General features: G+C 36.5%; 2 protein-coding genes across 4 annotated transcripts; one reads left to right on the plus strand and one right to left on the minus strand.

Annotated features, from left to right (window-relative positions):
• Nucleotides 1-31,565: 31,565 nt before the first annotated feature.
• On the plus strand, nt 31,566-33,964 carry LOC131599439 (F-box/kelch-repeat protein At3g23880-like). Its single transcript, XM_058871788.1, has 2 exons — nt 31,566-32,805; nt 33,677-33,964. The coding sequence occupies exon 1, from the start codon at nt 31,622-31,624 to the stop codon at nt 32,801-32,803; it is 1,182 nt and encodes a 393-aa protein (XP_058727771.1). The 5' UTR covers nt 31,566-31,621; the 3' UTR covers nt 32,804-32,805; nt 33,677-33,964.
• Nucleotides 33,965-46,201: 12,237 nt separating this feature from the next.
• LOC131599440 (F-box/kelch-repeat protein At3g23880-like) lies at nt 46,202-48,809 on the minus strand. 3 transcript variants are annotated; one of them, XR_009282772.1, is made up of 3 exons: nt 47,404-48,809; nt 46,752-46,809; nt 46,202-46,663 (listed from the first exon to the last, which is right to left on the minus strand). XR_009282772.1 is itself a non-coding variant. In XM_058871790.1 (2 exons), the coding sequence occupies exons 1-2, from the start codon at nt 48,669-48,671 to the stop codon at nt 46,621-46,623; spliced, it is 1,311 nt and encodes a 436-aa protein (XP_058727773.1). In that variant the 5' UTR covers nt 48,672-48,809; the 3' UTR covers nt 46,202-46,620. The 3 variants fall into 3 exon arrangements, 1 of the variants encoding a protein (XP_058727773.1); XR_009282771.1 differs by having other exon boundaries at nt 46,205-46,663; nt 46,752-46,812; nt 47,404-48,807; XM_058871790.1 differs by lacking the exon at nt 46,752-46,809.
• Between the last annotated feature and the right edge of the window lie 23,280 nt (nt 48,810-72,089).

Consider the following 72,089-nt stretch of genomic DNA (forward strand, 5'->3'; position numbering starts at 1 on the left):
ATCCTGGACGCGCAATGCATTTCAGCAAACACATGGTGGGCCAAATGTCAAGGACTATTTCTTCCTCCACATGTCTCTATCCTAAACAAGCCCGGTTCTAAGCTATTCCTTGCCATGTCCTCTATCCAATGAGACCAGTATCACTGATTTTGGACATGTATTGATCGAGATAGAGAGGCTCAAAGTACCACTCTCGCAGAGTCACGTTCTGGCCATACGCATGGGACAGCATCTTGCTGGGCGTGTGCAGTGGTAATTGCATGAGTTCAAGGCCATTTTTCTCATACTTCCAAGCCTTATCTTGAGATATTTTCAACACCAATCTTGTTCTATCCCATGCCCTCTTCGATATGACACCATTTTTGCATCATTTCACAGCCCATGGTTTGAGATATAAGTGTTCAAAGTAGGCACCACAGCATGAAGAAAAAAGAGTAAAACAACACACAATTGCACTACACACACACTAAAGCCCCACATTGGAAAAATGAGAAAAAGTGTGCTGCAAGTCCCACATTGGGAAAATGAGAAAGAGGCATTGCAAACTAGCTCAAGTCCCACATCCAAGAATTGTGAATCACAAACCAATGGTTGCCTATATAAATAGAAATTCATACACCACATTCTCACTCACTTCCACTCTTCACTATATCACTATACCTCTCCCTCTCTCTCTCTCTCTCTATCTCTCTCTCCTCTCTCTCTCTCTCTCTCTCTCTCTCTCTCTCTCTCTCTCTCTCTCCTCTCTCTCTCTCTCTCTCTCTCTCTCTCTCTCTCTCTCCTCTCTCTCTCTCTCCTCTCTCTCTCTCTCTCTCTCTCTCTCTCTCTCCCTCTATCACACTCACCTCCAAGCTCTATTCTTCACCACCACCATTTTGGATTCAAGAAGCACCGTTGGTTTCACCACATCCGCATATTGAAGGAACTTTGAGGCTCTCTCTCTACAGCTTAGTCCAAGACTCTTCCACAAGTAAGATTCACAAACCTCTTTGCATATCATGTAGCAAGCTTATGCATATTGTATCTAAACATTAGGAGCCTTGAATTATCATCTCTGTTTGGTGTGTAATGTTGACTCCCTGGATGTTTGAAATGTGCACTTGAACTATGCATAGAGTAGGAATTAATTGGATGCCATTAGTGATTGTTTTGATGAAGTTTTCATTAGCTAAAGCTTAAGAATCCCTTCATTCTGCATGATAGAGCGAGTATTATAAAAAATCGACTGCATTTTTGGAATCAGCACGAAAAATCGAGTGGGAAAGAGGTTCTGTTTTTTAGTTCTGGGCAAAAAAGTTTTTCCGGCGTGGTGGGGCCGCCGGAGATGGTGGTGGTCCGTCGCTGGCTCCGGCGGAGCTTTCATGCAGCTCCATGCAAGGCGCTGATGTGGCAGCCTGCCATTCGCTCTCCCTCCAAGGAGCCTGGGCGCTGCATTTAATTGTGGGGAAAGGGGAGGGACGCGTGTCAGCTTTTGATTGATCCATGGTTTTTTTGTCTTGTAGTCACTTAAGTGCATGTGACCAATTGATATATATGTATGCATGTGTTCATGTAAAAGGAAAGAAAAGCCATGATACAATAAATGCTAGGCTGTAACGTAACAATAGGGGGAATAATGATAATGCATGTGATCTGGGCCACGATTTGGTTTCAACTATCTGGGCCCATTTTCTCCTACTGATTGCACCCCCCATGTATCAGCGCACCACAAGCTTTGTGAATTTGGGCCTTGTGCGCGGACTGCTATCCCCACCCCTCATTTTTCTGGCCCAGTTTGCCTCAAATGCCTTTTTAATTCTTTTTAAATCACTTGTGCACCCCCTCGCTGTTAACAAAAACAAATGAAAAATGGTTTTTTTTCTTTTATGCTTTTAAATCTTTTGCAATTAAAAATTCTTTTTTCTTAAATAAATTGACAAAACATTTCTCTTCCATTTAGAGTTTTTTTAGATTTTTAGTTAATTGTTGTTTCCTTGAATTTTGATTGGTAGGTAAACCATAAATAAATAAATAGTTTTCTTTGTTAAACCAAAAGTAGTTTTTTGGATTGATTGAGTGTTCATTCCATTAAATAAAAACTCCAAAAATGTTTTTCCACTAATTAGAATGTTAAGCTTTTGACTCTAATCGTTTTATAATTCAATAGTTCCCATTGCATGAAAAACCATAAACCAAATAATTTGTTTTCTTAGTTTAATTCAAATTAGACTCTTGCATGAACAAAATGACATAGTTTAGGAGTAATTCTCATAATTGTTTGTTTTGGGTTTTGTATAGATTTAATTCTTTTATTTTGTGAATATTCTCCTTTGTGAAGTGTCTAAAATACCCTTGGTCTTTAAATATCACTTACATCCTTTTAATTGTTTTTCTTCCCTATTTTCTTTTAGAACTAGAATAACATAGAACTAGAAATAGGCTAGTCTTCCCCTTTTTGCATTCTTTTTCCTTTTATAACCTTAAAACACTCTAAAAATACTTGAATAAAATTCCCTTAAAAAACACCAACCAAAAAACACTTCAAAAGGACCTAATAAATGTTCAGACTTAAAACAAAAGTGAGGAAGTGATGCGAGATCTGGTGGTAGGCTCTCGTCATCATGGAATTACCCTAAAAGACACAAACCAATTATTTCTTTTTCTTTTGCCTGCTTGGCACCTAAGGGCACCGTTATCTCCGCTCCATTGCATCCTAGGCTGTCCCCTTATGCAAGAGCGCGAGCGTTAACTCCGCCCAACTAAAAAACACAAAAACAAACAGAAAATCTTTAGCCGAGCTACGGTAACTCTGATTCCTGAAAAGGATACGTAGGCAGCGGGGTAGGGCCCGTGCGAGTACAACTCTTTATTTTCCCTACATTCTGCATTCATTTCGCATTTAGACATAGACATATTAGACACCCTTTAGATAGAAACAAACATAGGTGGATACCATCGAGTACGATGGGCGCGAGGGGTGCTAATACCTTCCCCTTGCGTAACCGACTCCCGTACCTTGATTCTCTGGTCGCAAGACCCTGTTCTTTCCTTTGTTAGGTTTTCTGATATTCCTTTCCCTTATGGGATAAATATATTGGTGGCGACTCTGTTCATTTTTCGCGAGCGTGCGACAGCTGGCGACTCTGCTGGGGATGTTGCTAGACCTGTTGCTGGTCCATCCTTAGTGAGTCGATCCTAGCCTGCGTTTGTTTGTTTATTTACTGGGTGTTTATTTGTTTTATGTCTATACTTTGTATATATGTTTGCATGTTTATTTTTTGCTTGCATATCATGTTTATTTCTGTTTGCACATCATGCATATGGATTATATTCTGTGTTCCTTGGGGTCTTCTGTTCTGTTTTGCAGGTTGGGTGGGATGTTTTGAGGTAAAAGGCCCACTACCCAGGCCAAGTGACACCTAGGATTAGCGTGGATGCTCATGTTGGCTCCCGTAGCTCTTGCTACGATCGAGTCGATGTGGGGTACCACAACTGGGCGAGGTTCTTTCATGGAACACTGTGTCTGGCACTCTTGTTGCCTCAAACACTTTGTACCCCATGGGAACTATAGACCCCAGTGACCATTAGGGACCACCTGTCCGTGTCTAGAATTCATACCCGTGAGTTTTGGGAGGGACAGGATACTAGCCTTCATCATACCCGGATTTCCATTTTTGCGATCTGAAGTCGAAATTTTGAACCTATTACAATCAGTATTACCCAGATGTTCAGAGTTGCGAGGGACATTCAGTCTCTCACCACATCATGCACATGACACATCATGCTATTGCATTCACCCCACTTCATTCGCGGAGAATCCTAAAATCTATTTCTAAAAAAAAAAAGGAAAAGAAAAGAAAAAGAATATGTACGTACCTTTTTGCAAAAAAAAATAGGAAAGAAAAAGAAAAAAGAAAAGGAATAATGAAAAGATTTTAGGATTCTCCCAATGAAATGCATTCCACCATATCATTTAACATGCATGTTCATTTATTTTCAGGAACTTTTTGGCTTTGTCTCCGACTAACACATGGCTCCACCACTGAAGACTGGCAAGCGCAATTACTCTTATTCTTTTGTGAATCCTAATCTGAAGTCTGTTGAGTGTTTGGCAAAGAAGATCACACCGGATGAGTCAACCAATTTCCGGGAGAAATATGGGTACATTCTGAGCCTCCTCAAGATGCCATTTACCAAGGATGAGCAAGAGGGAGTTCACACTTTGCTTCAGTTTTATCATCCTTCCCTCCGTTGTTTCGCATTCACTGATTATCTTTTGGCTCCTACCTTGGAAGAGTATTCGTCATTCCTTGGCATTCCTGTTGGGAAAGAGATACCTTATTATAGCGCCATGAAGGCCCCTGATTCCGTTGAGATTGCTAAGGCTCTTTATTTGAGCAAGTCAGTCGTGGAGGCAAATCTCACCAAGAAAGGAGGTTGTCATGGTTTTCGTATGGAGTTCCTGGTTAAAAGAGGTTGTGATGCTGCTGAAGCCAAAGAATGGGACACTTTTAGAGCTATCCTGGCTCTAAGTATCTATGGTATCGTGATGTTCGCAAATGTGCCTGACTTTGTTGATATGCATGCCATCCACATATTCATTCTGCAGAACCCCATTCCTACGCTTCTGGGGGATGTTTATCATTCCGTTCATCATCGTAATGAGCAGAAAGGAGGTTTGGTTAGGTTCTGTGCTCCGCTGCTATACCGTTGGTTCAGATCACATCTGCCGGAACGTGGGGCTTTTGTTGATAGTAGGCACACATCCAGATGGGCTGATAGAGTTATGGGGCTTAGAGCTAATGACATTGTCTGGTACAACCGATCCTTGGACCATATGGAAGTTGTTATGAGTTGTGGGAAGTTCAAGAATGTGCCTCTCATGGGCATCAGAGGTGGGATCAACTATAATCCTATCCTGGCTAGAAGAACATATGGATACGCTTTCATTAGTCCTCCTGAACAAGCAGAGATTGCTGAGAATATTTACTATCATTCAGCCACCAATGTTGGGCAAATGGCAGAAGCTGCGCAAGCCTGGAAGAATATTTGCTGGAGAGATAAGAAGTACTTTGGTCAAAGAGACTGTGCGACTTATAAAGACTATACTGAGTGGGTTGAAGTTGTGGTCAACACTCAAGGGATGCCCTTCCCTCCAAAAGATCCTTTGTATCCTCCTGCTGGTGTACAACCCGACATTGTATCCATGCCTTGTTATAATCAGACTGTGGAGCAGAATAGGAAGTTGACTGAGCAAATGGAGACGATGCAAGTCAAGATGAATACTGATAGGCAAGAGAAGCTTTCTGCCCTTCATAAGTTGAAAATGAGAGAAATAGAGCTTGAAGAATTGTACGCTAGAGGAAGTACCTCCCAGAAAAGGTCAAGAGTGACCATAGACTCTAAATCTGCTAAATCTCACGAGAGGGAGATCAAAGAGCATTATGAAGATCAGTTGGCGGAATTGACAAAGAGACTCCAAATCCAAACTGATATAGCCAAATCAGAGAAAGCCCGTCGAAAGAAAGCAGACAAGCTCCTTCTGGAGCGTCAGGCAAAGATTGAGGGGTGTTATGAAGAGATTCACAAGTTGAAGGGTCGAATGGAGGAAAAGGGCCAAAGTGATACTCAAGCTCAAGAGGAGGCCAGAGGTTGGGAATTGAGAAGCCGTTACTTGGAGACCATGCATTTCAGGAAGGACCTATTGATTCAAGAAGTTGTTAAAAGACCAACCCATGCTGAGACCAAAAAGCTGTTTGAAGAAATGAAGGCTTGGAGCTATAAGAACATTGGAGATAGCCCACTTCGTCATTTGGATATGGGAGATCCTGCTTAGTATTGGTTTTTGTTATAGAATCACCACCAGTCTTGTTGGATGGGATTCTTATTTCCATTTTCTGTATTGTTGGCTCATGAGAGCGGAATATTTTGTACTTCAAACATGGTTGTGGAATTAATGGATTATGGTTGTTTATCTTGGTTGCGCTTCGTTATTTCTCATTATCTTGTAGTGTTGGTTCAAGACAAAGCCGAAAATTCTTGAAAATAATAAAACATGCACACATGCACCCATGCACTCATATCATACTGCATTTTCAGGTTTTTATCAGATTCTAATTGGGGTCCCTTCCAACAACAGATTTCTTTTCCGACGACGAAGCTGACTTTCTTACATCCTTACCGCACCAGGAGCAACGAGAGAATCATGGATCAATTTGAACAGAGTCAAGCTGCCCTCCGCAGGGATATGGATGTTATGGGGGAAAGAATGACCCAACTTATGGAGACTCTTCATGTCGTTGTCCAAGGACAAGAAGAGCTCAGAAAGAGCGTTGCTGGGCTGATCAAAGATACTCCTACCAATTCTGATGATGGAGGGGTGAAAACTAAAGAGATTCCTGTTGAGGGGGTTACAAAAGTAGTGGATGACCACCACGAGGTTATTGACCTTGAACATGATCTTACTGCTGAGTTGACTGAGACTGCTAAGATGTACCAAGCTCTCGAAGAACGCCTTAAGGCCGTTGAGGTTGCTAAAACTTCGAGTTTCGACACTGCTGCTATGTGCTTGGTACCTGGGATTGTTATTCCCCCGAAGTTCAAAGTGCCAGATTTTGATAAGTACAAGGGAGTTACCTGCCCAGAGACTCACATTCGTTCTTACTGCCGTAAGATGGCCGCTCACGCTGAGAACGAACCTCTGCTTATGCATTTCTTCCAGGATAGTCTCACTGGAGCTCCGTTGGAGTGGTATATGAAACTCGAGAGGTCTAATGTTAGTACTTGGGGAGAACTTGTTGATGCCTTCTTGAAACAATACCACTACAATACTGCTATGGCTCCTAGCCGTGCCCAGCTGCAGAATATGTCACAGAAATCTGAAGAGTCCTTTAAGGAATACGCCCAGAGATGGCGTGAACTTGCTGCTCGAGTTCAACCCCCCTTATTGGACCGAGAATTGATTGATCTGTTTATGGGAACTCTGAAAGGGCCGTATCTTCAGCACATGGTTAGTAATACTTCTCCTTCCTTTTCGGATGTGGTCATCATTGGTGAGAGGGTTGAGAACTGTGTCAAAGCTGGTACCATTCAAGGAGTTACTAATCCTAGCAACTCAAGTGGTAATGGTAAGAAGCCGTATTCTGGGTTTGTGAAGAAGAAGGAAGGTGAGACTAGCACCGCTTCTGTTGACCAAAGCCGAGCTCCTGCATATTCTGCTGTTCCGCCTCCTTATTATCCGATGCCTTATGCTGTTCCTGGTCCATATGTCCCTCAGGCATATGCTGCTGCTCTTCCACAACCATGGATGGCACCCCAACAGCCTTTCGTACCACAACAACAAGCTGCTGCTCCTCAGAATCGTCAACAGAACCCTAGGCCTCAAGGTCAAAGGGGCCCACAAAGAACAAGATTCCAAGATAGGCGTATTGATCCGGTTCCGATGTCGTATGCCCAACTCCTCCCTCAGTTGCTTGCTGGCCAATTGGTACAACTCCGTGAACTGGGACCTCCACCTAGTCCTCTCCCTCCTGGTTATGATGTTAATGCTCGATGTGAATTTCATTCAGGGGCCCCAGGCCATACTATTGAAAAGTGTAGAGCATTCAAGTTGAAGGTTCAGGATCTCCTTGACGACAAACTTATCTCGTTCGCTCCTACTGGTCCTAATGTGCAGAATAATCCTATGCCTCCTCATGCTGGTACGACCAATGCTATTGAGTTATGTGAGGATCAGATCCTGGTTAATGATGTTAATGAGGTTAGGATGCCGCTAGCAGTTGTCAGAGAGTATCTTATGCAACAAAAGGTTTTGTGTGAACTACATGACTACTGTTTGCAATGTTCTTCTAATCCTGAGGAATGCACAAGGTTGAGAGAGGAAATCCAGAAACTAATGGATGAAGGTGTTCTTAGAGTGGAAAGGGTCGTTCCTGTCGAAGATGTGGCTACTCTAGAGATACCTTACTATCCTACTGAGGTGTCAAAGAATCAGGGTACCCCTTTGGTCATTCGTGCTCCGAGTACTCCCTTGGTCATTCAGGCTCCGAGGACTCCGTTGGTTATTCAGGTTCCAAAAGTTCCTTCGACTCCTTCAACCTCGTCTCTTGCTCCCTCTCCTGTGAATGATTCTAAGGCTGTTCCTTGGAGTTATAATGCCGTGTATATTCGAGGGAAGAAATATGATTGTCCTCCAGTGGGTAATTCGAGCATCACAAATATTACTGGCACTAGTGGTATTACCCGTAGTGGTCGGATTTTTGCTGCCCCTCCTCCGCCTCCTAAAGAGACCAATAAAGAGGCTGGTGCACAAGCAAAAGGAAAGCAAGTTGTTGTTGATCCTCCCGTAACACGTAATGCACAAGATGCCGAGCAACTCTTGAAGATCATTAAGAAAAGTGATTACAAAGTGATTGATCAACTTGACCAAACTCAAGCCAAGATCTCCATCTTGTCTCTCTTGGTGCATTCTGAAGCTCATCGTGATGCTCTGATGAAAGTTCTGGCTTCCGCTCACGTAACTCAAGACATTACTGTGCCTCAGTTTAAAGGGGTTGTGACCAACATTGCTGCTGGTAATTGTTTGGGTTTTTCCGATGATGAACTTCCACCTGAGGGTAGAGCACATAACAAAGCGTTGCATATCTCAGTCAAGTGTCTGGATGCTGTGTTGTCTCGAGTTCTGATTGATACAGGTTCTTCTCTTAATGTGATGCCCAAAACTACTTTGTTTAAGCTGAGTATGGATGGGGTTATGATGAGACCGTGTACGATGAGTGTCAGAGCATTTGATGGTTCTAGAAGGTCCGTAGAGGGGGAAATTGATCTGCCTGTCTTGATTGGTCCTCACATGTTCTATATTGCCTTCTATGTTATGGATATACGTCCTTCATACACTTGCCTCTTGGGTCGTCCTTGGATCCATGCTGCTGGGGCTGTGACATCTACCCTCCATCAGTGTTTGAAATTTGTTGTGAATGACAAGATTGTTGTGATCACTGGTGAAGAGGATTTGATAGTCAATAATCTGGCGTCATACCGTTATGTTGAAGTGGAAGGAGAGATACAAGAGACACCTTTTCAAGCATTAGAGATTGTGTCGGTTGACAAACTCCCCGTGGTTGAGAATAAGAAGGAACTCGGAGCACCCCTCTCGTCTCTGAATGATGCTAAGGCCTTCTTAGAAGCTGGCACTCCCCATAGTGCCTGGGGCAAGCTGATTGATGTTCATGAGAAGCGAGACAAGTATGGCCTTGGATATCAACCATCTTCTTCTACTCAGCTCAGCATAATTCCTGGAAAGAAGGTGATTCCTCCCATTTCTCAAGTGTTCGTCAGTGCAAGCACCAGTTCTGGAAGTCAGGTCCTCGCCGTGGATGATGATGATGAAGAAGACCTCTCCAGATTCATTTGCCATGCTGCGCCTGGACAGGAACTCAACAATTGGACCATCTTGGACATCCCCAGAGTCACTTTTATGGAGATGTAATTTTCTTGTTTCGATAAGTCATATGCTTCGCCCTAAGCATTTTGACCACTTGTATAAAGAAGGGCCCCCATGTTGTTTCAATTTGTTTAATATTGAATGAAAATCATATTTTCGCATGCAATTAGTGTTCCATTTCTTTCATTTTTGTTTTTACTTTAAAAACTTTTTCAAAAATGGCAAAGCTTTTTCCTTTTCTTCTTTTTATGTGTTGCATTCTAAGGCATAAATCATCCATCGTGCAGATTCGGCTCGAATTCCATCAAAAATGATAATGTTACAGTTCCACGTCTTAATATCCTTGAGAATCCAATTGACCAAGCTGATGAGGATAGTGGGGAAGACTGTGAAGTCCCTGAGGAATTGGCAAGACTTTTGAGACAAGAGGAGAAATCTATTCAACCACATCAGGAAGCCATAGAAATCATCAACCTCGGTTCAGAAGAAGCAAAGAGAGAAGTCAAGATAGGGGCCGCTTTGCAAAGTGATGTGAAGAGAAGGTTGATTGAGCTGCTTCGAGAGTATGTTGATATCTTCGCCTGGTCGTATGAAGACATGCCTGGTTTAGACACGGATATAGTTATGCACAGGTTACCGCTCAAACCAGAATGTCCGCCTGTAAAGCAGAAACCACGAAGAACTCGACCTGATATGGCTTTGAAAATCAAGGAGGAAGTTGAAAAACAGTTGAAGGCGGGTTTCTTATCTGTGTGTGAGTATCCTCCTTGGATTGCAAACATAGTACCTGTTCCTAAGAAGGACGGAAAGGTACGCATGTGTGTTGACTACCGAGACCTGAATAGGGCAAGTCCGAAGGATGATTTCCCTCTGCCTCATATTGATGTGCTAGTCGACAACACTGCTCAGTATTCGGTATTCTCCTTCATGGACGGTTTTTCTGGCTATAATCAAATAAAAATGGCTCCTGAAGATATGACCAAGACTACCTTTACTACTCCGTGGGGTACGTACTGTTATAAAGTGATGCCTTTTGGTCTTAAGAATGCTGGTGCAACATATCAACGAGCGATGGTGACTCTCTTCCATGACATGATCCATAAAGAGATTGAGGTGTACGTCGACGATATGATTGCAAAATCCCAAACTGAGGAGGAACACTTGGTATATCTTGAGAAACTGTTTGCTCGGTTGCGTAAATTCAAGTTGAGGCTTAATCCAAACAAGTGCACTTTTGGAGTGCGATCTGGAAAATTACTTGGTTTCATTGTGAGCCAACGAGGGATTGAGGTCGACCCTGATAAAGTGAGAGCAATACAGAATATGCCAGCACCAAAGAATGAAAAAGAAGTTCGAGGGTTCCTTGGGAGATTGAATTACATAGCCAGGTTCATTTCTCACCTCACTGATACTTGTGAACCCATTTTTAAGCTGCTGCGCAAGAACCAAGATATCCGATGGGATGATCATTGTCAGGAAGCCTTTGAAAAGATTAAACAGTACCTCCAAGAGCCACCAATCCTTATGCCTCCGGTTCCTGGGAGGCCGCTTCTTATGTACTTAACTGTGCTTGAAGGATCTATGGGGTGTGTGCTGGGCCAACATGACGAGTCTGGTCGAAAAGAGTGCGCCATTTATTACCTGAGCAAAAAGTTTACCGATTGTGAATCCCGCTACTCACTACTCGAGAAAACTTGCTGTGCTTTGGTATGGGCTGCTCGCCGACTGAGACAGTATATGTTGACTCACACCACTCTATTGATCTCCAAAATGGACCCGATAAAGTACATCTTTGAAAAACCGGCTCTTACAGGAAGACTAGCCCGATGGCAAATGCTTTTATCAGAATACGACATCCAGTATGTCACACAGAAGGCCATCAAAGGAAGTGTCCTTGCAGATCATCTTGCTCATCAGCCATTAGAAGAGTATCAGTCAATGAAGTTTGACTTTCCTGATGAAGATATCATGAAACTAGATGATAATGAAGGACCCGAACCAGGGGAGCGATGGACTCTCACGTTCGATGGTGCATCAAATGCTATGGGCCATGGTATTGGGGCAGTTTTGACTTCTCCTCGTCAAACTCACATCCCTTTCACAGCTAGAATATGCTTTGATTGCACGAACAATGTCGCGGAATACGAAGCTTGCATAATGGGTCTCGAAGCAGCCATTGATATGAGAATCAAGATCCTTGAGGTTTATGGGGATTCTGCCTTGGTTATACATCAAGTGAGAGGTGATTGGGAGACACGACATCCTAATTTAGTTCCTTATAAGGACTATATCTTGGAGTTGCTGCCCGCTTTCGAGGAAATCACTTTCAATCACATCCCCCGAGAGGAAAATCAATTGGCAGATGCTTTGGCTACTTTGGCGGCTATGTTCAGAGTTAGCTCCCCTAAAGAAGTGCCAGACATAACGATCCTCCGTTACAAAGAGCTTGCCCATGCATTCCCTGCTCATTGTCTCACTACCGAAGATGTGTATGATGAAAAGCCATGGTACTACGACATCAAGAGGTATGTTGAGAAGCAAGAGTATCCCGAAGATGCTACGATTGGTGATAAGCGAACGCTTCGAAGGTTAGCATCCAAATTCTTCTTGTCAGGAGACGTCCTGTACAAAAGAAACTATGATTCAGTTTTGCTCAGATGCGTGGATAGACACGAAGCAGAATTGATCATGCGGGAAATTCATGAAGGATCTTTTGGAACTCATTCCAGTGGACATTCTATGGCCAAAAAGATCTTGCGAGCAGGATATTATTGGATGACGATTGAAAGTGATTGTTATGTGTATGTGAAGAAATGTCACAAATGTCAAGTGTATGCTGACAGAATCCATGTTCCTCCAACTCCTTTGAATGTTCTGACATCACCTTGGCCCTTTGCTATGTGGGGCATAGACATGATCGGACGGATAGAGCCGCAAGCTTCGAATGGACACAGATTTATTCTTGTTGCTATCGACTACTTCACCAAATGGGTTGAAGCTGCTTCCTACAAGAATGTAACCAAGCAAGTCGTTACTCGCTTCATCAAGAAAGAGATCATATGCCGATATGGGGTTCCAAACAAGATCATCACGGATAACGGGTCCAATCTTAATAACAAGATGATGGCAGAGTTGTGTGAAGAGTTCAAGATTGAACATCACAATTCGTCACCCTATCGGCCGAAGATGAATGGCGCAGTTGAAGCTGCTAACAAAAATATAAAGAAGATTGTCCAGAAGATGGTTAGAACGTATAAAGATTGGCATGAGATGTTGCCATTTGCTTTGCATGGCTATAGAACTACTGTCCGTACTTCAACTGGGGCAACTCCCTTCTCTCTTGTCTACGGCATGGAGGCCGTACTACCTGTCGAAGTGGAAATTCCTTCGCTGAGAGTCTTGATGGACGCCAAACTCGAGGAGACAGAATGGATTCAAACGAGGCTTGATCATCTCAATCTAATTGAGGAGAAACGCTTATCTGCTATCTGCCATGGCCAGTTGTACCAAAAAAGGATCAAGAAAGCGTATGACAAGAAGATTCGGCCTCGAGAATTCCACACAGGTGACCTAGTCGTAAGGAAGATCTTGCCAATTCACACCGATCCAAGGGGCAAATGGACTCCCAACTATGAGGGACCATACATTGTGAAGAAAGCATTTTCAGGTGGTGCTTTAATCCTGACAAAGATGGATGGGGAAGACGTTCCGCTTCCAGTCAATTCAGACTCAGTCAAAAAATACTACGCATAAAAGACCCGCTAGGTCGACGTACCTAGGCAAAAAGAAGGGCATCCCGGCAAACCAAAAGAGTTTGGGCAAAAATTAGGGATAAAACTAAAAAAGAATAACCCGCTAAGTTGAAAACCCGAAAGGGCGGCTTAGGCAAAAAAGGGCATCCCGCTGGATTGAAAACCCGAAAGGGCGATCCAGGCAAAAGTTAGGGATTAAAAGCGAGAGGCTGCAGTCTGAATATCCTTCACAAAGACCACTATACGCCCTTGGCAGAACGGACAGATCAATCCAACCACTACCCTTCTGAAGCAAAGCATTGAGAGGATCGGGGATATGGGAACTGTAGCAATATCAGTTTTAGTGGAAATCCGAGCATTTCTCTTTGCCATTTCGCTTTTTGCATTTTATTTTCTTTTTCGCAACTACCTCATTTAGGAGTTGCTTCCTTGTACAGAAGCCTATTCACAGGCACTCCATCAATAAAATGATCTTTCGATGCAAAAGCTTTCTTTCTTTCTTTTTATTTTTTACGCATGCGAGATGTGATTTAATTCGTTATTAAACATTGCACTGAAAGCATGGGGGCAATAATCACAAAATCAAAACGAAACATGATGTTACGTAAACATAAAAGTGCTCGAAGGGGCACCATTTGCATCCAAACGTTGTTTTCTGTGCAGGTTGCAGGTTCTAGCCATCATCTTGGCTCATGATATGTCACAAAGGTCATCATCATCCCACATGGAAGTTCCAGAGTATAATTCATCAGTACTGGTAAGCATGGAGCGCCTGAAAAGGTCCATATTCCCCTTCAATCTGGCAGACAAAGAATGGTCCCCCAAAGAACTCATGATTCCCCAAGCAGTATAGGATGTAAGGAAAGTCGAGTAAAGTCACTTCCTCCCCAATAGAGTTATGTTCTAATCCTCCACACAGTTGCCAATAATCTTTGGCACTATGAAGCTTCCAACGCCCACCACAATGGCGTCTCAAGATCACGGGCAACGGACCCCAATGATCCTACTCTTCTGTTCCACCAGGGCCTTTATTTGGCACTCTTTGCATATAGAATCCATTGCATACAGCATGGCATCCTCAAAAGCGTAGCATATCCATTACAATGGATCATTACGCCGTAAAAACTCAAACATGCATACAAAGCATAAGCCAGATAATAGGAGCCAATGTTGAATCAGAACAATGACCCATCCTCTCAAGTTGTTACCTGTACGAACTTTGCCTGATATCTCCTATCATACTACAAACACTTCCTACCACGGTGCCGATGCGAGGTATCTTCAACCTCTGATGAGTGTCTGACACAATGTCTTCTTCCGTCCCTCGATGTCGATTCGATGTTGAGTCATAAGATCGCTACGAGATCTTATTCCTTCCCAAAGTGTGGAAAATCGCACGAGATTTTCTTTCGATGTTGAGTCATGAGATCGCTACGAGATCTTATTCCTATCCAAAGTGTGGAAAATCGCACGAGATTTTCTTTCGATGTTGAGTCATAAGATCGCTACGAGATCTTATTCCCATCCAAAGTGTGGAAAATCGCACGAGATTTTCTTTCGATGTTGAGTCATAAGATCGCTACGAGATCTTATTCCTATCCAAAGTGTGGAAAATCGCACGAGATTTTCTTTCGATGTTGAGTCATAAGATCGCTACGAGATCTTATTCCCATCCAAAGTGTGGAAAATCGCACGAGATTTTCTTTCGATGTTGAGTCATAAGATCGCTACGAGATCTTATTCCTATCCAAAGTGTGGAAAATCGCACGAGATTTTCTTTCGATGTTGAGTCATAAGATCGCTACGAGATCTTATTCCTATCCAAAGTGTGGAAAATCGCACGAGATTTTCTTTCGATGTTGAGTCATAAGATCGCTACGAGATCTTATTCCCATCCAAAGTGTGGAAAATCGCACGAGATTTTCTTTCGATGTTGAGTCATAAGATCGCCACGAGATCTTATTCCTTTCAGTCCTGATGTTGAGTCGTAAAATTGCACGAGGTCTTATTCTTTCGATCATTGTTTCATACAACCATTCTCTTTGAAAACCCTGTATTGGCACTGTTACCGCGTTACAAGCTATCACCGTTCAACCATTACTCACCGCAAATATTTCCATCAGAAAAACAAAAATCTCTTTCCCCAGCAGATATCAAATAAGGATAACACTTACACCATCTTCTCTTCAGGACAAATTTCAGGTCTTGATATTTAATCTTCTTCCACCTTGAATGTTCGAAAGGCTAACGCCAATCTCACCTTCAGGTTTAAGACGATTAAATAGGGGCAGCTGTCATACCCCAAATTTGTCCTACCCTTTAACTTCTAACTGGCTTAGGCTTTACATTCATGTACATACATCACCTAGGTCATAACTCACACGCATGCATTCATACCATTGGTACTATTCAAAGATTAACAAGGAGGAGCTTTATTGCAAAGAATTGTTGATCAGAAAATAAGAAGACTGAGGTACAATCATGTGGGGCTATGTTCCTGGAAGCTCCTGGATTGGGGTGTCTCTCTGCTTCAAATCAGGGCATTGATTAGAGGGTACAAGCTTGCAAATCATCTGGTTCTTTAAATCAGGGTTTCTTTGACCAAAGTCAACCAGTTGACTTTCTGGTCAACATTTAATCAGAAGTGGCTTCTATGTGCGGAAAACTTCTCATACCGACTATGTGGATGTGTTTGTTTGACTGGATATGAGCGGAAGAGATTTAATCGGGAATTTCATCAATAGTCGGAAAAATCGGAACAGCTGACTTTTGGGTCAAAATCGGGAAAATTATTCAAATATTGACTTTTGGTGGAAAATTAATCAAGGAAAGTCGAAGAACGGATAAAATCGGGAGTTCGGCAAAAAGTTGGGAAAAATAGAAAAAAGGACATTCCAACACTTAGAAAAATTTTTGATGTCTTAAATCTTGTTGAGCAGTCCATTTCAGCACCGGATTACACGTGGCAAACGGCATTTTTCGGAGAAATTTCCAACATCAAAGTTGTTCCTCTCATGGAGGAGAACAACTTTGTAGTTGGACACTTTTTCATTTGAAGCTTGTATGAAGAGTTAAAGTGGTGTGAAGTTGCTGGAAACTCATTTGAACCAAGGCACAATCCAGGTCACAAGGCAGGTCATGACCTGGCATTTTCACAAACACATGGCATGCCAAATCTCCAGTCACTTTTAGAGCTGTACAGAAGTGAGGTGAACGAAAACTTGGTATCATTCTCTTCTTTGCCATGTCATCTATCCATAGGAACAAGAATTGGGACAATTGAGCAAATATTGAGTGAGATACAAGCCTTCAAAGTGGTGCCCCAACCCTGACCAAATTCTGCAGGCAGCCATGACACAGAATCCTGGACGCGCAATGCATTTCAGCAAACACATGGTGGGCCAAATGTCAAGGACTATTTCTTCCTCCACATGTCTCTATCCTAAACAAGCCCGGTTCTAAGCTATTCCTTGCCATGTCCTCTATCCAATGAGACCAGTATCACTGATTTTGGACATGTATTGATCGAGATAGAGAGGCTCAAAGTACCACTCTCGCAGAGTCACGTTCTGGCCATACGCATGGGACAGCATCTTGCTGGGCGTGTGCAGTGGTAATTGCATGAGTTCAAGGCCATTTTTCTCATACTTCCAAGCCTTATCTTGAGATATTTTCAACACCAATCTTGTTCTATCCCATGCCCTCTTCGATATGACACCATTTTTGCATCATTTCACAGCCCATGGTTTGAGATATAAGTGTTCAAAGTAGGCACCACAGCATGAAGAAAAAAGAGTAAAACAACACACAATTGCACTACACACACACTAAAGCCCCACATTGGAAAAATGAGAAAAAGTGTGCTGCAAGTCCCACATTGGGAAAATGAGAAAGAGGCATTGCAAACTAGCTCAAGTCCCACATCCAAGAATTGTGAATCACAAACCAATGGTTGCCTATATAAATAGAAATTCATACACCACATTCTCACTCACTTCCACTCTTCACTATATCACTATACCTCTCCCTCTCTCTCTCTCTCTCTATCTCTCTCTCCTCTCTCTCTCTCTCTCTCTCCTCTCTCTCTCTCTCTCTCTCTCTCTCTCTCTCTCTCTCTCTCTCTCTCTCTCTCTCTCTCTCCTCTCTCTCTCTCTCCTCTCTCTCTCTCTCTCTCTCTCTCTCTCTCTCTCCCTCTATCACACTCACCTCCAAGCTCTATTCTTCACCACCACCATTTTGGATTCAAGAAGCACCGTTGGTTTCACCACATCCGCATATTGAAGGGACTTTGAGGCTCTCTCTCTACAGCTTAGTCCAAGACTCTTCCACAAGTAAGATTCACAAACCTCTTTGCATATCATGTAGCAAGCTTATGCATATTGTATCTAAACATTAGGAGCCTTGAATTATCATCTCTGTTTGGTGTGTAATGTTGACTCCCTGGATGTTTGAAATGTGCACTTGAACTATGCATAGAGTAGGAATTAATTGGATGCCATTAGTGATTGTTTTGATGAAGTTTTCATTAGCTAAAGCTTAAGAATCCCTTCATTCTGCATGATAGAGCGAGTATTATAAAAAATCGACTGCATTTTTGGAATCAGCACGAAAAATCGAGTGGGAAAGAGGTTCTGTTTTTTAGTTCTGGGCAAAAAAGTTTTTCCGGCGTGGTGGGGCCGCCGGAGATGGTGGTGGTCCGTCGCTGGCTCCGGCGGAGCTTTCATGCAGCTCCATGCAAGGCGCTGATGTGGCAGCCTGCCATTCGCTCTCCCTCCAAGGAGCCTGGGCGCTGCATTTAATTGTGGGGAAAGGGGAGGGACGCGTGTCAGCTTTTGATTGATCCATGGTTTTTTTGTCTTGTAGTCACTTAAGTGCATGTGACCAATTGATATATATGTATGCATGTGTTCATGTAAAAGGAAAGAAAAGCCATGATACAATAAATGCTAGGCTGTAACGTAACAATAGGGGGAATAATGATAATGCATGTGATCTGGGCCACGATTTGGTTTCAACTATCTGGGCCCATTTTCTCCTACTGATTGCACCCCCCATGTATCAGCGCACCACAAGCTTTGTGAATTTGGGCCTTGTGCGCGGACTGCTATCCCCACCCCTCATTTTTCTGGCCCAGTTTGCCTCAAATGCCTTTTTAATTCTTTTTAAATCACTTGTGCACCCCCTCGCTGTTAACAAAAACAAATGAAAAATGGTTTTTTTTCTTTTATGCTTTTAAATCTTTTGCAATTAAAAATTCTTTTTTCTTAAATAAATTGACAAAACATTTCTCTTCCATTTAGAGTTTTTTTAGATTTTTAGTTAATTGTTGTTTCCTTGAATTTTGATTGGTAGGTAAACCATAAATAAATAAATAGTTTTCTTTGTTAAACCAAAAGTAGTTTTTTGGATTGATTGAGTGTTCATTCCATTAAATAAAAACTCCAAAAATGTTTTTCCACTAATTAGAATGTTAAGCTTTTGACTCTAATCGTTTTATAATTCAATAGTTCCCATTGCATGAAAAACCATAAACCAAATAATTTGTTTTCTTAGTTTAATTCAAATTAGACTCTTGCATGAACAAAATGACATAGTTTAGGAGTAATTCTCATAATTGTTTGTTTTGGGTTTTGTATAGATTTAATTCTTTTATTTTGTGAATATTCTCCTTTGTGAAGTGTCTAAAATACCCTTGGTCTTTAAATATCACTTACATCCTTTTAATTGTTTTTCTTCCCTATTTTCTTTTAGAACTAGAATAACATAGAACTAGAAATAGGCTAGTCTTCCCCTTTTTGCATTCTTTTTCCTTTTATAACCTTAAAACACTCTAAAAATACTTGAATAAAATTCCCTTAAAAAACACCAACCAAAAAACACTTCAAAAGGACCTAATAAATGTTCAGACTTAAAACAAAAGTGAGGAAGTGATGCGAGATCTGGTGGTAGGCTCTCGTCATCATGGAATTACCCTAAAAGACACAAACCAATTATTTCTTTTTCTTTTGCCTGCTTGGCACCTAAGGGCACCGTTATCTCCGCTCCATTGCATCCTAGGCTGTCCCCTTATGCAAGAGCGCGAGCGTTAACTCCGCCCAACTAAAAAACACAAAAACAAACAGAAAATCTTTAGCCGAGCTACGGTAACTCTGATTCCTGAAAAGGATACGTAGGCAGCGGGGTAGGGCCCGTGCGAGTACAACTCTTTATTTTCCCTACATTCTGCATTCATTTCGCATTTAGACATAGACATATTAGACACCCTTTAGATAGAAACAAACATAGGTGGATACCATCGAGTACGATGGGCGCGAGGGGTGCTAATACCTTCCCCTTGCGTAACCGACTCCCGTACCTTGATTCTCTGGTCGCAAGACCCTGTTCTTTCCTTTGTTAGGTTTTCTGATATTCCTTTCCCTTATGGGATAAATATATTGGTGGCGACTCTGTTCATTTTTCGCGAGCGTGCGACACCCCCACAAAACCAACCTATTTATGCCCCAAACAATGCCCTCATTCTAAAAACTCAAGGAGGCTGCTACAATGCCCTCATTCTAAAAACTTAAGGAGGCTGCAACTGAACTCTATAAGATCTCACAAACTAAATAAACTCTACCAATTACAATACTAATATGACCTTAATATAGACAATAAAACGGATACCATATATGGCCTCCCTTTGACTTACACTCACAACATACACCTTACCCAAGGGCTAAATCGGGACGAACGTTACGTACTGCAGATTTTGAAACAACTTGAAAAACCAATGTAAATCTTTTAGGCTTGACAATAGTCCCGCTTACAAGTAAACTCTACAACTTTTATTTTTTATTCTCATGAAATGCGCAACGACTCATGTTTGGTTATTTTCAACTATTCAACCTACAAAACATAAATTCAAAAATGCATATGCTGAATTCTTAAGCAAAACTCTAGGAAGCACAAAACCGCAACACTGATGATCCCGACAATACAAAACAATGTATCATAACTATCATAAACTATTACTCATAAATTTTAGTATAAACATACATAATCCCGCTGTAAAAGACAAGAGTGTCGCAGAAAATAGGTAACACAAACAGGAAAATTCTAGGATTAGAGTTGCAGTTAGTAAAGTTATGCAATCAAATTCTTACCAGTAACAACACATAAAGCAACAAAATTCTACTATGACAAAGAGCTCTAACCTGAAAATGCAGTACCTTCAAGTTCCAGAATTCAATTTCAAAATCACTTGAAAATCATATATCACAAATTTAACAAAGGAATCACTACCTCTAACATAAAAATGGTAGATAAAGCAAAAAATCAAAAATCATAGTCAACATTAAAAAAGTGGTAGTTGTAACATCCTGATTTTTATTAATTATATTTTAATTATGTTATTTGGTGTTTTGTTAATTATTTATTTAATTTAATTATTTGGTGGTATAATTAATTAATTAATTTAGTGTTTTGGTTCTAATTAGATTAATTAGACTATTAGTAATGATCTTACCGAGCAGATCAGATGGCCAGCAACAATGAAGGTTTGAAGTTCCGAGCGGTTGAGAGGGGAAAAAGGTGTTGTACCTGTAAGGCACTCCGATGCCAAAGTAAGTATATATTCCACAAGGTACAACAAAGTGAGAGATTTTTGAGGTAAGAAAAGATTACCTTGCCCTCTGTATGTAGAGGGCTATTTATAGGATGTTTTTGGAGCGGGTTAGACTCCTCCTTCTGGGGCGGATATTTAGGAGACGCGTGGACTGGTTGTTTACCGAGCACGAGGAGTCCTTGTGGTTGATTACTTGGCAAGTTTGCCCGGTCCGGTCGGATGGAAACCGCCACGCGTGATCTGGCGCATATTGGGCCGAAGGCGGGAATGGCCCAATTGATTGGATTGGGCCGGTCCAGAACAAGTAATATTATGAGGTAATATGTTAATGAGCCTAATTAATGGAAATATAAGGATGGTTAGTAAGTGTTACTAAGTCCAATTAGTGAGAAAAGAGTAGTAAGGAGGTTAGGTCATTATCATAACATAACTTTGGTAAGAAGAGAAACGAAGAGAAAGAAGAGGAGAAAGAAGGAATTGGGGAAAACTAGAAGAAGTGGGACTTTGATTTTAGGTAAGGGGGATAAATCTCATTATCTTGAATATATATGTATTCAATGTGTAGTAGTATAATATGTATTCATCCCTCTCAATTTCATAGATTTTCATATGTTAGGGTTTATGTTGAATTCATGGGATTTGTGCTATTAATCATGTTGGATGATGTTTGTTTGTGAACCAATGATTAGGAACATGTTTAGTAACCATCTTATGTGTGTTAAATTGTGGTTTGGATGAGTTTTGGTTGGCAAAAATCGGATTTGAGTTGATATTTAAAGTGCTAAAAACGCACAGAATTTTACTGTTATGGTGTCTTCTGCTGGGCGAGCAGCGGGCAAGCGGGGCTTTTTATGATCAAGCTACTGACTTGGAGCGTCGGGCGAGCCATTCCTTTCATCGAGCGAAAATGCCCTGTTTTGTGAAAATTCAAATGTTCATTACTTTTGATCCGTAGCTCCGTTTTATGTGTCGTTCGAAGCGTTAGGAAGTTAATGTAATTATCTATATGATAGGATATAATTGGTAGCACTTGATGAATTAATTATGATGTTGTTGCGTGAATATCATATAATTATCTTTATGTGCGTAGTGAATTAGTGAATTGTGGATAACAATTGTTGGGATAATAAATATGGTATGATATTCATGAGTGTGAATGAATATATGCTATTTTAATGTACCTTGTGGGGGATAATTACTTGATGTATGTTGGTTTGGTTGGCACTTGATGAATTAATTATGATGTTGTTGTGTGAATAACATGTAATTATGTGTATGTGTGTTATGAATTGATAAAGTATGAATAACATTCGTTGGTATGATATATGGTATGATATTCATGATGAGTGTGAATGAATATATGCTAATTGAATGTATTCCTTGTGAATGATTATTTGATGCATGTTGTACAATTGGTGGATAATTTAATGTGTTGAATTATTATGGTATGCAGTATGTTAAGATTGTATGGATAATCTTAATTGCATATGTTTTGGTGATAATTGTACATGCATACATGATGGATTTGAAACATAAGCGGTGAAACTTTTGGTTCACAAGGTGGCTTTGAAAGATAAGTGGTGAAACTCCGGGTTCACAATGCTGGCTTTGATCCTTGTGTGGAAACATAGGCGTGACTTTGTTCCTTTGTGGTTCGGAAGCGGTGAACTAAAGGTTCATATTTTTGGAGGGCTTTGATCTTTTCCGGATCTGAAGCGTGACTCTGGTTTCGATCGGGAGCGGTGAGCTTGTTACTCACATGGTACCACATGCATAGAGTCACATTAATTGCATCCAAGTCGCATTATGTGTTATGTGATTGTTTGAGCTGGTGTGGTTATTTGTGTGGTAATCTTATTTGTGTGTATGTAATAATTGTGGAACTTATTTAATTTATGAAGTGTGGAGAATGATAATGCGATTGTATGCTATGTTCATTGGACATATATTATGCATTCATTATGATGTAAATTCTCATCCTTCGGTTTGAATGATGTTCATTGTGACATCGTGCAGGTTCTGACGAGTAGTGAGCTTAGCCGAGGAGCTTTTGGTTTATCGTTTTGAGTAGGTAGTGAGCCAAATGCTCTGGTCATGTAACACTTGGGGGTTCATTTGAACTCATGTTTTTAATGTTTGGATATTGTTATATTGTTCATATTTGGTATGATAATTTGGATATTGTCATCTTGTTCATATTTGGTATGATAATTTGGATATTGTCATCTTGTTCATATTTGGTATGATAATTTGGATATGTTTGTTGAAGACCATGTTGCCTAGTTATTGGATTTCATATAGCATAGTTGATTATGTTATTTTGAATTTTGTAGATGAATATAGTATGGGATATATTCATTGAAATTGTTTGATTGTAATTGTTCTTCCGCGTGCGATATGCATACTAATGAAACATGAAGTTTTCAAATTGTGTTATAAAATGGTCAGTGCATGTTTGTATGTTTTGTTTTGGGTTTTCATTGCGGTGAAAACAACATGTGACGCCCTTTTGTTTATGCATTTTACATACTCTGTGATTATGTATGAAATTATTTGAGGTTAGAAAAAGGGTGTTATAGTAATTACCAGGAATGCTAGAGAATAGAGATTCACGTCGATGCCACCTTTAGAATGAAACAAAAGCAATGAAAAACAAACTATTCAAGATAGAGATTCACGGCGGCGCCATTGAAACAAAGAGGAAGAAGACGACACTATTCACCATGTTGAATTTGAGATTTTGAAAAAATGAAGTGAAACTCCTAGAAGGGTAGTTTCAAAATTTTGAAAATTGTTAAGGATAACTTTGTAACTTTGCCTTAAATGTAACTCTCCGTGTTTTTTCAATTTTGCTTTCTCTCTCATCTATCGCAGAATGATATTTGTGAAGCTACTTGGACCAGCTTTTCATTTTTAGTCAAAAAATCATTTTTTAATTTAAATCATCTAAAAAAATTTGAAACAAACACTTTTAAAGTAGTCAAAAATGATTTTTATACAAAAAAAATGGATTTTTTTGAAAAAAAATCTGAGACAAACGCAGCTAGGTAATGAAATGTAGTATCAGGAAATGATGATAAAATACATTTAATATTTTTTATTGTCTTAAATTATTTTAAAATTTTATTTTGAATTTTTAGTGTTTAATTGTCGTGCTAGGTAATGAAATGGTGAGACAATTTGTATCACTGAGTTTTTTTTTTTGTGTAAGCAAGGATATATTAATGTAGAGAACTAAGGGTTCTCAAAACCTTTTTACACAAGAATGGGAAAACCACGCCAAATGAGAAATTACAAATCAATTAGAATTACGAAAGATATAACAAAGGATCTTTGTTAAATTCGTAAAAACTACAAATGGCATGAGTAATTTCCCCTATAAAACTCCATCTCCAAGACAAAGATTTTATACCCCATACCGTATTATTCACATTCCAAACTTCTTCTCTAAAGCATATACCATTCCTAGCTAACCAAAGAAACCAAATAGTAGCTAACCAAACCACTCCTATTTTACCTCCTTTCACCTTCTTTTTTTTACAAAAGAGGGACCAATCCATGAAACTTGATAAACAATCTTCTTCCATCTCAGCCACCTCCTTTCCTATCCAAACCGCCACCTCCCTCCATACTAACTCCACCGAATTACACCCGAAGAAAGAATGTTCTCTACTTTCCGGATCAATACCGCAAAAAAAACATTTAGTATTTTCCAAAGACAAAGCAATTTTGCTATGAGCTAATAAATCCTTAGTTGGAAGCCTATTAACAAAAATCCTCCAACCAAAAGCTTTAATTTTGAAAGGGACCTCAATCTTCCAAATCAAGGCTAAAGCGTTATCATTTTTATTTGGCGGACCATACAAAATATTTCTTCCCGCATAAATGCTATAACAAGAGGCAACCGAAAAAAATCCATCAGTCGAATGGTCCTAAAGAATGCCATCCTTCCTCTCTAAATCCACCCCATACCCATCAATGAAATTACGAAAAGAAATAAAAGTCGATCTAAGAAAAGGTTCGGTTAGATGAAGAGAATTAATACCACAATTTCCCCACTTCCAAAAACCATTCTCCCATTCTCCCATCCACCCATACCCGCCACCGACACCATCTTCAAACTAGACACCAAATATAACTCCGGATATTTTTCTTTCAAAGAAACCTCATCACACCATCTCGCCTCCCAAAATGGAATCGTATAGCCATTACTAATTTTAAACCGATAATGAGTCACCAAAGGGTCGGTATACACATTCTTCCCCACCGAAAAAAGATCCTTCCACCAAATAGAAGAAGAAGAAATAGATGAAAAAGATAAAGTACAAGGAAACATACCTCCAAAAAAGCTCTTCATAGCAATGTCACCATAACGAGATTTCAAAATATTATACCACATCGAATTGAAACCTTCTAAGATCCTCCGCCTCCACTTGTTAAGAAGAGCCGAATTGAACACCAAAATATTTTTGATACCGAGCCCTCCTTTATCAAGAGGGAGGCACACATCCTTCCAACTCACCCAATGAATCCTCCTCTTATTTTCCTCCATCCCTCATCCCCAAAGGAAATTACTTTGCATTCTAGTAAATTCCCTAGCCACACAAACCGGCATTTTGTAAAAAGACATAGTAAAAATAGTGAGCGATCCAAGAATGGATTTCAAAAGAGTAATCCTTCCTCCCAACGAGAGGAACCGATTTTTCCAACCCGATAGGCGCTTCTTCATCTTTACCAAGAGAGGAGTCCAAGAAGAATAGCTCCTAGGATTACAACCAATAACTATACATAGAAAAATGACTTTACTTTCCTCCACCCTACACGATAGAGCAAAAGAGGCGGTATCAAGGAAACTATTATTCATATTAATCCCGATCAATTTACTCTTATGATAATTAATACCCAACCCCGAAGCTAGCTCAAAAGCTTTTAACACCACTTTAATAGCCCAGACTTGCCTCCAAGAACCTTCCCCCACCAACAAAGTATCATTCGCGAATTGGAGAATATCAACAACACTACTACCATTTATCCCCCTCCATATAAATTCACCAATCTCATAATATTTCCTCACAAGACCCTCTAGACCTTCGACTACAATCACAAAAAGGAAAGCGATAACAGATCCCCTTGCCTTAAACCTTTCTCCACCACAAACTCTTTTGTCGGGCAACCATTTACTAATACAGACATATTACTTTGGAAAACCAACATTTCCATCCACCTCTTCCACTTCATTCCAAAACCCATCCTACATAACATGTATCTAAGAAAATTCCAAGAAACTTTGTCGTAGGCCTTCTCGAAATCAACTTTAAATAAAAGGCAACTTCTCCCCTCTTTCTTAGCAAAGTCCACCAATTCATTTGCCACCAAAACCCCATCAAGAATATGTCTATTCGGAATAAATGCACTTTGACAAGTAGAAATAACCGAGTGAAGTACTTTTTTCAATCTTCCCGCCAAAATCTTCGAAATATTTTTATACATACACCCCACTAGACAAATTGGTCTATATTCATCCAAAGAAGTCGAATTTAGAGACTTAGGAACCAAAGTCAAGAAAGAAGAGAAAATAGCTTTGGAAATTCTTCCTCTGGTATAAAAGTAATTGATGAAATTCATAAAATCATCCTTAATGATGTACCAACTTTTTTTTATAAACAAGAAAGAGTAACCATCCGGACCCGGGCTCTTTGAACTACCACAACACCAAATAGCTTCCTTAATCTCCTCTTCTTGAAAAGGGCTTTCTAAGGTAAAGTTGTCTTCGAGAGAAATACTCTTGAAAGCCACACCATCTAAAAGCATTCTATCCGCATCCACCTCCTTAAATTTGTTTGAAAAGTGCTTTGTCACTTCTTCCCTAACCTCCTCCACCTTCTCCACCAAACCCCCTTTGGAGTTTAACGGGTCGATATGATTTCTCCTTCTTCTTTCCTTCACAACCTTATGGAAAAAACTACTATTCGAGTCTCCTTCATTTAACCATTTAAGCCTTGATTTTTGGACAAGCGTGTTTTCTTTTAGCCGCAAATTCAACCAAAATCTCTTATTGGATTCATTCCTACTATTAAGAGATTCACCAATCATATCCTCCGACAACTCCTCCAATAAAGAATCTTCAACATTAATATCCCTCGCGATCCCCTCCACCTCCAAATCTATTTTTCCAAAAACTGATTTATTCCACCATGCGAGTCTCTCTTTAAGACGCCTAAGCTTTTCTTTTAGCACATAATCTCCTCTTCCTTCCACCTCTAATTCTTTCTATTCCTTCTCCACAAACGGGATAAAAGAGTTAAGATCAAACCATTCATCATTAAACTTGAAAGGTTTGGGACCCCAATTAATGTTGTCAATAACCAACCAAACAGGACAATGATCCGATATCTCTCTCTCTCCCCCACTAATTGACCCACCACCTCCCATCTATTAACAATCACATCCGACACTAGGAACTGGTCAATTCTACTCATAGCCATCCCATTCCCGCTATACCACGAAAACTTCTTCCCTTTACACGACACATCCACCAAATCAATATCATCAATGAATTTGCAAAAAATATCTGACCCATTATCCACCTCCCTCCCCATTCGCCCTCTCCTCTTGCTACTATTTTTAGTCGCATTGAAGTCCCCACTTATAATCCATTCACCATCCAAGAAAGAAGTCTTCGCTTTCACTAAATTATCCCACAACTCTTTTTTCTTAAAAAGAAGACAAGAAGAGTAAACATTCACCACATAATAAATGTTATCCTTCCAATAAACTTTTATACCTACGTACCCTTCTCCTTTAAAACTATGAGTAACATCCACCCTTTCCGTCCTCCATAAAATTAATATTCCTCCCGACAAACCTACAGAGTTAAAGAAAGAAAAACCAACCTCCGTATTACTCCACATACTCTTTGCCACGAAATCCTCCATATTAGTCAATTTTGTTTCTTGGATCAACACTATGTCCGCATCTCCCTTCTTTATGATATAACTAATTCTCCTTCTCTTGAGGGCATTGCCTCCTTCTCAATTATAAAAGAAACAATAATCATTTCGAAGAAGATGCTTTCTCCTTCCTTGCTTGTTTTCTCCCTACCTCCTCTTTTCTATTGATAAATAATTTGATTTTTGGTGTATGTTCAATTTTTATCCTTAAACAATTTAGTATATTCAATGGTATTATTCCTGCAGCATAAAATATTAGTACTGTTAAATTTTATTTTATTTTATTATTTAGAATAAATGTATCAAAATAATTGATTGAAAAAAAGAGAGAAAAATTGAGTCTTAAACATAAATATGCTTTTAAGAGTAATTCAGGAGAGACATTTTTTTAGTGATAATTGACAAAGGTGTATCATACTAACAAGCACCTTCTTAAAACTGAATGAATGTGTTATAGCAATCTCATATATATATATATATATATATATATATATATATATATATATATATATATATATATATATATATATATATATATATATATATATATATATATATATATATATATATATAACCGACATGCTCATTTGTCATCTCTCATTAAAATCTACTATGCTATATTACCACTTTAGAATCAATATCCACTTATAGTTTTTGAACCTATGACTATAACTGATAATGAACCAAATCAACTCAGAAATAGTTCGGAATTAGGTTTGACAATTAAATTATTGAACTAGGTTCATGAAGCAAATAAGCTGGGTATAGGGATGTCAACGGGGCAGGGAATGTTCGGAGGATGCTTTCCCACTCCCCGCCCCCAAATTTATTCCCCATCTCTAATCCCCGCCGCGGGGGAATATTCCCCCCCATCCCCATTCCCATCCCTAATCCCCGTCGCGGGGGAATATTTTCCCCCATCCCCATTCCCACAGATCCCCACAGAGATCGAATCTTAAGAAAATTCTATACTTTTTGATCAAACTATGACACCTGTATTTCGTTAATTTTTTTCCTTTAAAAAAAACAAATATATTTTGCATCTTTCTTTTTTTTTAAATTAAAATACATCTTTCATCAATAACAAATAATAAAAGAAAGAAAAAACACTTGTTGTTGCTAATATTTTTTCTGTAAACAATAATAATTATGCTTCCGCTAATTTACTACCATAATATTGTTGTCGCCCAGCTCAAGTGGTTCATTATGATGAGAAGAGATGAGATGATGAATGGAGGAGATAAAGATAACTGAGAAAAGAAAAGGAGGGGACGATGTGTTTATTATATGTATTGGGTGCACTTTACTAGGGTTGAGTACTTGAGTAGTAAAACAATACATTATGCAATAAAATATAAAAATAAAATGACCCACTAATGAATCTTCAATTTCTAATACATTAATATTTTTTTATGTAAAATTATATAATATATAAAATATAAAAGTTACTCCCTCCGTTTTTTATTATAAGTCGTTTTAGACTTTTCACACAGATTAAGAAAAATAATAATTGTTGTATGAAAATGAGAAATTATGAAGGTTTTTACAAAATTATCCTTCATTAATGACATGTGGAAGATAAATTTATATAATTGAAAGGAGAGAGAATAATAAATATTTAAGGATATAATAGGAAAAATAGCATTAATTATTCATTGGAATTGTAAAGCGACATATATTAAAATACAATTTTTTTCCAAAACGACTTATAATAAAAAACGGAGGGAGTAAATAATATTGTCGAAGTCGGGGAATCCACCGGGCGAAGGGTACTTTCCCAATCCCCACTGCAAAGTGTCATCGGGGGAACTTTTTCCTCCATCCCCACGGGAAAAAAAATCCCCAACTTCGGTGCTCCGAACAGATAATTCCCACATGGATCCCCATTAACAGATGGAAATTGACATCCCTAGCTGGATATGAGCTAAAAATTAAGTTCGTCAACTAAATGAGTTAAATTTGAACTATACATAGTTCGACTAATTAGGTTAATGAGTCAACTCGATTATATGAGATGAATTATAGTGTATGGAAAATACAATTTTCTTATGAAAAACTCAAAAATAATATACCTTTATTAATTGGATGTTATTTACTTTTTAAAATATAAAATTGTCACATTTATTTACTAATATGTAATAATAATTCCTAATTAATAGGTTAGATGTATATTTCAAAACACAACCGTTACAAAATAAATACATAATTATTATTTTTAAATAAACACAATCGTAAAAATTCACAAAATATTTAGTGATAAAATGGTAACATACTATATTTTTTGCATATATAAATTCATAATATATGAATTCTATATTCATATGAATTTTGTATTCCTATGATATTTTTTACAATTTACTTATTACATTCCATTTTTCAAAAACTTTTTCTTTTTAAGTTTTTCAAAAATTTGTCAAAGATTCCTTATAAAACGTAATTGTGTTTAACTTTTATTTTCTATTAGATGATAAAATTATATAGTATCAATAGAACCCATAAATTCACAATACAAATAATTTAAAAATTATAGGCATACCCGATGGGCCGAACCTATTTTTCTGACGGACCGACAAAATATTTACTTAAATGAGAGATATTAGAGATCATATGTTTAATGGCTTCTGAATTACTACAATATTCAACTCATTAAATCTAATCAAATTATTAAACCAATATATTTTTTGGTGTATAATATGTGTTATTTTATAATATTTGTTAATAGAAATTGTAAAATTAAAATTATAAACAATTATAAAAATTATAGGCATGTCCGACGGGGCATGCATATTTTTCCACCCAAAAATATGTATATCCTAACAACTATTACAACTTGATAAATTAAATAAATATTTGTATAACAATCAACATTAAAAAAATTTTTCTTCTGTTAATTCGTATAAATTGTTATATATATTTTTAATCATAATATATAATATTTATATCGATTTTACACAATCCGTATAAATACACGGATCCTTTACTATAATGTTAAAAAAACATAAGTATAAATGATAATTAAAATAACATCTCTTTGCTCAACGCTTCCAATACATCTCTCGGTTCATCTATGATTATGTTACCTGCAAGATTTTGATATAAATTATTGGATCATAATTTCGCTCTTCGTAAATGAGCTTATTTCCCAATAGCTCAACCACAAATAAAAGTAATAACTTTAAAACACCATAACATGAAAAGCAAAACTATATAAGAGTTCAAATAAAAAATAAAACTTTTTATAATAGGTTTATAAGTTCAAATCAACAAAAATAGAGTTGATATAAAAACACAAAAAAAGAAAATACAGGAAACAAATTATAAAAACATGATGTAACTGTAAAAAAAATTCGAAAACGGCTTAAGCATATGTTGTGTTTAACTTATAAGAACCAAAGTTTTAGATTTTGGAGAAATCTCAACAAAGTAAGAAAAACCTAAGAAAAGAAAATAAAAATCTAAATAACGTTATATCTTTGTTTCACAAGTTGTTGGAGACAATTTCAAATCAGTGGAACGGAACAATGTTTTGGCAGAGGATGGTGGAAGATGGAAATAACGGCAACCGAATGAGACACCACATGACTACTGGTCTACTGCCGTTTGCTTAATTAAATGGATAAAACTGCTTTGAATGAATGAATAGAAAACCAAAAGGTCTTTTTTTCTCTCATTTTCCAATGTCTTTTTCTCTTGAACCGAAAAACAAGTTGGAAATATAATAGGTTTTGAAAAAAGATTTTATGTCAGATTTAATTAATTAATTAATTAATATAATTATGGTTGTAGTTTATTTTATTATATTTATTTATAATTGAAAAATCGAAGTGACAGCTTAAAAGGGCTACTTTCTACTCTAATTTCTGTTTCTGTTTCATCAACGGCGCTCCATTTCGCAATGTCGCCGGCAGTCTTCCCCGACGAACTCATCCGGGAAATTCTGTCACGGCTTCCTGTGAAAACCCTAATGCAAATGAATTGCGTCTGTAAGTCATGGAAATCCCTAATTTCTAATCGTTTCTTTTCCAAATTGCACTCTCATCGATCTCCACGCAACACACATCTTGCATTAGTTCCATATTGTAACAGACCTGACCAGGACATGGACATCAGTGTCATTCCTTTCCCCTTAAGTGGCTTGTTAGATAATCCATCAATCTCCATTGCTAATCCTGAACACAGATTGGGACGTTTGGATTGCCGTGAGATGGTTGGTTCTTGCAATGGATTGATATGCTTGCTTAGTTTGTCTGACAAGTATGAAAGGACATTCCGTTTTTGGAACCCTGCCACCAAAAAGATATCTGAAAAATTAGGGTTGTTTTGCAATGATTCATCTGATTTTTTCAGGTTCGCATTTGGTTATGATAATTTAATGGACACTTATAAGCTTGTGGCATTCTCTGCCAATCAGGTTAAAGTTTTCGGTTTAGGTGATAGTGTTTGGAGAAATATTGAAAGTTTTCCGTTTGTTCCTTTTGACGTTGAGTCTACGCAACTCCACTGCCATCCGTTTGTGAATGAAGGTGTTTATGTGAGTGGTACTATTAACTGGTTGGCTATTCGAAGTGTGATTGATTATAAATGGAAAGATATTAACATTGAGCAATTTGTAATTGTTTCACTTGATCTGGGTACTGAGACATACCGGCAGTTGCTACCACCTCGGGGCTTTGATGAAGTGCCTTCGGTTGAGCCGGCTGTTACTGTGTTGATGGATTGTTTATGTTTTTCACATCATTTTAAGGGAACACATTTTGTTTTGTGGAAGATGATGGAATTTGGAGTTCAAGAGTCTTGGATTCAATTCCTTAAAATTAGTTATGTGGATCTTCGGATTTATCATGGAGTTAGTGAGTCATTTGAATATCATTCTCAGTTGTTCTTGTTTCCGTTGGGTCTTTCGGAGAGTAATGACACATTAGTACTCGCAAGCAATCAAGAAAGCTTTGCATGTGAAGAAGAAAAAGCGATTCTTTATAATTGGAGAGACAATAGAGTAGAGCGGACTAGATTTACTGATGAAATATTGTGGTTTTTTACAAAGGGTTATGTTGAAAGTTTGGTTTCACCATGTTGAAAGTAAGTTCTTATTCACTTATTTTAATTGGTGTATGTTTTTTTTTAAACTCCTGGCCATCTTGTAACACTAGATGGTGTGCTAATCTATCTTGTCAATTGTGAGCTTGAGCTGAATATCATAATAGTTGTGGTAGAGCGACTCTTTTGGTCTGCGAGCCGCTGTCAAGAATAGTGGTTGTTGCGGCCGCTAGTTGTGGCCCCAAATCGCTATCGTGTCTGCTATCAGGGTTTTAGGCGAAATTGCTCAAATCCTTTTTTAAAACCATTATCATTTTTAAGGGTGATGATCTCTTTAATTTTATGTATTTTTCTCAAATCCTTTTTTAAAACCATTATCATTTTTAAGGGTGATGATCTATTTAATTTTATGTATTTTTCTATTTTTGAGTATTTTGTTTACATTTTGACATTGTTTTGCACTAATGGTTATCTTTCTATCTTATATAACACCGTTGCATTTTAATGGATGCTAAGCAACGTTATGTGGGATTACTTTGTCTTTTTATGATGGAAGTGTTTATAAACTATATTATCCATTGAAGGATTTAAAAATCTATGGATTGAAAGAGTTTGTTTTATTTTATATTATTAGAATTAGGACTAGATGATGAACCTTTCATTTCCAAAAGAATATTCAATATCTGTGGAATGCCCTTTATTTGGTTGTTATTCAGAGTATTTTTATAAATTGTGTGATTTTATTACCATGTTTAGAAAAAGGTTATCTCTGTTGCTTGGATGAATCATTATTGAAGCTCATCTGGGTCTTATTCTGTTCACAAAGGAATATAACTGCACTTTTGAGAAATATGCATTCATCATTATTTTTGTTTCTCTCTCCTGTGTAATATGGGTGTGTTCTTAATCATAGGACCACAAGCTCAAATTCAAGCACATCTGGGTGTTATTGATAGCCGATCGCGTGGCAGGAAGAAAGGCGAAAAAGGTTTATTAGAGCTCCATTTTCTTTTGTTTTAGTATTTTGAAATTGCTTTGTAAGCATTTCTAGAAATTTACCACAAAATATTTGTGTAAGTGCCAATGGAAGTCTCTAAATAGTAAATATGTAAGTGATTTAACCACATATTATCTTTGACATTTTGGTTTTTGCTCTTGTTATCCATCATTTTCACACAATTGAACTCCATTTTATCCATTAGTGAAGCCTATGTACAAGATCCTCAGGGACTAACTTCGATATCTGCACATTCCTTTATTTGATCATTGTGCTGCTGATGGTATTCTGTGCTCTGCATTCCAAGCTTGGAGTGTTACTGTATGCAATTTCATGAATGCAGGTGTAGTATATATGTATGATGTGCTTATGTCAATGTAGATGTTTGTAACCAGGGAGAAGCTTGCTTCGCAGGCTATTATGTCACGCTCACCTAATTCTGTTAGGCTGTATGCACGAGTATTGTATTATTCAGCTCCGGGTCACTATAATTTTTTCGATTTGAAATCATTTTCCTAAAGATGCTTTTCAATCAGTGAGTTTTTGCTTATTTGAGTTCTTCTGTGATGAAATATTTGTTCAATTATTTGCTTTTCACCATCAGAAACTGCCATATTTTCCACATAATGGTCAATCAACAATGCTACTTGTGCCATCATGCGTGCTCTTTCTCGTTAATTAGCTTTGTTTGCAGTTATGAACAATTTTATGTTGGTTCTGTTTCTGTCTATATTACTTATTTCTGTTTCTCCCTAATTTGAATTCTTGATTAGTGAGATTTGAATTATTTTCTGAATTTTTTTGATATTTATTAATCAATCAATTTCAGAATAGTACAGTTACGTATTTATAAATTTGAGCATAAATAAATATTTTTATGTGAAATTTTATTTTTAATAAGAACATAAATGCATATTTTATTATTAAGTATTACAATTGTATAAAAGCTCAAATTTGCAAATTCTCCCATTAGATATTATATATTAAAAATCACTCATTTATTATAAAAAAATATTGATGTTGTCTTATTATTCTTTACATGCTCAGCTGTAAAATATCAATACTACTTTTTTTTTAGCAATTCTTTAGACGAACTAAATTTATATTCTTGTTATTATACCAAATTTTATTATTATTAGTTTGTTTTGTTATAATGGCTTTCTCTTGATTTATGAGTTACTAGTATAAAACACGCGCGTCGCGCGGTTGTCATGATTATTCAATAACATACTTTTATATAGACATGATTATGAATATAATAATAAAAATAATTAATTAATTGATTTAATTATTAAATAAAATTTGTATGAGTTGCATAATTAAAAAATGTATATATATATATATATATATATATATATATATATATATATATATATATATATATATATATATATATATATATATATAGTCAATCAATGTACATTTTTAAATTAGGGTTTTTCTAACCTATGAAATCTTGCATAGGATAAGTGCAATTAATATATTATTTCCTTTCATATAAAATATATATATAGTCAATCAATGTACATTTTTAAATTAGGGTTTTTCTAACCTATGCAACCTTGCATAGGATAAGTGTAATTAATATATTATTTTATTTCATATAAAGTATCATATTAATTATTTTTCTTTTGAAAAGTAATCTTTTATATTTTTTCTCTCCCACCTAATTAATGGATCAACATAAATAATAATTAATATGGTAATTTATATTTTAAAAAATGGTGTATTAATTGTCTCTTATCCTATGCAAGGTTGCTTTGATTTTATAACATTACTCTATCCTCGTAACTACTTTTAATTTTCTTATATTTTTCATAAATTTAAATTATTTATTAATTTCATTCATTTTATTATTATTACTATAAAATATTTTAAAAATATATTTTTTATTATCATTAATTTTGAAGTAATGATGATTCAATTCAACGATTTTATAAGATGTAATTAGGGGTGGCAAAACGGGCCGCCCGCCCCGCCCACCGCCCGCCCCGCCTTATGCCCGCCAAAAAACGAGCGGGGCGGGCATGCCCGCCAAGTAAAATGGGCATCAAAATCATGCCCGCCCCGCCAAGATGGCGGGTTGGCGGGCGGCGGGCTTACCCGCCTATTTTTATTTATATTTTTTTAATAGATTAATATGTTTTTTTTACCTTTTAATTAAACTTTTCACTTATTTTTTATAAAAGTAATTTTTTAACAAATTTACTCTAAAAAATATTACATATATTTATAAATAAATGTATAAAATAAACCATCAAGAATTGCAATTAACTAAAAAAATAGTGCGTTTTGAAGGAGGAGCGGGTTTTGGCGAGCGGCGGGCTTTGGCGGGGCGGGTATGGCGGGCGGCGGGTTTTGGCGGGGCGAGCTTTGGAGAGCGGCGAGCCTAAAATCCCAACCCAACCCGCCAATTTTTGGCGGGTGCGCGGGCGGCACGGCGGGCCTCGGCCCGTTTTGCCACCCCTAGATGTAATGATAGTTGTTATTCAATTTATTATAATCAATTTAAAATTCTAATATTTAATTAAAAAAATGAGACCTTGAATAAGTAATATTTTTTTTGTTACAATATCAGGTTCATGGTTAAAATATATGATAAAATATATTGTAGGTTCATTTTCTTAAAATGAAATATTATATAATATCCTTAAATTTATTGAACAATAGTGCTCAATAACTATTCTCTTCATCTTTTTTTTGACGGACTATTCTCTTCATCTTTAAACAATTTCAAAGCTGAATTATCAAATTAAAAAATTTAACATTTAAATTTATAAAATAATAGTGTTGTAGAATTATATTTTACGAAAAAAGTGATACATAATCAATAAATAAGAAAAAACACAACTAATCGTTAAGTAACGTTAATTAAGTAAAATATTCTATTTTTTAAATTAACCAATCACTCATTCATTCCATACTTTGTCAAGTTATTTATCATATTCTAAAATATACACGTGAGAGAGAAAGTGAGAGGAGTTTATCTATTTAAGGAAGAAAGGGTGAAAGATTTATCAGTTTTAGAATAATAAAACATTATTATGAATGGCCGTTTCATGAAACTCCTCATTTTCTAAACATTAATTTTTACAATATTTATTCTTTTCGGAGCAAATAAGGTATATATTACTCTCAAAAAAACTGTTTAATACATAGGGTGATCCATAGATCCAACCCATCAAAGATCCTATAACATCAAAAGAGCTATATGTTTCCTAGTTTTCTTATACTACCAGCACCTATATACAATATTATATAAGACACATATCTCTATTTGTCGTATGTTTGAAAACAATGGAATTTCTCCTATTCCAAATACCATAAACAGTCTCGGGGAAAGCTAACTTCAATAGGCAAGCTCTCCAGCCTTTCTTGGTTACCGCTCGAATTATATTAAGATAATATAATTATAAAATCTGTAATTGATTTTTGTTCCAAAAATAAATTGTAAATAAAATTTAATATAATGATGATAACATTAAACACTAATAATAATATTTTTATGAATAATTGATAGTAAAAATAATATTATATTTAAAAAAAAAATTATAATCAACATTGAAATATTTTTGGTAAAGAATACTAAAATTTTGCAATAATAAAAAAAAAAGTATTTAAATAAATTTATGTTTTGACATTACGCAATAAATGAGCTAATTAAAATTAAAATTTAATATAATAATGGTAAAATGTAACTGATTTTTCAAATTGATATTAAGAGTCATAGTTAATTGTTGTTATAAAAAGAATAAATAGATATTAAATCATAATAATTGAAACAATTATTGGAAAATTAAATTCATTAGTTCTAAAATATGTTATTCTATTAACAAAAATATGATATTCTAAAATATTTTACTTAATTGATGCTACTTAATGATAAGTTGTATTTTATCTTATTTATTGATTATGTACCACTTTTTTCGTAAAATATTATTCAAGTTATATTTTTATATTTTATAAAGCTTGAAATATAGGATAAATTTCTAGATTTTTTATATTTGGAAGATTTTTTTAATAAATGATTTTTTATTGAAGATTTTTTATAGAGGTAATTGAATATTCTTAATATTATTATTATTATTATTATTATTATTATTATTATTATTATCATTATAGTGGTAATTGATTATATTATATTCTATAATAAAGTTAAGACCATAAAATATTATATATATATATATATATATATATATATATATATATATATATATATATATATATATATATATATATATATATATATATATATATATATATATATATATATATATATTCTATAATTCTATAATTTTTAATTAAGAAATTTAAGATTTAAAAACTTTTAACCATTACTTTATTATTTTCCCAATCATTTGATTATTAATTATTTATTTATTATAATAAAATTAGGGTATTAAATTGGATAAATATAATGATATGGTGTGAAGAATAAAAAAGTGATAAAAATTCAAAATTTTAATAGGTTTTTAATATGATGCCACATTGGATAAGATTTCTAATATCATGCCACATTGGATTTAGGGTTAGGGTTGTGTCAAAGGTTGTCATCATGACAACCTTGAATTTATATTAAGTAGATTAAGATAAGATTAAATTATTATTGATAAATAATTATTATTTAGATAGATATAAATATATTTTTATTGATATTTTATATTGATATTTTTATTATATGCGTTGATTTTATAAACAATTTATATAATGCGTTTATTTTATACAAATGATTATGATTTATTAAAAGTAGTAATTTATCTTCTAAATTTTTATTTTGAAAATGTATTATTAATTAATAAAAAAGGGTTTTCTCTAGCCGCCCATGAAAACTTCGTAGAAACCTTCTGCTTCAGCTTTCACGGCGTCACTGAGTCTCGTTTCGGATTGCGGAAGTGGAAGAAGCGTTTGTTTCAACCCCGTTTATTTCAACCCTCTCTCTATCAGATGGTATTCTTGGCGGCACCTACTGAGTGTTTGGTCAATCATAATAGGGGCTGAAGTTAGTTCTTCTTCAAGTACGATCTGGGAACAATTTTGACAGTATTACTCCAAAGGTGCTTTCAACCACGGGAGTTTCCCTTTTGTTTTCACAGGTTTGTTTTAATTTTTCAGCGTTGCTATTATTCTGAATTTTATTTTTTTTATAGTTTAGTATTTTTTTTTAATATTTAATTTTATTGAAGTGTGAATATTTTGAAATCAGGAGTGAAATCTATTTTCATTGATCCGAATCAAGGGAAGATAATAGTTGTTGGTATGTATCCTATGAAATCTATCCTTAGAGAAGGAAGAAGTACTGGAAAAATCAGAAGCATCAGAATGATGTCTGTTATTAACATTTCAACATCAGGAATTCCCGCAGAGATCACATAATCAGAAGCGTCAGAATGCTATCTGTTACTAACCTTTCAACATCAGGAATTCCCACAGAGATCACATCACTAAAGTAATATAGATTGTCCTCAATTTCATCTACAGCAGCCGTAATGGTAGCCTTTGAGTATGGGCCTGGATTTCTGTCTCAGCAACCATAATAATTTTATTTAATATTAATAATATTATTATTATTATTATTATTATTAGGTTTGTATAATTAAGGTTTTATTCTCAGAAATTATTATTATTATTATTATTATTATTATTATTATTATTAGGTTTATGACATGTAGGCTTTATTCTCATGAATTAGTATTATTATTAAGGGTTTTATTCTCATGAATTATTATTATTATTGTTATTAGTATTTATTATTATTATTAAGTTTGTATAATTATAGTTTTATTCTCATGATGACACGTGGTTTAGATTGTTGTAAGAATGACATGTGGTTAGGGTTGCCATTATGATATCTTTACATTTATATTAACTAAATTTGAGATGTTATTGTATTGTGAATTCTAAAAGTAATAAATGCTCATGAACTATTATTTATAAGGATGAATGTGATGTTCTTGAAGGTTAGTCATGATTTATTTTCAATCTTCGGTGCTTAATAATATAATTACAGAAATTATTATTAATATTATTTTCTCCTTTTGAAAAATATAAAAAATACATTTATATAAAAAATTATTTTTCCGTAACATTTTGAATTAAAAACTACTTGTTCATTGTCATAGATTAATTTCTTGTTATATACTCAAAGAAATAAATAAAAATGTTTTAGGAGTATATTAAAAATCTTATTATTTTGAGAGTTTTATTTTAAAAAATTAAGTAATCACTATTTTGTATAATTCTAATCTCACTTATCGTAAATATAATTATGCAAAATTTTCTATTTTGAATAAAATATGTTCCATCTTAATTTATATGATTGTAAATCGTCTATCGTAGGTACAATTATATGAAATTCGTTAACTAAAATAATTAAACTGATTTAATTATAATAAATATTATATTGATAATAATTTTTTTAATAGGCAACAAAATTCAATAAATGAGTATTAGGAATACTCGAACCGGAGTACAAAGGGGCGCACCCTAAAAAATTTCAAGATGAGAAGAGAACCATTTTAGAAAAGTACGGTTATTTTTGTCATTATATAAGGTTAACCACCTTCAAGACAAAAATTTGATAGAATTAAGACAATCCTCAAAGCTAAACACCTTAACCTTAGATAGAACTTCGTTTCGAAAAAGCCACAGATTCTAAGAAGTGGCTAGCCAAATCAAACCAACCATGTTGCAAAAGGAAGCCTTTTTCACAGTGTGAAAATGCAGAAGAAAGTTAGCAAGACTTAAAGGCAAAGGAACCTTATCGCAAATCCAAGTCGCAACAGCTTTTCAAATGCAAGAAGAGATGAAACATGAATCAAATCAATGGGACACTGATTCGTCTTCAGTGAAACAAAAACGCAACACTTATCTAAGTTCAAATGGATAACGCCTCTCTTTGATAGTTGATCCCACTGTTTACTGTGATATTTGGTAAACAAACACTAGTCTTCCAAATCAAATACTTTGGTAACTTACAAGATCGACTAGATTGATCTTAGGACATGTGTCGTAGTTTTTTGTTTATGATTAGAGTTACAATAGAATTCATGTTTCGACAATTATTACTTCTTAATGAATACTAAAGCTTTTCTTAAAAGCAATAAATGATAATAACATAAAGTAAAATAATTCAACTGAATAAAGTAAATCACCTTGAATAATAAAGGTTTATACTGATAATGTAAATGGCTTTGAAATAAAAACGATTGTGTTTCTATACATACATTCTCTGCAACTCTTTTCTCTAACGCTGGTACTTTGAGTATTTGAGTAATTTGTACAAAATGAACACCCCTAAATCCTAACACTAAGACTCCTATTTATACTAATTCGACCATAACGTTCCTTCTCCAAAAACATGTCACGTTCGACATTTGCATGATCCTTTTGAATAAAAAACTTCCACGCGTCTTCGACGAAGGGATTGATCAACTTTGGATTCAAATTTTTTCTTTCTGTGAGCGCCAAGTCTTCGATGCGTTACATCCAAATAACTTTAAATTTTAAATCAACAAATACAACTATTTGATTCTGATAACTTGGGCTTTTGTCCCACCTTATCCAATCGAAGCCCCAAGCACAATGAATATTTTGTTTTACTCTTCGACCAGCTACTATCGAAATTATCAACTAACAAATTGCCCCATCAAAAATGTGTATTTCGTTACGCAGAGAAATGCTCATTTTTTAATACAATGTAGAATTTCGACAGGCTAAACCTATTATTATAATCATTTACTGCTATGACATTATGAGTAATGATTACATCTTTTTCCAAAACGGCCATTCAAACGTGCGTGCAGCAGTTCCCATCATTGCTATCAAAACAATCAGTTTCCAAGAAAAAAGAAAAGAGTAACCTCTCTTTCTTCTCCATAAGGAGGTGACATGTGTCCCACTAAACCTTTGATAAGTAACTTTCCAACTGCCATAGACCTCTTATAAATACCTCATCTTCCCCACTTCTTCACTTTCGTTTCTGCAAATTTGAAACTCTTAAGTATTCTCAGAGCAAAAAAACCTATTTTATTCTTTCTAAGATCTTCAGTTAACTCAACTTCCTTCAACATTGTCTCCCACTAAGAAGCAACACAAGTCTAAAAGCAAAAAAGAAACCGAAAGTTCAAAGGATTCCCCTCCTCATACTGCACTTCTTAGCAAACTTATGACTTCTGGGAATCAAGAGTTCATCTCACCTCTGAAGCTTACTCCAGAACAAAAATCCATCTATGCTTCCCAGTTACTCATTCCTTCATCCTTTTCTGGGAAAACCCTAGGCTTCATAGGTCCCTTGATTTCTGTTGGGGATTTAGAAAATTTTGCAGAGTTTTTTCCAGTTTAGCATGTGACAAAATCTACAGCTAATAGGACCAAACCTCCACAAGAGGAAAATGAAGATTCTGCTAAAAAAACCCACAAAAACTATTAAGGAGAAAAATGCTGAAAACATTTCCTATATTATGTTTATTTATAATAATTTGAATTCTCACCCTTCTGTTTGAATGATGTTCAATGCGACATCGCGTAGGTTTCGAGGATAATGATGATTTGAAGGAGGATTAACTTGGAGATTTAGATCTCTTGTAGAGTGTCTTGACTAAGTAGTCATTTGTGCTCTGGTCATGTAACACTTGGGATTAGGTTTTATATTTTTTAATTTACTTGATGCTATGAGACTTTGTTTTACTCATATGTATGTCATATTTGTATTATGTTATATTCTGGATGTATGGCCTTTGAGCCAAGATAATTGTGATATGGTGGATGATGTATGAGAATCATCCAAATTTACCATTTATTGTGATATGATGGATGAAAAATGTGTTCCCTAGCCCTCTCGAGTGAGAGAGTTTATATAATACCCTAGGCGCGTAGCTAACATTCTGAGTATTGGGCTAGGTCGTGGATTTAGGCTCAAAACTCGTGACTGTCAGGATTATAGGAGTAAACCTAAGAATCATGGGAGACTACTTGACACTAGCCATTAGGCGAGCAGAGGGGCGATCCCAATCGACACGAGGTGAGATCTGGGGAGCCAAATGAACGCCTAGATATGATGGGGTCGATCTGGTCGGCTAGGTCGCGTCAGGCTTGGTGTCAGGCATGAGGGAGAGTGTTTTCTCCGCCCGCGGGTGATTGGGCCTAGGTCATTTGGGTCGTCTCAAAGGTGGACGTGGATTGGGTTATTCCTCAGTGTCGGCGCTATGGCGGTGACTTATCAGTGAAGAAGGTGAAGCTCTAGTCTCTACGTAAACAATATGAGAATCTCAACATGAAGAACAATGAGAAGGTATCTGAGTACATCTTGAAGGAAAATCGCGATATAATATGCAGCGGAAATTAAAATTTTTCTTTAGTGATCCTTACGAATGGGCATGATCAGTGATAGAAACGGTTACCTCTTGTGACGATTGAAACCTTTGATGCCGAATCGAAGGAGTGATCACGAGCGTTGATGAATAACAACGCCTCTACTCATTCCACACGAACAGATCCCTCCAGTCTCAGTGCTAGCTGATACGAATGAAGGCTTTGAGTGAGAGAGAAGAAAATACGCCTAGGGCTTCTCAGATTGAATTTTCATCAAGTCAAAATGCTATTGCACAAGGGTTCTATTTATAGAACCACTTGTGTGGGCTGCAAGCTAAAAAACCCACTTAAGTGTACGTGCACCATACCTTATGATGTACCGTATATCACTTAAGCGGGTGGTACCTTACCATATTATGTATTCTACTTAAGTGCAATGTACATTACAATGTTCCTTATTTATTTTATCTCTCATAAATATGTCCTTGTGTATGACCCTGTAGGTTCTCGCGACGTTGGCAATTATATTAAATCATGTATTTAACTTAATAAACAATGAGCGGTATCTAGCAACACGTCACTGTTACCCAAGTCACGAAAATGTCATGTGATCTGACAAAATATTTTTCCATGATAATATTTGTGTGTACAATTACCCTTTTTCCATTATGTTTATATTGAACACAAGGCATAGACCGTGTCACCTTTGTTTAGTTCAATATTAAGCCCTTAGACGTTAATCCTGTTATGCAGGATGGGAAAATTCCACCTATGTCACTCATGTCCCTCAACATGCTTTGTGGAGTACCCATCAAATGTCTTTATGGGCATCTAGTTACAGATAATGTTTGATCAGCAATAAAGTATTCGACTCTACATCTAGGGTCCATAGTGGTTTCAGGTCGAAGGGTGGTATACACCACTTATCACCATGAGAATAACTTATGACACTTTGTATAATATTCTATGTAGTATTCTCATAGCGGGTCAATCCATTATAAATATTACTCCTAATATTTATACCTATGTTAAGACTTTATAACTCCTTATCCATGATCCATGAGATGTGATCATCAGTCTATCTACATAATAGTCTCAATGCTTTAATGTTATCCTATCCCACTTCACAATAAAGCTCGAATACGGATACTTTAAGAATAATGTCTTTATGTTTAATGATTATCATGATTAAATCAAACTTAACATTTCATTAAACGGACTAGATATTCTAGGGACTTTATTATTTTTGAAAAACAAACATAATATAGAAATGCCTTTTTATTATTAATAAATTATTCAATACAAATACCAAAAGTATTGGCCTCTAGGGCTTACACCAACACATATCTAGAGTGATTCTGGTCACTAATTAGATGAAAGCTTGTGGAGAAACGTTCTCAAAACAAGTGTTTATTGAGAAGGTACTAAGATCACTTACTCCTCAGTTTGATTACATTGTTGTAGCTATTGAACATTCTAAGGATCTAAGCACCATGAGAATTGAAGAGCTACAAACAGTCTAGAACCACAAGAGTTGTGTCTGACTAAGAGAACCTCTGAAAGAGAGGTAAAGCAGACTCTGAAAGCATCTTTTGTCAAGAAGGACCAGATACAGTCTTGGTCAGATGCCAAGAAAAGACACGGTGGTTCTCTGAAGTCAGAAGCCTCCTACTCTGATGAAAAGAAACGTCAAAAGGGAAAGGAAAAGCTTGACAAGATAATGGTTCAGTGTTACTTTTGTAGTAGGTTTGGTCATTTTGCTAAGGACTGTTAGTCAAACAAGGAAAGGAAGTCAGAAGAAGCAAACATAGCCAAAGGAGATTCTAAAGAAGAATTTGTGCTATTGATGGCTTATGAATATGATGATGAACCCGTGTGATTGACAATTTCTGATTTTGAATGAGACTCTGAATATGAGTCAAAATCAGAAGATGACTCTAAAGCTGAAGTCGAGTTTGATTCTGAAGTAGGTTCCGAAGATGAGTCAGAGTCAGAAGATGATTCTGAAGCTGAAGTCGAGTCTGATTCTATGAGATTCTGAAGATAGTCAAAATCAAAAGATGATTCTAATTCTGAAGGTGAATCTAATTTTGATCCAGATTCTGATGATGGTCCAGAATTTGGTGAATCAGAGTCTGAAGGCGACTCTGAGGGCGATTTTGATGGAGACTCTGGAAGTGATCCAGACTCTAAAGGTGGTCCAGACTATAGGGGTCAAACTTTTGAAGGTGATCATGTTTCTAAAGGTAGTGTTATCGGAGGAGGTCTAGAAGCTAACATTGTTCCAGGTTCTGTAGAAGATTCATAACAAGTTCAGAGACCACAAAGAATGAGACAAATACCCAGAAGGTTTGCAAAGTTTGACATGTTACATAATACTGAAATAGACTTTGAAGGCAATGTCATTCAATGTGCCATGTTAGTAGACTCTGAACCTGTGAATACAAAAGAAGCACTCAAGAAGAAAGTCTGGCAGAAGACCATGAAAGAAGAACTTGAGGCTATAAAAAGAAACAAGACTTAGGAGTTGACTGTGCTTCCAAAGGAAAAGAAAGCCACCGGCATCAGATGGGTCTTCAAGGTGAAGTTGAAGCCATATGGATCAATTGGAAAACACAAATCAAGGTTAGTAGCTAAAGGTTTTCTTCAGAAACCTGGACTAGATTACTTTGAGGTGTTTGCACTTGTAGCTAGACATGAAATAATCAGGTTGGTGATTGTTATAGCGGCTAATAGGAATTGGCCTATGCTACATCTGGATGTAAATATGCATTTCTAGACGGCCCTTTACAAAAAGAAGTTTATGTGTACAACCTCCTGAATTTGTGAAAAAGAATCAGAAAGGGACGATGTACGAATTTATGGACACTAATACCTACCCCGAATCCAACTGCATGGCGCTTCAAGATCAACCTCACCTCAGTGAAACCCATCCCTCTCTTGAAGTTGAAGCCCTATTCAAAACTCTTCATCATTCACAGGTATCACCCAAATGAACCATTTCCCACACACCTCAATCCTATTTACTATCTTCAAATATTGTTCCTAAAACATAAATAAACTTACACACTCATCATTATAAACAACATTACCATCACCAATATGATAGCAAACAGCCTCATTTTAAATGATGAGAAAAATATTTAAAAATGTACTTTTGGGCAGATTATTATACAATCCAAAGATAACTACAAAATAATATTCGGAGAAGTTTCAGATATTATTCACGCTAGTGGTTTAATGTATTGTTTGGCCTAGGGAGGATCACATGTACATAATAAAAATTGTGTTGCCAAAACAATGGTTGATATCATCAGAAAATATAGTTGGATGTTTCAGCAACAATAATTCTTCCCAATGGCTCTCTTACACAAATAGGAGTACAATTGTAAAACAACATATTTGGCGGTAAATTCTATCGACACTTACAAAGTAGTCCAAAAGAGGAACCAATAGAGCCATAAACATCTTATACCAAATGAGCACTAAAACAGAAGAAAATATAGCTCCAATAATACTTTTTTCCTTACTTCCTACCAAGCCAACAACCATCAATAATGCCTTATGTGCTTGAAGTTGATTGATGGTGTGGTCCTGTGATTCAAAAAAGACCCATATTAGACTGGAGATTGAAACATCAAAATACAAAATGTAGATAAAAAGTAAAGAAATTAGTTTCAACCTTGATGCCTGATGACAAGCCCGTACCACAAGTGACAGGACAGTTATGATTCTAGATACTACTGCAATATCATTATCAGTACAAAAATAAATTAATCCCCATTTACAAAAATTGGAAATACTTGAACTGGCATAAGCAAAACTAAACCATAAGTTGGAAGGTGAGTTGACAATTATGACAAACATGCATTCAGCCAGTTTGAACATTTATACAATACATAATACAAGTACAAATACGTTCATTAGTTATAACAAAGTTTTGAAGTAAACAAAAACGTTATTAGTTTCAAGAGATATGTCACATATGTGTCACCAACCCATTGACATGTTTCTGGCATTAACACTACACTCTCGTCTCTACCACTTTTTAACATTATCCCAAATTGAGGACATCTTGGTACTTTAGTTTTGTATAAAATGGTTTGAAAAGACATAACAAATAAAAATCATTCAAGAGTTACTAAATTTCCTTTTGGGAGGATCGACTTCTAGTCATAATAATATTAATAGTAATAATATTTAAACAAAGAAACAACATAAATCCTAAGCCACTGAAAAGAGAGTACCCGCACTAGCTAAGATTTTAAAACATCATACATGAAACTACAACAAAAAGAAAAACCAAACAATTAAATCATTGAAGAGAAACTTACTTTGGACAGGTCGAAACCAAGCTTTCAACATAATCCTTGGTATAAAACCACAATATCTCGGTGTGCTTTGAAGTAATTTCCTCTACTATATTATATCTCCAATTATAGAGAATTGCCTGTTGGTTGTAAAAACCATCACCTTCTTGATTGCTTGCAATAATCAGTGTGTCGTTACTGTCAGAAAAATACAAAGGAAACAGAAACAATTGAGAACCATATGCCAGCCAATCATCAATGCCATCGTAAATTTGAAGACTTTGAAAACTAATGCTGAGGAATAAAGTCCAAGACTCTCGAACTCCAAATTCCATCATCTTCCATATAACAAAATGAGTTCCCTTGGCACGGTGAGAAAAACAAAGACAGTCCATCAACACATTTACAGATGGCTCGACAGGTGGTACTTCAACAAAACCCCGAGGTGGCAACAACTCCTGGTAAGTCTCCGTGCCAAGATTGAGCGAGACAATCACAAATTGCTCAATGGTAATATCATTCCAATCATATTGAGACTTATTTCGAATAGCCAACCAGTTAATAGTACTACTTATATAAACACCACTATTCATAAATGGGTAACGGCCGGGACTACTAGGATGAAAACCGAATGGAACCGTTGGAAAACAGTCAATGTTTTTCCAAACATTGTCACTCAAACTAAAAACTTTCACCTTGGTTGAAGAGAAAGCCACCACCTTATAAGAGTTGGCTGAAACATCATAACCAAATGCCAACCTCCAAAATTCAGTTAGATAACCTAATTTTTCAGATAATGTCCTCGTGGCTGGGTTCCAAAAACGGAGCCAGAATTTTTGATTCTCGGTAGCCCAAGAACCACCGAGCAAGCAGAGCAATCCATTACATGAACCAACTATCTTCCAGCAATCCATATTCCTCAATCGGTAGCGAGACTGAGGACCATAGGAAACAGTGATACTCCTCAATCGATAGTTGCTAGTGATGAGCAATGGACTCTCTATCAAATCAGTTACGGTAAAGGGTACGACGCAGCAATCCCAATCCTCGTCAGGCATAGACCATTCTGGTGTCAGTAAGAAGTGGGTGTTTTTTGGCGATCGCTGAAGGTGCAATTTAGCAAAGGCGGGATCGGAGATTAGGGTTTTCCATGACTTACAAACACATTTCATTTGCATGAGAGTTTTGACGGGAAGCCGCGAAAGAATTTCTGAGATGAGTTCATCAAGGAGAAATAACAGTGATGTCGGAGCGCCGTTTAAATGCGGAGACTTCGCTGGAGGGGAATTCATGAACGGCGATTGAGTTTGTGCCGGTTGGAACGCACAGATGTTCTTGAAATGGAAATAGACAGTATTGAAGTTGAAACCCTAGGAGGAGGATTTGCTGCCTTTACTATTGGGGAATGGCTTGGGTAACTTTACTGTTACCCATGACTTTGTAACTTTAGTTAAAATGTTACATAAATAAATAACTAATATATATTATATTAATGTGATGAATTTTATTTTGCCTAAAGTTACCAAAGTTACACTATTGCAAAGTCACTTAAACCTGGTCCTTACTATTGTGTGCCTTTGATGCCTTTACTTCATTTAGGAGACAATTAAGTAATTAAGTAATAAAAAGAATTGTTTTTTTTTTAGGTGCTATCAATCCTTGCGTGGGCCAGTCCATACAGAACTTTGTTCTGGCTTTAAACGGGGCCCCCGCTAGTGGACGGTGGGATTGGTCCCTCTTGGATTAGTCGGTCGCAAGGCCGGATACCAAGATTTCCAAAAAAAAAAAAAAAAAGAATTGTTTTGAAGAGAGATAGAATGGTTAAGAAAGAGATAGGGAAAGTCATGAAAGACACCAAAATTGAAAGGTAGCTGATCCTTGTCTGACATTTGTGAGTTGCGAAAGTCTTTTGTTTTTCGTACAATTTTTTTTATTAAATGGAGGGTCGAAGTTTAGAAAAAGAAAACTACGACGAAACTGAACATAAAATTGATTTTTTTTTTATTACATGGAGGGTTGAAATTTAGAAAAAGAAAACTACGACGAAACTGAACATAAAATTGTCAAATGTAACACACTTTTAAACTACCGCGATAATTAATATAATGTTCAGAGTAAACATAAAAACAAGGATGTCACAATTTTAAAATAACCAAAACATCAAAATCGATTGTCATGCTTCACGAGGAACGAAATGCCAATTTTTAATAAATCATGTTTAACACAGTGGAATTAATTTAGAACGGACTAGCATAATCTTCATTGATGCATAAACCAATTAAAACATAATTCAAAACCAACAGAATAAGAGTATAAGAATCAACTCTAAACTAGCGTTCCCCAGTGTTACAAATCAGAGCATGACACTGACGCAACTAACGAACTAGTCTATACGCTATCCTCACCAAGCTCAATAGTCGCTACTCCTCAATCTGAAAAATGTCTACAGTAAGGGTGAGTCTCATTCACAATTAACAAATGTTATGAGTTCATAAACAATAAAACATCATAAGCACATTATTCACCCAACTGCAATATATTTAGATTTTCAGAAAAACATTCATCAACAACACCAAATACAATTAACCACATCACCATGAAATAACACTGGAAATATTCCAATCATGTTATAGCAATATACATGCAATGCACTGACACTATGCATGTGGTACCAATTCGTCATGGGATTAACCCATCTGACCGATGTAAACATCATTGAGATACGACAATGCCAACACTAATTCCTCACAATGGGAATTATGTCATCCACTGATCCAAAACATCACCGGAATTCAGCCACCAAAATGAGTATGAAGGCATGCATAACATATGACATACTTACCATCGTCACCGATCACGATGAACAAAATCATCTCATCACCACATCACCGAATTTAGTATGTTCATATTCAGTATCATTCAATCATCATGTCATACATCATCATAACAATCATAACAATCACAACAATAACAACACAATCATATCATCACCATATTACTACATTGTTACAATTTACAATATATGCACACAATGTATAACTTCACCAAAATAATTAAATTGGGTTTTAAAATAAAATTGCGTCAACGCTAATTACACCATTTAATTATATAAAACATCTCATTAGCTTTACAACGCTCAAAACGACGACTAAAACGGACTTACGGTTCAAAAGTTATGAATTATTTAAGAAATTAAAATTAAATTTTTTAAAAAGTTGTCAGGTGTAACCGGTTACGCGTTTACGTAAGTCTATTCGCTATTTTCAAAACTCGCCTGTAATCGGTTACAACAGGATTATTACCCGGTTACAGCACTCAAAAACTCCCAGTTTCTCTATTTTCCCAAGCGGTAATCGGTTACAACAGAGCTGTTACCCGGTTACAGTGTACCCAATAGCAGAGAATCACCATTTTGACAGCACCTTCTCATCTCCATCTCAATCTAATACATACCAACATAATTATAACACCAAAACAGAATCAATCACACATTTTTAACATACTTAGGGGTCATTTAGCATCAAGTATGTTTCATAACCATTCCAATTCATCAATTACATCCAATCTACACCATTTATCCCAAAATCCCAAAACCTAACATACATCCAATTGAGATAAACAACATACCTACTCAATCTTATCATTCATAAATACATAATAGATGATAATTGGTAGAGTCTCCCCTTACCTTAGCAAAAGTTCCTGGTTCTTCCTCTTCCTCTTCCAAAGCTCTTTCACGTTCTTCTCATCCCCTTCTATTTTCTCCTTTTTGCTTCTAATTTCCTCTTTTTCTTTAATTCCTTGTTTTATGAAAATAAAATCCAACTTTAATAAGGCCTAACACTTAGCACCTCCTTTTTACTAACCATAACTCTGACCCAATAACGTTATTTCTCAATTTCTCCAATTTAATCCAATTAAAATACCGAATAATCCAAATAATTAAATTAATAAATGGGAAATATGAGGTGTAACATCAAACAAATCACTAGCTAAGAAGTGGTTGATGAAGGTAGGACAAGCTACAAAAACACACGTAGATTCTCGATGTAACACTCCATTCTTTCCTAAAATATCAACACACATATTTGCTTCACAAAAGATGTGCTGAAAAGAAACCTCGGTATCTTGGCAGTTGAAAGATTTGATTCTGAAAATGAGCTTTCTATCGAGAATGTTACTAGTATTATTAGAGTTGATATCCTTGACTACCTGTTGGGAATCACTCTCGATCAATATATTTGAATCCAAGTTTATTAGCAAGTTGTAATTCTTCATACCTGTAACACCCCATAATTTCAGTTTATTAATTTAATTTGGATTTAAATTAAATAATTGGAATTTTAGTATTTTAATTGGATTTAATTGGAAAATGATGGAGTAACAGCTATTGAGCTTATGATGTGATGTTAGTAAAAGAGGGGTGCTATAGTGGTTAGGCCTTTTACTAAGTGGTGATATTTTATTTTTATTTTATTTTCATAAAATAAGAAAAAGGAACCATTTGGGGAGAAAGGAAGAACACGGGAAAAGAGCAAGAGAAGAGAAAGAGGCAAGAACGTGAAACCGGAAGGAGAGCATTCAAGAAATTCATCGAGGTAAGAGGGGACTCTTCCTTTTAGTATCTATTATGTGGTCTTAGGTGATAGGTAGATTGATGTATGGTTTGGTTCAATTAGATATTGGGATTGTTGGGTTAGGGTGATATAATTGGATTGAATTGATGATAATTGTGTGAACTAATTGGTTAATAATGAGTTTGGATGATGTTTTATGGTGTATAATTGAATGTATGATGATTATATGCCTGTATGTGATGTCTGGAATCGTTTTTGGGTGAAAAGGATGTGAAATCGCAGGGTCTGTCGCAGACTTTGGGTTTGCTGAAATCGCAGGTCCGCTGAGCGGAGGGGGGTCCGCTGGCGGCTGTGGTGTTTGTGTTGAAGTTGTGGAGACGTTATCTTTATGGTTCTCGATTTGAGGTGTTCAGTGATCATAAGAGTTTGAAGTATCTCTTCGATCAGAAAGAACTTAATATGAGGCAGAGAAGATGGTTAGAATTTCTGAAGGACTATGATTTCGGTTTGAATTACCATCCTGGTAAAGCAAATGTTGTTGCTGATGCATTGAGCAGGAAGTCATTGCATATGTCTATGCTAATGGTGCGAGAATTGGATTTAATTGAGCAATTCCGAGATTTGAGTTTGGTATGCGAAAGTACTTCTAATAGTATTAAGTTGGGGATGTTGAAGTTGACTAATAGTATCCTTGAGGAAATTAGAAACTGACAGAAATCTGACGTTGGCTTGGTGGATAAGTTGACATTGATTAACCAAGGGCGAGGGGGTGAATTCCGAATTGATGAGAATGGCGTTATAAGGTTTGGAGACCGAGTGTGTGTACCCGATGTTGCTGAGATCAGAAAGAGTATTCTGGAAGAAGGACACCGAAGTGGATTAAGCATTCATCCTGGTACTACCAAGATGTATCATGATTTGAAGAAGTTGTTTTGGTGACCTGGAATGAAGAAGGAAATTGTTGAGTTTGTTTATGCTTGTTTAACTTGTCAGAAGTCGAAAGTTGAGCATCAGAAACCGTCTGGATTGATGGAACCGTTGTTTGTTCCGGATTGGAAGTGGGATGGAATTTCTATGGACTTTGTATATGGTTTACCTAGAACGAGCAAGAATTGTGATTCCATTTGGGTTATTGTAGACCGGTTGACGAAATCTGCTCACTTTATTCCAATAAGAATGGATTATCCGATGGAGAGGTTGGCTCAGTTGTATGTTGAGAAAATAGTGAGTTTGCATGGTGTTCCGGCTAGTATTATGTCGGATAGAGATCCGAGGTTTACTTCTAAGTTCTGGACAGGATTGCAAGAAGCCTTAGGTACTAAGTTGAGGTTGAGTTCTGCTTATCATCCGCAGACAGATGGTCAGACGGATAGAACGATTCAATCGTTAGAGGATTTGTTACGAGCTTGTGTATTTGAGAAAGGTGGTGCTTGGGATAGTTATTTACCGTTGATTGAGTTTACCTACAACAATAGTTATCATTCGAGTATTGGTATGGCTCCGTTTGAAGCATTGTATGGTAGGAGATGTAGAACACCTTTGTGTTGGTACGAATCTGGAGAAAATACGGTGGTTGGACCGGAGATTGTGTAATAAACTACAGAAAATATCAAGATGATTCAGGAAAAGATGAGAGCTTCTTAGAGTCGTCAGAAAAGTTACCATGACAAAAGAAAGAAGGATATTGAATTTAAGGAGGGAGATCATGTATTCATGCGAGTTACTCCGATGACTGGCATTGGGAGAGCCTTGAAGTCGAAGAAGTTAACTCCGCGTTTCATTGGTCCATTTCAGATTACTAAGAATATTGGGAAGGTTGCTTATCAGATTGCTTTACCGCCTGCACTCGCTAATTTGCATGATGTGTTCCATGTATCTCAGTTGAGGAAATACATTGCGGACCCGTCTCATGAGATTCAGGTAGATGATATACAGGTGCGAGATAATCTGACTGTAGAGACATTACATATGAGGATTGAAGATGGTCACCAGATCTCATGAGTCGTTCGCTTCAAATATAATGGCCCTCAGAATATATCTTCGAGGGCGTAGATTCAAAGTCTAATGAACGAATGACTAGGTTTGAATATTGATTGAGGATGTACGGTATGCGAGCATTCGGAGATTCATCAAGAGTCTCTTCATCACGTGGCCATCAAGAGGCCATATGTTGCGCATTCAGGGACAGAGGGATGTCCACTTAAACCGAAATCTGAGAGGTCTTATAGACAATGTCAGATTAAAAGGGAATCCCTCGGGATCCGGGTTAAGCGAAATAATATCTTACGAGTGTGATACCCGTAGGAGGTAACCCTACGTAGACTTAGATTTACCAAGTAATGCCCCTCTCGAGATGGCTTCCCGTGAAGGGTGGGATGATAAAATTACCTTAGTACGTAGGTTCATAAGTTCGTCCTACGTATCTTCTACCCTTCCCAAAGGTGGTTTAATTCTAAAGGTCTCATGGTGCTCTTTCGTACCCTCTGAAACTTTTGTTTCATTGGATTTTTTTGAAAGAGCTTTTTTGTCCATGAGGTTCGAATTTTAGGGGTAGGTTCCCAGAGAGATCAGCCAAATTCCGCATCCTACCTTCGACAGGGTCTAGCCTCGTCTAAGATATTTCTCGGAATTCAGCCCACTCTGAGTGGAATTGTCACTAAAGCTCGTAGGCGATGCAAGTCTCCTCTTACTTAGTGACAATTCCCACACTTAAGGTTTAACAAACACGTATATGATAATTCCCCAATATTAAACAAGAATAAATATAAACATAGACAGGTAATTATATAACAAAATATAATAACGATATATTTATTTTTTCCAAATAAAAAAAATAAACCATAAAATAAATAACCCAATAAACCCTAAAAACAAAAAGAGATATGTCTTAAACCTTAAGTGCTTCTCTGCCCTAAGGGTCCCCAGCAGAGTCGCCAGCTGTTACGACCGGCTTTAAATTTTAAGTATAAATAACTTAAATAACAGAGTCGCCACCTACGTTTTTTATTTTATCCTAAGATAAGGGTAAACATGGGATAAAAACCTAATAAGAGTTTCTAGGTAAGTTGAGAAATTAGGGTCGAGGGAAGGTGTTAGGCACCCTTGACCCTTCCTTAAGATTTTCTAAATGTCTTTAAGGTTTATAAGAATATTACGGTAAGGTTTATAAAAAAGGTTACGGTTAAAAGTGTACAGTAGGGTAGAGAATAAGATCTCAAACCTACTTAATTTTAGGGGAAGGGGACTCGCCTTGTTACCAAGTGCCTACGTACCTCCTTATGGAGGATCAGAGTCTACGTCGTTCGGTAGGTTTGTTGGTGTTTTTTATGGGACTATATGCATTTATTTGTATATGGGAAAGTGTTTTAGAAACTATCGTAGTTCGTAGTTGATAAAATAAATTTATATTTTTGAATAGAATCCCTTTTTTGTATTTTTTTTATAATTAAATAATTAATGTTTTAATTGAATTAGAATAATTGTATTTTAAATTTTTAGTTTTGGATATTTGATCGGTACGACATAGAGAATCGACCAATTCGAAGGCGGAATGAAATAGATATTCACCCGTCATTTATCCTTTAAAGGGGGATAAAAAAATGATAAAAATTTAAAGTTTGTAAATTAAACTTATGTACAATTAGGAATGATTTAATCTACAAGTTGAAGACATGTCTTTAGATTTCTTATAGTAAAATAAATTGATACATGTGCTTTTTTTGTGTTCTTATTTCTTACCTAACTAAAATTAAGAGAACCATTGTTATTATCATTATTTTGCTGTTAACACACGGGGACAACTTCTCTACCCATCACAAAAAGATGGGTAGTGTATCTTCCACCAATCAGATGACACCATTTAATTTTTATGTATTTAATTATTTATTATATAGATTAATTGTTTGATGTTTTCAATGCATTTTACACTAAAGGTAACCTTACCCAACTTTTTGAGTTGGGTAAATAAGAATTCACCTTAACATAAATAATAGTGATAATATAATAGGAAAAAGAATAAACCCATTAAATCTTCCAACCAATTGTGGGGTGACATTTGGCAATAAAGAAATAAAATTAAAACCAAATACAATGCTAATAAATCATAAAAACACCAAAAAGAATCCAAAGCCCTTCTTATGGTGTATTTCTTCTCTCTCAATAATATCAATATGTCAATCAGAAAGATCATATCACAAATCATCTCTTTGTCTCTAACTCAGGTCCAATTCAAAACAAGAATATCACAAGATCAAACTTAGCAATTTGAGATTAATAACATGAAATCTAGAGGGAAGAAGTAGAACCTTAAAGGACGAGATCTGACAATAACGTGTAGCTTTGATGAAGTTCCGACGCCAAGGTTGCGGCGGCGATGCACTGAGAAGACGGAGGGACAGAACAACTCCAATCGGCGAGAGGGCGGCGGCGTCGTTGGGTCGTCGTCGGAGGCTGCCTCGTCGGTCATGGTAGATGCCCGAAGATTCGGTGTTTCTCGGATCTGATCTACCTTTTTTCTTTCAAATTCCTAAATCCAATCCTTTCTAACCTGAAAACATAAATGTTATTACTGCAAATATTTATTCTTATTGTTAGTTTGGCTTCACATTGTTGAGAATAATCATTTTAGGTTGATGGTGGTGATGTTCTTGATTTTGGATGGTAAATTTGTTTTTGAATGATATTAATGTGATGCTGTCTCATTAGTGTAATTCGGGTAGTATTGAGATTTGAAGATTACATGAGAGTGTGAAAATTAATGTCTTTGTGTATAACTGGCAATTTATTTACAGGTTTGGAAGAGATATAGGTATGATGGTGAAGATTGATAATCTTGTTAAATTAATAAAGTTTTGTGATGGTACCTGCATATTATTATAATAACAAGACAAATTCAGATGTTAGAATAAAAGCAAATTCAGATTATTTATAATTGTATGCATGTCATCAGAATTTTATTTATAAAGATCTTTTTATACATGAATAAAAAAACAGCAGTATGAATGTCTATAAAGAATTTCACTAGGATATTTAATTGTGATATATATACATATATACAATAGTTAAAAATAGTTAGAAAACTATAATTTAAAAAAAAACATGTTCATTTGGTTAGAACTTAGAACAAATGAAAATTAAAGAAAACAAAGGTGAAATTGAAAAAAATAAAATAGTGACCTCATATATGAATCATTGGTCAAAATAAGAATTTGAGAAAAGGGAGAAGTGGAGGTTGTACGTGAGATTTTTTTGGTAGTGTGAATGACCTCCCCCTATTGTGAGTGTGGAACAACTATTTATATACAAACCATAAAGTATATAAAGTGCACAAAATCAAGTCTTTATCAACACAATATAAACCATTCAAATCAAAATTATTTGATTTTAATTTTCTTACCAAATTGAAAATAAGGTGTCTACAAGTTTTTAATCCTTTTTACTTAGCCACTAAGACGTAGGAGCATGATAGAAATAACACAAATCAAATTGAAAATTTCCTTTTTTTTGATTTTTGACTAAAGAAAGCGTAAAATGATTAAAAAAAAATTTATATAAAAAAAATGTTAAATAATAATAAACAAAATTTAATAATAAAAATGTAAAAAGTCCATTTTTTGTGTTTTTTTAGAATATAATGAAATAAAGTCAGTAACAAATAATAAGTAAAAATGTTAAACAAGGGATTCGAACCCGTGACGTATGCTTGCAAGCTCTTACTCCATACCAATTGAACTATCTTGTTTATTCAAAATAAAAACGCACTTGAAAGCATATATAGAAAAATAAATAAATAATTTAAAATAAACTATTAATATTAAAATGTTAGTATAAATTCAAAATTTTGTAAAATCCAAAGTTTAATATAATTTGACTGTTAGAAATAGGGTGGGCAAATTTTGGGGTATGACAGCTGCCCCTGTTCAATCTTCTTAAACCTGAAGGGTCAGATAGGCACGTCTGCCTATCGTGATCTAAAGGTAGAAGATGATTGAACACTGAAAATGCCCTGAAATTTGCATTTGTTGGGAAGAAGTTCCCTGGGAGATGGGCTTAAAGATGCCATCCAAGGTAAATACCCTTTTTTGGGATGTGAAGCAGATGCTTTTTGGAAGGAACCACGTGTTTTGATTGTAGCATGGCCTAAAAAGGCAACCTTGATTTTATGCGATGTTATGATGCATGTAATGTATGATGCGGTGAGCTTCTCAAAATAAATGAGAGCAATGTATGTATATGCATTATGTGTGAATGAGGTATGTAATTGAATGATGCATGACTGTTAGCTATGTTATTTGAAGCACGTTAGTAACTTTGAAAAAGAAAGATAAAACATCTGCTTGTTATTGGTGAAGTTTTGAAGAAGATCACTGCCGAGGGACTAACGTGATGAATAAACGTAACTGTCAATAGCTACGACTCGCAGTTTGTTGTGTAGAAGATAATCAGCTTGCTATAGTGCTACCAAAGTTTCGCAGTTTGTAGGTAACCCACTTACTATAGTTCTAGTAAGTCGTCGCAGTTGGTATACCCACTCACTATCGTAGTTTGAGTAAGTCTATCGCAGATGGTATGACCCACTTACTATAGCTCTAGTAAGACGTCGCAGTTGGTCACACCTACTTACTATCGTAGTTGGAGTAAGTTTATCGCAGATGGTATGACCCACTTACTATAGCTCTAGTAAGACGTCGCAGTTGGTCACACCTACTTACTATCGTAGTTGGAGTAAGCTTATCGTAGATGGTATGACCCACTTACTATCGTTCTAGTAAGTCGTCGCAGTTAGCCATACCTACTTACTATTGTAGTTTCAGCAAGGTTATCGTAGATGGTGTGGCCCACTTACTATTGTTCTAGTAAGTCGTCGCAGTTAGCCATACCTACTTACTATCGTAGTTTTGATGAATCCCAAAAGGATCACTTGCCATAACCCTAGAAAGCTTTCCTGGACCAATGGGATCCACTCGCCCCGGTGCTGGCAAGTTTACGACTCGAGGGTCGGACATTCATAACTCGAGGGTCGGAAAACAAACCAATCACAACACGAGGGTTGGAAACTCACGACTCGCGGGTCGGAAAACAAACCTATCACAACACGAGGGTTGGAAACTCACGACTCGAGGGTCGGAAAACAAACCTATCACAACACGAGGGTTGGAAACTGGGCTTTTTGTAGTATGTGAATGCGCTAGATAATATGTATATGCTAATGCGTATGTATATGTTTTGTGAGTGAAATGAACAGCAAGGTTGCTACCATCGGTAAGGTTACCGGGATACATCAATCAGGTGATTGGGAATAAACAAAACAGTAAGGTTACTGTCATAGGTAAGGTTACTGGGAAGCAGGTGGACAATGTGGTTTAGCACCAGAGTAATGACTTGGATGTTTTGATGTATGGGAAAATGCTTATGCCCATGCATATGTTGATTGATGTAACGAGTGGAATGAAATAATGTCTTCTATAAGACTACCTGAAAAGGTTTCCGGAATGGACATGAACATTTGTCTTAAAGAAGACTACCTGAAAAGGTTCTTAGAAAGGATAAAATTTGTCTTAAAGAAGACTACCTGGAAAGGCTGAAAGATGTCTTAAAAAAGACTACCTGGAGAGGTTCCTGGAAAGGATGACAATTCGTCTTAAAGAAGACTACCTGAAACGGTTCCTAGAAAGGATCGTGAGATTTGTCTTAAAGAAGACTACCTGAAAAGGTTCCTAGAAAGGATCGTGAGATTTGTCTTAAAGAAGACTACCTAAAAAAAGTATGGTGTAATGTATCAACCAATGTATGTAATGCGTGACTTATATGTATTTGCATGATGCTCCAATGATAGGTTGTTGATAACCAAAGCATATATAGTTCGCTAATGTTATAAGGTTGTTAGATGCTAGCGCAATTTCCCAACACCTGTTTTTTTTCAACTTTGAAGATCGTAGTTAGGAGAAAGATTGGTTCGAGGTTGTAAAGTGTGAGGATGCCTTTCCTTTTGTTGTGTTTCTTGCCCCAATTTGTTGGTTATCCGTGGAGATTTTCCTTGACATGAGCTTGGATGTAGTTTTATCGTAGCATGCATTTTGAGATGGCTAACCCCGTTAATTTGAATTCACATATTAATACCCCTTGATTAAATGAATCTTGAAATGATTTCAATCTGATGATCTATTTTGAATCAACTCCTTCTGATCGAGCCTCGTAGTGATTGCCCCAACATTTGAAAGTTGAAAGGTCTGCCCTCAATCTGGAGGATATTGAGGGCTAACCATTGTGTGATATCAATTCGATATGAATTGCCCCAATATTTGGATTTTTGAAAGATATGCCCCTGATTGTTATTATTTCGAGATGTGACCCAAGTTGATTGAATCTTAGAATGAATGCCCCTAGTCAATAGGATCTTTTGATTATGTTCCCCTATGATCATTGGAATTTTGATCATGATTAGGAGAACCTCTAGATGTGATTCCCCTATTCAGGAGTTTATTAGAAATGATCGCTTTTAATTAAACCAGTTTGAGATCTCCTTGATGCCAAGTATTTATTTGAAAATAAAGTCATCCCGTTTGAAAAGTAATTCTTAGTTATGCACATGCCAGTTTTGAAATTGAAGTTCGTTATGAAATAGAAATGGATGATTATAGATGGATGTTTGAAGAAACGAAGTGGTTAGCAATAATTTAACAAACACAGGAGTCAGTATAACACAATTATGCCAAGTATGCTTTCATATTTCACCAAGCTTCAATTAGGACTTTTAAAGGTTGTAATGTGGCCATGGCTCGTGGTTTAAGAAACAAATGATATAAGGCTCAAATTTTATATAAACCCACCCAATTCTCCTTGATTTTCTTCAATCCTAAAATTCGTTTAATCCAATGAATGCATTCAATTTGCAAGAGAATTTTTGTAGTCATATAGACGAGGAGTGTAGATAAGGTTCAAGCATAGATGAGAAGCATAGATGATTCTTGAGATGGCAGTCACGAGATTATTCTCCAATTTCCTTGTTTTTAATCCCTTATTTTTGCATGAACCAATCCTTTTGAATTTTGCAGTCCATCGGGATGCCCTGATTTTTTTGCCTAAGTTTTATTTTTTTGACTTAGCGGGCTTTCTTTTCTTGAAATTATTCTTTTGAAATTTGCTTTTTGGATTTTGAATAATGTGACCGCCACTTTGATTTTGGTTTGTGCGCTTCAACTTTGTGCTTCCTTGCTCTTGAATGATGTACTGAGGAAGATGACGTTGTAAATGTTATTTCCATTGCTCCCTCAATCTTTGATGTACGCGAGGAAGAAGATATGCTTGAACCTCTTGCTTAAATTGGCTTGATTCTCTTGAGAATATGATACACCATTGAATTAATCAAAATCTACCTGCCCCTGGTTAAAGTTAAGGTTTTTTTTTTTAAAATAGAAATAAACACCAACTTCAGGCTCGAGGGGGTTGACTAAGGATTATCTCCTTATTTCTCCAAGTGTTTAGGAATTGAAACAATGCCTTACCTCATCAGCTCGGTCTTACATTGAAAGCATATGTTTAGCAAAATTCAGTTATTTATTTCGTCATTCTCCCTCAAAGTTTATTAAAAGTGGAAATGGAAAGTTGATAATTGAAATGGAAATGTATTGATATTAATAGATACGAAAGAGTGAAACGAATGGATTTCATTCAAAACATGCATGATTATTTTATTAGAATTATTAATCAAAAGGTACAACGTTTACACCAAATAACACTTAGCGATCATACAAATTATAATTCAAAATGATAAAAACCTATTGATCCTAGGGACAATCTCCTTAGTTGATCCAATGACTTTGTTTTACTTCTTAGTTCTTTGACTTGTAGAAGTAAATGGTAATCTTTGACTCTCCTTGGGCATATCAATTTTGTTGAGAAGGCAGTTGATCTCGATGTAGGGGAATTCCCAATGATAATTAAATTTGGGGCGCATGTGTAGGTGCGTAGGCATGTAGCTTGTATAGTGAAGAGTATCCTTTTATCCTTGTTGGACCAAGCTCATTTGAATATCCAATGATAAATCTCCTCTCTCCATAGTTTAAGAATATACTTGAGTTTATTCACGTGTCTCGGGAAATCAGCTAGCATAGCAAAGATTGGATAAGGGCAATGGTGGAAATGCAAATGCAAGTGTATGAATGTATGAAAATGCGTGGGAAACCCCTACAGGATATGGACTATGATAGATAGATGGAAATCCCTATAGGTTAGGGAATGCGTAGAAGAGAACACATGGTGACCGTTTAACAGTCACCAGATCACATGGCCATTTGGAGGCCACACAATGTGCATAAGCGAGGACGTCATTTGTGGGAAGGTTCCATATGAAAACCACAACCTATCTAAGGACAAATTACGGACGAAGGGAATCCCTACAGGCTAGGGATGAATGATGTATGGACGAGAGTCCAAATCCTACAAGTTAGGGGGCGCGCGGGAGAGAGCACATTGTGACTGCTCGAGACAGTCACCGGATCTCATGGCCATCTAAAGGCGATGTGAGGTGCATTAACGAAGATTTCCTTCGTGGGAAGAACAATATCTTCAAAAAGGAATCCCTACAGGTTAGGGAATGCATGGAAATAAACACATGGTAACCGTTCAAGATGGTCACCAGATCTCATGAGTCGTTCGCTTCAAATATAATGGCCCTCAGAATATATATTCGAGGGCGTATATTCAAAGTCTAATGAACGAATGACTAGGTTTGAATATTGATTGAGGATGTACGGTATGCGAGCATTCGGAGATTCATCAAGAGTCTCTTCATCACGTGGCCATCAAGAGGCCATATGTTGCGCATTCAGGGACAGAGGGATGTCCACTTAAACCGAAATCTGAGAGGTCTTATAGACAATGTCAGATTAAAAGGGAATCCCTCGGGATCCGGGTTAAGCGAAATAATATCTTACGAGTGTGATACCCGTAGGAGGTAACGCTACGTAGACTTAGATTTACCAAGTAATGCCCCTCTCGAGATGGCTTCCCGTGAAGGGTGGGATGATAAAACTACCTTAGTACGTAGGTTCATAAGTTCGTCCTACGTATCTTCTACCCTTCCCAAAGGTGGTTTAATTCTAAAGGTCTCATGGTGCTCTTTCGTACCCTCTGAAACTTTTGTTTCATTGGATTTTTTTGAAAGAGCTTTTTTGTCCATGAGGTTCGAATTTTAGGGGTAGGTTCCCAGAGAGATCAGCCAAATTCCGCATCCTACCTTCGACAGGGTCTAGCCTCGTCTAAGATATTTCTCGGAATTCAGCCCACTCTGAGTGGAATTGTCACTAAAGCTCGTAGGCGATGCAAGTCTCCTCTTACTTAGTGACAATTCCCACACTTAAGGTTTAACAAACACGTATATGATAATTCCCCAATATTAAACAAGAATAAATATAAACATAGACAGGTAATTATATAACAAAATATAATAACGATATATTTATTTTTTCCAAATAAAAAAAATAAACCATAAAATAAATAACCCAATAAACCCTAAAAACAAAAAGAGATATGTCTTAAACCTTAAGTGCTTCTCTACCCTAAGGGTCCCCAGCAGAGTCGCCAGCTGTTACGACAGGCTTTAAATTTTAAGTATAAATAACTTAAATAACAGAGTCGCCACCTATGTTTTTTATTTTATCCTAAGATAAGGGTAAACATGGGATAAAAACCTAATAAGAGTTTCTAGGTAAGTTGAGAAATTAGGGTCGAGGGAAGGTGTTAGGCACCCTTGACCCTTCCTTAAGATTTTCTAAATGTCTTTAAGGTTTATAAGAATATTACGGTAAGGTTTATAAAAAAGGTTACGGTTAAAAGTGTACAGTAGGGTAGAGAATAAGATCTCAAACCTACTTAATTTTAGGGGAAGGGGACTCGCCTTGTTACCAAGTGCCTACGTACCTCCTTATGGAGGATCAGAGTCTACGTAGTTCGGTTGGTTTGTTGGTGTTTTTTATGGGACTATATGCATTTATTTGTATATGTGAAAGTGTTTTAGAAACTATCTTAGTTCGTAGTTGATAAAATAAATTTATATTTTTGAATATAATCCCTTTTTTGTATTTTTTTTATAATTAAATAATTAATGTTTTAATTGAATTAGAATAATTATATTTTAAATTTTTAGTTTTGGATATTTGATCGGTACGACATAGAGAATCGACCAATTCGAAGGCGGAATGAAATAGATATTCACCCGTCATTTATCCTTTAAAGGGGGATAAAAAAATGATAAAAATTTAAAGTTTGTAAATTAAACTTATGTACAATTAGGAATGATTTAATCTACAAGTTGAAGACATGTCTTTAGATTTCTTATAGTAAAATAAATTGATACATGTGCTTTTTTTGTGTTTTTATTTCTTACCTAACTAAAATTAAGAGAACCATTGTTATTATCATTATTTTGCTGTTAACACACGGGGACAACTTCTCTACCCATCACAAAAAGATGGGTAGTGTACCTTCCACCAATCAGATGACACCATTTAATTTTTATGTATTTAATTATTTATTATATAGATTAATTGTTTGATGTTTTCAATGCATTTTACACTAAAGGTAACCTTACCCAACTTTTTGAGTTGGGTAAATAAGAATTCACCTTGTTGTGAATTCAATGCCACGATCAAAGTATAAAATAAGGGATGAATAAAGGTCAAGGAAGAAGAGGAACACAAGAATTGGTTATAACTGCTATTCTTTCACTTTCTCTTAAAACAAGATTACAAGTTTACAAGAATAACAAATAACCTCTCTCACCCTAAATTAGGATTTGCAGCTTAGCAATGATGAGAGACTAGTATGCTATTTATAATAAAACCTAACATACTAACTAATGGGCTTTTTCCACAAGGCCCATTACACAAGTCAACTTAATAAACAAGCTAACTTAACAAATTAGGGTTTAAACACTAAAACCTAATTTAACATGCTAACAACCCTAGCATCTTCGACACAAGCATGTGAACAACCTTCGACATCATGCTTAACCCTGTCGAACCAAGAAGCTACCCTTAGGCCATACTAGAGTTCGATCCAATATCTCACAAATCTCCACCTTGGATCTAACTCTACAACATCAAGGGAACACACTAGCTTTCTTCATGCAGCTTTATCAACTGCATACAGTGGAAAAACTTGCAACTCGACAATGTCTTGGTGATCATATCAGCAGCATTGTCTTCAGTCGAAACCTTCAGCACTTGGACTTCTCCACGCTCGATTACTCCTCTGACGAAATGCAGCCTCACATCAATGTGTTTAGTTCGCTCATGATAGGCTGAATTCTTCGACAGGTGTATTGCACTCTGACTATCACATTTAACAGTGATACTTCGACCTTGAAGTTTCAGCTCCTTCGCAAAACCTTCAAGCCACAATGCTTCTTTCACAGCTTCAGTGAGAGCAATATATTCCGCTTCAGTGGTTGATAGAGCAACAACCTTCTGAAGAGTTGCTTTCCAACTAATTGCTGTGCCAAACATAGTGAAAACATATCCAGAAATAGACTTTCTAGAATCCATACAACCTGCATAATCAGAGTCGACATATCCTTCTATTACTGCTTTACTATCTTCACCCAAGGCTCCACCATAAATTAGGACTCTATTCAGAGACCCATTTATGTACCTTAAAATCCACTTCAATGCTTGCCAGTGAGCCTTTCCAGGATTCGCCATGTACCTGCTTACAAGACTGACTGCGTAAGCTATGTCGGGTCTAGTACAGACCATAGCATACATCAAAGAACCAACTATATTAGCATATGGGATGCTATTCATATAGGCTATTTCGACATCAGTACTGGGACACTGATCAACACTCAGCTTGAATTGAGGGTTTGTTGGAGTCACAACTGGCTTCGAATTCGACATACCAAACTTTTCAAGAATCTTCCGTAGATATGCCTCTTGAGATAGACATAACTTCGACTTCTTTCTATCTCTTCGAATGTCAATTCCAAGAATCCTGGAAGCAGCTCCCAGATCCTTCATATCGAACTCCTTATTGAGTTCAGCCTTCACCCTCATCACATCTTCAACATTGTTGCTTGCTATGAGAATATCATCCACATAAAGTAACAAAATAACAAATGAATTACCAGGTCGAAATCTGAAGTAAACGCAGTGGTCGAACTGACTTCTAATGAAACTTATGCGTGCCATGAACTTGTCGAATCTCCTATTCCACTGTCGAGGAGATTGTTTCAGCCCATACAAAGATCTCTTTAACTTGCACACATAATCTTCCTTCCCCTTTTCGACATACCCTTCAGGTTGCCTCATCAGGATCGTTTCATCTAGATCACCATACAAGAACGCAGTCTTCACATCCATCTGTTCCAGTTCAAGATCGAACTGTGCCACCATGGCAAGCAACATTCGAATGGACCTATGCTTCACAACAGGAGAAAACACATCATTGAAGTCGACACCTTCTTTCTGAGTGAAACCCCTTGCAACTAACCTTGCCTTGTATCTTTTCGACGTCACTCCTTCAATTCCTTCCTTAACTTTGAAAATCCATTTACAGCTGACTAACCTTGCCCCAACAGGTTTCTTGATCAGTTCCCAAGTATGATTATCATGAAGAGATTTCATCTCATCATCCATGGCCTTCAGCCATTCAGTCTTATTTCGACTCCTCATAACTTCCTTATAGTCTCTAGGTTCTTCGTCTAGAACCTCACTTGCAGAGATTAAGGCATAAGCTATAAGATCTGCATATCCAAGTCTTTGAGGTGGCTTGATGACTCTTCTCGACCTATCTCTCGACAATAGGTAGTCATCGTCAGTTTCCTCAACTTCAGCATCTTCTGCTTCTTCTTCGACTTCATCTGGGATATGCAATTCAGCATCAACATGCTCCACCTCAACAGGAATCTCTACCTGTTCCAGCTCTTCGTCAGATGTTTCTGTACTTCGACCAACATCATCAGTTTTCTTAAAAGCCATTTTAGCTTCATTAAAAACTACATCTCGACTGGTGATACACCTCCTGTGACCTGGCTCTAGGCACCATAGCCTATAAGCTTTGACTCCTTCAGGGTATCCCATGAACATGCATTTCAGAGCTCTAGGTTCGACCTTGTCTTGCCTAATGTGAGCATAGGCTACGCAGCCAAATACTCTCAGTTTGTCGAGATCTGGTGGATGTCCCGACCAAACTTCTTCAGGTGTCTTCATATCTAACGCTGTCGAAGGACATCTGTTTATCAGATATGTTGCTGTCGAAACAGCCTCAGCCCAGAACACCTTTGTTAACCCCGCACTAGTCAACATGCATCTGACTCTCTCCAAAATAGTTCGATTAAACCTTTCAGCCAAACCATTTTGCTGTGGAGTACCTGCAGTAGTTCTATGCCTTGCAATACCAGAGGCAGCACAAAAACTGTCGAATGCCTCATTGCAAAATTCAAGGCCATTGTCGGTTCTCAACCTCTTGACCTTTCTGCCAGTCTGATTTTCAACCAGAGTCTTCCAACTTTTGAAATTCTCAAAAGTTTCATCCTTAGTCTTCTGGATGAATACCCATAATTTTCTGGAATAATCATCTACCATGGATAGAAAATACCTTGCTCCTGAATGTGATGGACACCTTGCAGGCCCCCAAAGATCAGCATGGATGTAATCAAGGGATCCATGTGTTCTTTGTTTGCCTTTGTTGAACTTCACTCTGCAAGATTTTCCAAGTACACAGGGTTCACAAAACTTCAGCTTTTCGATTTTGTCTCCACCAAGCAGATTTTGTTTCCCTAATTCGACCAGACCCCTTTCACTGACATGGCCCAATCTCATGTGCCAGATTTCTGTCTTCGACAAAGGTTTCGTGGATACAACATTTGTCGAACCACTTACAACTTCAGCCTCAAGGGTATACAAGCCTTGTTTCTTCACGCCTCTCAAGACTTCCTTCGACCCCTTCATGACTCTTAGGATGCTTTTCTCTCCTTGGAAAACATATCCTTTCTTGTCGAATTCACCAAGAGAAAGCAGATTTCTCTTCAAATCAGGAACATACCTGACTTCAGTCAACAACCTTATTGACTCATCATGGAGCTTGAATCTCACAGATCCAACACCTGCAATCTTGCAAGCCTTGTTGTTTCCCAGCAATACTGATCCACCATCTTGATCACATAATTCCTCGAACAAGTCTTTGTTTGGAGTCATGTGCCAAGTGCAACCTGAATCCATAATCCACTCCTTCTTAGAGTCACTGCTTGAAACCACAAGAACATCAGATGATTCGAAATCATCTTGAACAATGGCAGCGTTGCCATTATCCTTACCTCCATGATATTTCAAGCGTTCAGGGCACACCTTTCTTGTGTGACCCTCCTTCTTACAATGGTAGCATCGAATGCCAGATGCTTCGCCACTGTAAGTCTTCGACTGGCTTTTGCCTTTCTTCTTGTCGAACTTACCATCCTTTCGTAAGAGTTTTCCTTTAACGGCCAAACCTTCGCCAACAGTCGAAGGTTTATGCTCCTTTCGTTCATTCAAGTCCTTAGAGTACAAGGCTGATTGAACTTCTTCAAACGTCAGGGACTCCCTTCCATACAAGAGAGTTTCTTTGAAGTGAGCATGTGATCGAGGCAAAGAACACAATAGTAACAGCGCTTGATCTTCATCATCGATCTTCACATCAATATTTTCAAGATCAAGAATCAGCTTGTTGAACATATCCAACTGCTCAGCCAATACTTTGTCTTCAATCATCTTGAATGAATACAAAGCTTGCTTCAGGTAGAGTCGATTTACCAGCGATTTGGTCATATACAAACTTTCAAGTTTCACCCATAACCCTGATGCCGTCGTCTCCTTTGATACCTGCCGGAGAACCTTATCACCAAGGCTCAACAAAATTGCGCTGTGTGCTTTCTCGATCATATTTGTCTTCTCCGCTGCCGTCAATTCTGCATTCATGGCTGCCTCTCCCTTCAACGCTTCCAAACAACCCTGCTGAACCAGTAGGGCTTTCATCTTCAAGCGCCACAGACCGAAATCATTCACTCCGGTGAACTTTTCAATCTCATACTTTGTTGACGGCATCTTCTCCACGCTCACCGCACCAATTTGTTGTGAATTCAATGCCACGAACAAAGTATAAAATAAGGGATGAATAAAGGTCAAGGAAGAAGAGGAACACAAGAATTGGTTATAACTGCTATTCTTTCACTTTCTCTTAAAACAAGATTACAAGTTTACAAGAATAACAAATAACCTCTCTCACCCTAAATTAGGATTTGCAGCTTAGCAATGATGAGAGACTAGTATGCTATTTATAATAAAACCTAACATACTAACTAATGGGCTTTTTCCACAAGGCCCATTACACAAGTCAACTTAATAAACAAGCTAACTTAACAAATTAGGGTTTAAACACTAAAACCTAATTTAACATGCTAACAACCCTAGCATCTTCGACACAAGCATGTGAACAACCTTCGACATCATGCTTAACCCTGTCGAACCAAGAAGCTACCCTTAGGCCATACTAGAGTTCGATCCAATATCTCACACACCTTAACACTTAACATAAATAATAGTGATAATATAATAGGAAAAAGAATAAACCCATTAAATCTTCCAACCAATTGTGGGGTGACATTTGGCAATAAAGAAATAAAATTAAAACCAAATACAATGCTAATAAATCATAAAAACACCAAAAAGAATCCAAAGCCCTTCTTACGGTGTATTTCTTCTCTCTCAATAATATCAATATGTCAGTCAGAAAGACCATATCACAAATCATCTCTTTGTCTCTAACTCAGGTCCAATTCAAAACAAGAATATCACAAGATCAAACTTAGCAATTTGAGATTAATAACATGAAATCTAGAGGGAAGAAGTAGAACCTTAAAGGACGAGATCTGACAATAACGTGTAGCTTTGATGAAGTTCCGACGCCAAGGTTGCGGCGGCGATGCACTGAGAAGACGGAGGGACAGAACAACTCCAATCGGCGAGAGGGCGGCGGCGTCGTTGGGTCGTCGTCGGAGGCTACCTCGTCGGTCATGGTAGATGCCCGAAGATTCGGTGTTTCTCGGATCTGATCTACCTTTTTTCTTTCAAATTCCTAAATCCAATCCTTTCTAACCTGAAAACATAAATGTTATTACTGCAAATATTTATTTTTATTGTTAGTTTGGCTTCACATTGTTGAGAATAATCATTTTAGGTTGATGGTGGTGATGTTCTTGATTTTGGATGGTAAATTTGTTTTTGAATGATATTAATGTGATGCTGCCTCATTAGTGTAATTCGGGTAGTATTGAGATTTGAAGATTACATGAGAGTGTGGAAATTAATGTCTTTGTGTATAACTGGCAATTTATTTACAGGTTTGGAAGAGATATAGGTATGATGGTGAAGATTGATAATCTTGTTAAATTAATAAAGTTTTGTGATGGTACCTGCATATTATTATAATAACAAGACAAATTCAGATGTTAGAATAAAAGCAAATTCAGATTATTTATAATTGTATGCATGTCATCAGAATTTTATTTATAAAGATCTTTTTATACATGAATAAAAAAACAGCAGTATGAATGTCTATAAAGAATTTCACTAGGATATTTAATTGTGATATATATACATATATACAATAGTTAAAAATAGTTAGAAAACTATAATTTAAAAAAAAAACATGTTCATTTGGTTAGAACTTAGAACAAATGAAAATTAAAGAAAACAAAGGTGAAATTGAAAAAAATAAAATAGTGACCTCATATATGAATCATTGGTCAAAATAAGAATTTGAGAAAAGGGAGAAGTGGAGGTTGTACGTGAGATTTTTTTGGTAGTGTGAATGGCCTCCCCCTATTGTGAGTGTGGAACAACTATTTATATACAAACCATAAAGTTTATAAAGTGCACAAAATCAAGTCTTTATCAACACAATATAAACCATTCAAATCAAAATTATTTGATTTTAATTTTCTTACCAAATTGAAAATAAGGTGTCTACAAGTTTTTAATCCTTTTTACTTAGCCACTAAGACGTAGGAGAATGATAGAAATAACACAAATCAAATTGAAAATTTCCTTTTTTTGATTTTTGACTAAAGAAAGCGTAAAATGATTAAAAAAAAATTTATATAAAAAAAATGTTAAATAATAATAAACAAAATTTAATAATAAAAATGTAAAAAGTCCATTTTTTGTGTTTTTTTAGAATATAATGAAATAAAGTCAGTAACAAATAATAAGTAAAAATGTTAAACAAGGGATTCGAACCCGTGACGTATGCTTGCAAGCTCTTACTCCATACCAATTGAACTATCTTGTTTATTCAAAATAAAAATGCACTTGAAAGCATATATAGAAAAATAAATAAATAATTTAAAATAAACTATTAATATTAAAATGTTAGTATAAATTCAAAATTTTGTAAAATCCAAAGTTTAATATAATTTGACTGTTAGAAATAGGGTGGGCAAATTTTGGGGTATGACAGCTGCCCCTATTCAATCTTCTTAAACCTGAAGGGTCAGATAGGCACGTCTGCCTATCGTGATCTAAAGGTAGAAGATGATTGAACACTGAAAATGCCCTGAAATTTGCATTTGTTGGGAAGAAGTTCCCTGGGAGATGGGCTTAAAGATGCCATCCAAGGTAAATACCCTTTTTTGGGATGTGAAGCAGATGCTTTTTGGAAGGAACCACGTGTTTTGATTGTAGCATGGCCTAAAAAGGCAACCTTGATTTTATGCGATGTTATGATGCATGTAATGTATGATGCGGTGAGCTTCTCAAAATAAATGAGAGCAATGTATGTATATGCATTATGTGTGAATGAGGTATGTAATTGAATGATGCATGACTGTTAGCTATGTTATTTGAAGCACGTTAGTAACTTTGAAAAAGAAAGATAAAACATCTGCTTGTTATTGGTGAAGTTTTGAAGAAGATCACTGCCGAGGGACTAACGTGATGAATAAACGTAATTGTCAATAGCTACGACTCGCAGTTTGTTGTGTAGAAGATAATCAGCTTGCTATAGTGCTACCAAAGTTTCGCAGTTTGTAGGTAACCCACTTACTATAGTTCTAGTAAGTCGTCGCAGGTGGTATACCCACTCACTATCGTAGTTTGAGTAAGT

Source organism: Vicia villosa, linkage group LG4 (assembly GCF_029867415.1).
Source record: "Vicia villosa cultivar HV-30 ecotype Madison, WI linkage group LG4, Vvil1.0, whole genome shotgun sequence".
Taxonomy (NCBI): domain Eukaryota; kingdom Viridiplantae; phylum Streptophyta; class Magnoliopsida; order Fabales; family Fabaceae; genus Vicia; species Vicia villosa.

Excerpts from the sequence above, each read along its gene's own strand:
- LOC131599440 (XM_058871790.1), bottom strand. The coding sequence starts at position 48,671 with ATGAATTCCCCTCCAGCGAAGTCTCCGCATTTAAACGGCGCTCCGACA. Across the intron at positions 46,664-47,403 it reads TTGGTTTCGACCTGTCCAAA|GACCACACCATCAATCAACT; the intron begins GTAAGTTTCTCT and ends TTTGAATCACAG.
- LOC131599439 (XM_058871788.1), top strand. The coding sequence starts at position 31,622 with ATGTCGCCGGCAGTCTTCCCCGACGAACTCATCCGGGAAATTCTGTCA.